This window comes from Pogoniulus pusillus, unplaced genomic scaffold (assembly GCF_015220805.1).
Source record: "Pogoniulus pusillus isolate bPogPus1 unplaced genomic scaffold, bPogPus1.pri scaffold_95_arrow_ctg1, whole genome shotgun sequence".
In the NCBI taxonomy this organism is placed as follows: Eukaryota; Metazoa; Chordata; class Aves; order Piciformes; family Lybiidae; genus Pogoniulus; species Pogoniulus pusillus.
The window spans coordinates 2,662-71,658 of NW_026974736.1; the positions used below are offsets into that span (position 1 = coordinate 2,662).

At 56.2% G+C, this 68,997-nt stretch overlaps 1 protein-coding gene and 1 long non-coding RNA gene across 2 annotated transcripts; both read left to right on the top strand.

Annotated features, from left to right (window-relative positions):
• The first annotated feature begins 8,519 nt into the window (after positions 1-8,519).
• On the top strand, positions 8,520-31,488 carry LOC135174622 (putative beta-lactamase-like 1). Its single transcript, XM_064141957.1, has 5 exons — positions 8,520-8,600; positions 13,190-13,347; positions 17,232-17,479; positions 25,228-25,333; positions 30,427-31,488. Exons 1-5 carry the CDS (start codon positions 8,529-8,531, stop codon positions 31,403-31,405), a joined length of 1,563 nt encoding a protein of 520 aa, XP_063998027.1. The 5' UTR covers positions 8,520-8,528; the 3' UTR covers positions 31,406-31,488.
• Positions 31,489-36,328: 4,840 nt separating this feature from the next.
• LOC135174627 (uncharacterized) lies at positions 36,329-38,041 on the top strand. The gene is made up of 3 exons (XR_010302035.1): positions 36,329-36,381; positions 37,486-37,654; positions 37,765-38,041. It is a non-coding gene; the product is annotated as an uncharacterized LOC135174627 (long non-coding RNA).
• Positions 38,042-68,997: the final 30,956 nt, after the last annotated feature.

The window sequence follows — 68,997 nt, forward strand, 5'->3', positions numbered from 1 at the left end:
CACAGTCCCCCCAGATGTGGTGCCTGACTGGGCTATGACCATGGCCTCCTCTTCACGGAGCATCTACCATGTGCTCCACAGCAGGACAGCAAGACAGCAGCTGGCTACTGACACCTCAGCTCCCAGGCTGCTAAGGACACCCCCCTGGGCTCCACTCTGCTGCTCTGTTTGAGCCCTGAAGTCAGCAGCAACACCCCCTTGGGGCTGGGTCCCTGGCAGCTGCTGCAGCGCTGGAGGAGGGGGGAGGCATGGCTGATTAATCTGTGCTCAGAGAGCTGCCTGCTGGGATTAGTGCTGCGAGGCTCTGAACATCTGCAGCACCACAGCAGCCCAAATTCAGCAGCACTGGAAGCCAGAGAGTTGCAGCAAGGCTGGTAAGAGCTTCATGGGAGGGTGAGGGTGTGTTGGGGTGGGAGACCCACTGAATTGCCACTGTCAGGGAGCAGGACAGGAAGGAGTTGTTATGGGAAAGGTGGCAGTGGTGCCATTATCTTGGCTTTGAGCAGGAAGAGGGAGGCTGAGAATGGAGATGAGGATGGAATTCTTGAGCGTGAAGGGTGAGGAGGCACTGGCACAGGTTGCCCAGGGAGGTTGTGGAGCACAGAAGCACCCAAGGTGATCAAAGACACAACCCTGTGCTGGGCTGCAGCCAGAGCAGTGTGGGCACAGGGCAAGGGAGGGGATTCTGTCTCTTGGCTCTGCTCTCCTCAGACCCCACCTGCAGTCCTGGGGGCAGTTCTGCAGCCCCCAGCACAAGCAGCACATGGAAGTGTTGGAGCCAGCCCAGAGGAGCCACCAAGATGCTGAGAGGGCTGCAGCAGCTCTGCTCTGAGCACAGGCTGAGAGAGTTGGGGCTGTGCAGGCTGGAGAGGAGAAGGCTTGGAGGAGAGCTTGGAGTGGCCTTGCAGGATCTGCAGGGGGCTGCAGGAGGGCTGGGGAGGGATTATTGAGAAGGTCTGGGAATGGCAGAATGAGGAGGAGGAGGAATGGGTTGGAAGTGGCAGAGGGGAAACTGGAACTGGATGTGAGGTAGAAATTGTTTGCAGTGAGGGTGGTGAGAGACTGGCACAGGTTTCCCAGGGAGGTTGTGGAGCACAGAAGCACCCAATGTGATCTTTGATCACCTTGAGTGCTTCTGTGCTCCACAACCTCTCTGGAGGTGTTCAAGGCCAGGCCTTGAGCAAGCTGGGCTGGTGAGAGGTGTCCCTGCCTATGGCAGGGGGGTGCCACTGGATGATCTTTAGGGTCCCTTCCAACCCAACCCATTCAATCAATCTGTGACTCCAAACCTATCCTAGGTCTTGTTGGCTGTGCCTGTGGCTCCTGAGCCTGAGGAGGATGTTGATGGCTGTGTAGAGGCAGCAAGGCTGAGAAGCCAGGAGGAGGGCTGGAAGGACCTCGCACACCAGGTACAAGGGATTTGTGTCAGCCCTGAAGGTCTCTAAGTTCCAGTTCCCTGTGTCTGGGAGGTGGTGTGAGGGTGGCTGTGGTCCCTGGCAAGTCCCAGCTCTTGCAGCAAACACAAGCAGCTGCCAAAGCAGAGGCAGAGAGTGGGAAGGTGCTCCTGAGGACTCACCCCACCTGGTTGCTGCAGTTCATCCCCCTGTCCAAAGCCAGTCCCTCCCTGCTGGTCTCCTCTGAGCTGAGCTTTGGTGCTCTGAGCTTTGGTGCTCTGGCCTTTGCTGTCTCCTTGCTCTAACTCGGTTTTCCTGCTCTGACTCTTTGTTTCCTTGCATCACAGCCTTTTGTCCGTGGGGACAAGCAGCACAGGGGATGAGTGGAGACTTCTGAGCAGCCATGGAGGGGTTACAGCTGCGGGTAAGGCTCAGCTCCTGCAGGTCACCACTTCTCCCCATCCCTCAGGCTCCCCAGCAGCTGGGCACAAAGAAAACACCAGCTCCAGCTCCTACTGGCACTGAACGACTCCCTTGTCTATCATTGTGGGACAACTCCAGCAGGCAGCTCAGGATTAAGCCCAGAGAGTGCCTGAGCTCCCAGTTTAAGCTGCTCCAGCTCCCCTTGCCGTGAGCAGCCCAGCCGGCCCCCTCCCCAGCCCGCCCAGGGCTGCCTGGAGGCACAAGGGGACTGCCCATCTCAGAGTTAATCTCCTCCTGCTCCATGCTAGGAGGAGATGAAGCTGCTATAAATAGCTGGTGAAGCCCTCCTGCTCTCAGCTGTGCTTCACACACATGGCAGAGAGGCATTAGGGAGAATTAACTCCAATCCCTCAGGCACTTTCCTGGGCACAAAAGCTGTTCCAGCCCTGCTGCTTAATCTCCTCAGCCAGGGGAGGTCAGCAGCGTGTTCTGGAGGGGCTGAACCAGCCCAGTGGACGAGGAAACCCGGAGCAGGACCTCCAGTGAGCTAAGGCTGGCCACTTCAACCTGAGTGACAGAGCAGCAGCTGCCCGTGGCACCCAGCTGCATTCAGGAGCATGGCAAGGTGCTCTGTGCCCCCCTTGCTGGGGCTGGGCTCAGTTGGTGTAGTTTGGTTACCTTGCACACGTGCTGGGATGCCTGACAGCAGCCTCTGGGACCAAGACAGCTCCTGGTGATGGTATGTGTGGGGCCCTGGGGCTCTTTCTAGCTCTCCCTACATGGTGCTGAGATGTGTTTTTGCCTGGTCACTGGCAGGGTGTGTGATGATTAGCCTGGGTGAGCAGGGTAGGGCAGAGAGCTCTGTGTGAAGTCTCCGTTTCCTCTTCCTCCTAATTGCTCAAAGGTTGAAGGAAAAGAAGCCACAGCAGAGAGCTAAGCTGCCCCCAGGGTGGGTGCACTTCACCTGCAACCTGTGTGCCTGTGTCTGAGTGGTGGCCTCCATCCCCCTGCCTTGCTGAGCTCATGGGCTCAGAATGAAGGATTGTGGAGCCACGCATGGGAGATGGAGAAAGCAGCTGGAAGGGAGGTGAGAGCAGACAGGTTCTGGAGTGGGAAGTCAGTGGAGCCTCCTCTGTAGATACCTACCCTTCTGCTCTTCCCAGCCTCTCACAGGCAGAGTACAGGAGGTATTTTCCTGCAAGGTAGAGCATCTCCTTAGGGTCATGAACAGTCCTCAGACTCCTGCACTTTGGTGCCCTGGCAAGAGAACAGATCCATGCCTCTGGTTCCATCGCTGTGCAGTGCCACTAGAGGAGGGGTCAGAGAATGGAAGAGACCTTCAGGGCGACTGCTGCCCACAGAAGACAAAGAGGAGTTTGGGCTAAGGCTGAGGGTGCAGTGTTGGTGTCTTTGGCTCCTCAGCTGGCTGTGCAGAGCATCTGGAGCTCAGCAGATGAAGCATCTACCAGAAACGTTTTCCTATCAGCCACATCCCAGCAAGGCAGAAGTGAGGGTTTCAGAGTGAAGCAAGGATGCAGGCAGAAAGACAATCAGGGGAGCTGCAGGTTGGTGAGAGTCAGCTGGGTGAAACCAAACTCAAGAAAGTCATCCCATGCCCACTCCAGGGCAAGGAGGGCCCTGTCCCACTCCTTGCTGCAGGAAGTCAGCACCAGCAGCTCACTGCAGCTGGAGGCAGCACCCCTCATGAACTGAATCCTGACAGCATGAGGCTGATTAAAGATCTCAGAGCAGAGGCTTCTCCTCGTGTGGATTCCACCTCCTGCCCTCTAAGGCACTGTATGAGATGGGGACCTCTAAACCAAGCTATGCTGGTGTCCAGATGATATTCCCCTCTTTACAGACACACATCACTGAGGCTGGAGCACAGACTCTGTGTGTGCTCTGGCAGCTGCAGGGCTGAGAGGCTCTGCAGGTGCCTGCATGGTCTTAATTCAGCTTTGAGGCTTTGGTCATCTGAAGAAAGCTGCCTTCAGATATCTAGGGGGAGGGTCCCAAACAGGCAGAAAGGGCTTCAGAAAGAATTCTGATGTGTTTATGTTATTGTGCAGCAAGTGGAGCTGCAGCCTGAGCTGCTGGATTTGCAGAGCCCTGTGTAAGTCTGGAAGTGGGGTCCTGGGAGGCATTCAGGAGAGTGTGGGCAGCAGACCCAGGGAGTTCTCCTCCTGCTTTACTCTGCCCTAGTGAGACCTCACCTGGAATATTGCATCCAGCTCCAGAGGGACAGGGATCTGCTGGACAGAGTCCAGGGGAGGGTACAAGGATGCTGCAGGGACTGGAGCACTGCTGATGAGCAGAGGCTGAGAGCCCTGGGGCTGCTTAGTCTGGAGAGGAGAAGGCTGAGAGGGGATCTGAGCAATGTCTATCAACAGCTGAGGGCTGGGGGTCAGGAAGGGACAGGGACAGGGACAGCCTCTGCCCACTTGTGCCCTGGCACAGGACAAGAGGCAATGGATGGAAGCTGCAGCACAGGAGCTTCCACCTCAACTGTGCTCTGGAAGGGTCCCAGAGCCCTGGCACAGGCTGCCCAGAGAGGCTGTGGAGTCTCCTTCTCTGGAGCCTTTCCAGCCCTGCCTGGATGTGTTCCTGTGCCACCTGCACTAGGTTATGGTCCTGCTCTCAGGGGGTTGGACTGGGAGACCTCCAGAGGCCCCTTCTGACCCCTAGCATCTGTGACCTGTGCTCCTGTGGTCTTGTGGCTCTGTGGCTTCCTCAGCTGGCAGGGTCAAGGCTCAGCTGCCTTGCAGAAGGTTTTGCATCGACTGTCCCATGTCTCAAAAAAGGGGAAGGGGGCCCTGTGGAAATCTGAGGGGAGGGTTTCAGTCTGCCTGCCCCACGAGTGACTGCAGGCAAGCTGAAACAGCTCTGGCCCACGGAGCACTCGGGATGCGAGTGGCAGACCCTGTGCGTGCACCACTGCTGGTTACACCTCCCAGGCAGGGGGAGCACAGCTCTTGCTCAGGCACCTCAGCCTCTGTCACCTGCTCCTTGTTTTCCTGCAACAGCCATGGGGTAGTATCCCCAACCTGGGTGTTCTCCAGTGTTGTGAGAGCTGCACAGCCCCAAAATCTTAGCCAGTTCCCAACACATGGCTTCTGGAAATGCCAGGCTTGCAGATGGGAGGCGATGGAGGGGGAATTACAGGCACAAACCAGCAGGGTAAGAGCAGTACACAGGGAAAACTTCCATCTGTGAGGGCTGGAGCTGCTCAGATGGCCTGGCTGGTGGCAGCCATGAGCAGATGCTGGACTCTGGAGAAAGGACATGGAAAGATAATGTACAGGGTTAACACTCCAGGGGAGTAACCCTGAACCTGACCCTGGGGGTCTGACCCCTCCCCAGGGGTGGGTGTGAGCACCACCAGGTGGTGGTTAGCTCACTGCCCCTCCCTGTCCCATGAAAGCAGGGGGGCTTCCTCTTCTCTCTCTCTCTGCATCACTCTGCTCCCTGCATGCCATCTGTTCCTGGTTCCTCTACCATGTGCCCATCACCCAAGAGGGGGACAAAGCCACCACCACAGACTCTGGCTGTATTTACACTGCTTGTATCTTGCTGTGCTTCCTTCCCTGTCCTTTGTAAACTTCCCTCCCTCAGATACCTCTGCTAAGCTATTGTTAAACTGTTCTCTTTTCTAACTTCCCAGTCGAGTGAGATTGATTTCTTTGGGTGTGCTTAACCTCTCCTCTCTGCTTCTGACTCCTTTCTGTTGGCAAGGGAGGCAGGAGAGGGAAGGGCACTCTACAAATTGTTCTTGGTTCTATCAACTTTGTTAGAGTCTCTGGGAATTTACATCAGAACCGAGCCAGAGAGCCAGGGCTAAGTCCTAGTGGTTGAGAAGGGAGGAAACGAGGGCTGGAAGAGAGAGTCCTGCCTGGGCTGGGCAACAGGAGAAAGGAGTGCAGGCTGCTCTTGTGCCCCAGGGCCAGCAAGGGGATGAGCCAGTGTCCTGCAACCCTCACTGCAAGTCGGGAAGTCACCTCTGGTTCCAGCTCTTTCAGGGGGTTCCTGCTCTGCCAGCTCTGGTGCTGCAGCAGTCCCCTTCTCTGGGAACCTTCAAAGCCAACCTGGACATCTTCCTGGGCCACCCTGCTCTGGCAGGGGGGGTTGGACCCAGTGATCTCTGGAGGTCCCTTCCAACCCCTCCCAGTCTGTGGACCTGTGGCATTAGTCCATGTCCCTGCAGAAGCTTTAGTGTCTGCTGTAGTGTGCCTCTGTCCCCCTGACCTCCTGTCTGTCCTTCCTGCCCACAGCAAGCGCCCAGCAGCCGCAACCTGCTCAAGCTCGCTGCTATGGAGGTGAAGTGGATCCATGTGTTGGTCACCTTCCTCTTCCTGCTGTCTGTGGCAATGACAGGCTGCTTCCTGTGGCAGTACAGCCTGCCCAAGCTGAAGCCCTGTGAGTAGCCAGCGCGAAGCTTGGTCACGGTTTGGCACAGAACCTCTGGCAGCAGCAGCTGCCCTGCTCCCAGGGTGGGCATTTCCCCCTCCCAGAGCTCACACAATTGCCTCCTTGTTGCTGCAAGGATACAGAGCAGATGAACACTGGGTGGAGGGAGGACCCTGCAACTCGGCTGCTGTCTAGACAAGCTCCATTGCTCCTGGCCCTGACCTGGGTCACTTGGCATGCCGAGGAGATATTTCCTGCCACAGTCCCTCCAGCTTCAAATGGGATTTGTTTCACACCTCACTGTGCTTCTTGGCATGGAATGAGAGACTGGCCTGGGTTGGAAGGGACTTCAAAGCTCATCCAGTTCCAACCCCCTGCCATGGGCAGGGCACCTCCTGCCAGCCCAAGTTGCTCAAGGCCTCATCCAGCTTGGCTTGAACACCTCCATGCAGGGAGCATCCACAGCCTCCCTGGGCAGCCTGTGCCAATGTCTCCCCACTCTCACTGGAAATAACTTCTCACTCTCCCCTCTTCCAGCCCAAAGCTATTGGCTCTCATCCTGGCACTCCCAGCCCTTGTCAAAGGTCCCTCCCTGTGACCCTGTGAAGTGGCACTGTGAAAACCTTGAGAGGAATGGGGTTGGATACACAAAAGCCTGCAGGCAGCCTCTGATTCTCTGTGATAAAGGATCTGAAATCTTTCCAAATGCTGGTCTGTGACCTTCACTGGCCACAAAGGTGCTCAGAGGGCTGGAGAACCTCCCCTGTGGCTCAAAGAGTTGAGGCTGTTCAGCCTGGGGAAGAGGAGGCTGCAGGGAGACCTCAGAGCAGCTTTCCAGTACCTGAAGGGGCTCCAGGAGAGCTGGGGAGGGACTTCTGACGAGGGCTGGGAGTGCCAGGGGGAGGGACAATGACTTCTCTCATCTCTGCTTCCAGTGCTGTGTGCTCAGCTGGTGAGTGAGAAGGTAGAGCAGAGTTTTGCTCACAGCTCACCAGCTGTGCTTACAAACATCTTGGCAGCAGCTGGGCAGGCAGTTCCCCCAGACAAGAGAGCTCCCAGGCCTCACTGAGTTCAGACATCTTTGCTTGCCACAGAAATGTAGGATGCATCTCTGGCATATGCAGGGCAGAGCTGAGTCAGAAGGCAGCTGACATCCACTGCTGGCCCAGTGCCAGCTGCCAGGTGGCACTCACACCTCTACACCCATCTGCTGAGGTTGCAGCATGCATGGGACAGCTCTGTCCTCCTGAACTCAGAGTATCCCTTAGGCATGGGCAGGGCACATTCCTGAGGTCTAAACCCTACAGAGTCTTCTGCAGTCCCAGCTCCTTATTCCTCCAGACTGCAGTCACTTGAAGCCTTTGGCTGCTCCTGGCCATTCCTTGTCCATCTCAGGCTGAAACAAGCCATAGCAGCACAGCCTGTCCCCACAGCAGGGCTGCTCCAGGCTCCTGATCATCTTCATGGCCTCCTCTGGACCCTCTCCATCAGGTCCAGATCCTTCCTGTGTTGAGGTCTCCAGAGATGGCCCCAGCCCTGCAGGGGAGGTCTCCCAGAGCAGAGCAGAGCAGAGGGGCAGGATCCCCTCTCTCCATCTCTGGCCCAGGCTGCCCTTGGCCTTGTGTGCTGCAAGCTCACACTGCCTGCTCCTGTCCAGCTTCTCCCCCACCAGCACCCCCAAGTCCTCCTCCTCAGGGCTGCTCTCCATCCCCTCCTCCTCCAGCCTGGACTGGCAGTCAGGGCTGCTCCTGCCCAGCTGCAGGACCCTGCTCTTGCTCCTGTTGAACCTCGTGAGGTTCACCTGTGCCCAGCTCTGCAGCTTGCCCAGGTGCCTCTGGATGCCCTCCTGTCCCTCTGGCACCTCGACAGCACCACTCAGCTTGGTGCCATCTGCACACTGCTGATGGAGCCTTGATCCTGCTGCCTGTAGCACTGATTGAAGTATTGAACAGCTCAGGTCCCTGTATGGACCCCTGAAGGGTCCACCACTTGTCACCTCTCTCCACCTGGACTTCAGGCCATTGAGCACCACCCTCTGGATGGGCCCCTGCAGCCAATTCCTTATCCTCTGGACACCCACCAGGTGCACATCTCTGCGGCCAGGCCAGCAGGATGCCGTGGGGCACTGTGTCAAAGGCCTTGCAGAAGTCTGTGAGGCAGAAACAAATGGAGGCTGTGCCCTTGGACAGCAGGAGCCGGGTGCTGGGTGGGGCTGAAGCCTGCCAGTGTGCCTGCTGAGGTCATGCCTGCTCTCTGCAACCCTTTCCAGCCCCATCCGTGTCGGAAGCGCGCTCCGAGGCCGTGCAGATGTGTCCTCGCTACCCAGAGCCGGTGCCGCTGGACCACCCCATCCCCATCCTGAAGGATGCCTTGGAGAAGGTCTGTGAGGGGAAGCAAACAAGGGGAAGCAGAGCTCCTGACTGCTTTCCTCAAAGGTAGAGGGCAGAACATTCATTTTACCTCTGAAGACCTCTGAGTACGCAGGTAGGGAAGGAGGAGGTGGAGGATGCCAACTCCCTCTCTGACCATGCAGCACAGGTCAGGCAGCAATCAGCCCCCCCAAAGGGTGAGCTGTGGTGCAGACACTGGCAGTGGTCCTCTGCAAGCTGTGCTGAGCATGCTTCAGCAGAAAGTGCTGCCTTGTGGCATCTGCTCTTCTACATGGCAGCCCTCATGGCTTGGCAAGTAGGTGACTTGTGGCTGGTTCTTCAGTCACTGTGTTGCTGCCTTCCCCAGGCCACCATTTGAGAATGAAAATGCTACTTCAAGGAAGGAGGCAGAGGGGAAGGGAAAGGGGAAGGGGATCTGCATCTCGGGCTACAAGCAGGCTGCAGAGGGACTGTGTGCAAAGGGCTGCAGGGACAGCAGCAGGGACAATGGCTGCAGAGTGGAGCAGAGCAGACTGGGACTGGATGTGAGGAACAAGTTCTGCACCAGGAGGCTGCTGGAACACTGCAGCAGAGTGCCCAGAGAGGTGGTTGGGCCATTCCAGGAGATATTCAAGATGGGGCTGGACAGGACTGTGGGCAACCTGCTCTAGTGCAGGATGTGCCTGCTGAGTGCAGGGGTTGGAGTGGATGAGCTTTGGAGGTGCCTCCCAACCCAGAGCATTCTGTGATTCCATGATCTGGACGAGTGACACCAGCCTGTCCTCAGGGTGGTTTGCTGTCTCTGAAGTGTTAGCACTGTCTGGAGCTCTGGGAGGCTCTGCTTGCAGAGAGGAGGTACTGCAGCATGGCCTTGACTGTAGGAACCACATGGGTAGCCACATGTGACAGGGGTCTCCTAACGTGGGCTTCTATTCTCGTGAGTGGCTTACTTGGTCACACCAGAGGCTGCCCCACAGCTCTGAGCATTCCTTTTGCCCTCTGCATCTTTCCCAGCTCAAGCATGGTCCATGGCCCTGTGGAGATGTTGGGATCACTACTTGTGTGCAGCATTTAAAGTGCAAGCAGATCAGAGGTTTATCACAGCAAGCCAGAACACTGGAAGGGACCTCCAGAGCTCATCCAGTCCAAGCCCTGCCAGAGCAGGGGCACCCAGGGCAGGGCACCCAGGAACACAGCCAGGAGGGTTTGAAAGTCTCCAGAGCAGGAGACTTCACAGCCTCTCTGGGCAGCCTGCTCCAGGCTCCAGCACCCTCACAAAATTTCCCCTCCTGCTCCTATAGCACCTCCTCTGCCCCAGCTGGCACCCAGTGCCCCTTCTGCTGCCCTTGGCCACCCCTGAGCAGATCCTGGCTGCATCCTCCTGACACTGCCCTGCACACCTTTAGCACAGCACTGAGGGCAGCCCTCAGGCTGCTCTGCTGCCAGCTCCCAGCCCCAGCTCCCTCAGCCTGGCCTCACAGGAGCTGTTCACTGCCTGCAGCAGCCTGGGGGCTCTGGGCTGGGCTCTCTCAAGCCATTCCCTGAGGTCCTTCTTGACCTAAGGAGCCCAGAACTGGACACAATATCCCAGCAGGCCTCAGCAGGGCAGAGTAGAGAGGCAGGAGAACCTCTCTTAACCAACTCACTACTTCCCTTCAGATCCAGCCCAGGATGATTTCTTGCCAGCAGGACACACTGCTGGCTCATGGGCATCCTTCTGTCCACCAGGAGCCCCAGGCCCTCTCCCCTGCACTGCTCTCCAGTGACCAAGTGGATGATTTGCTCTTAGTTCTCTAAGAATCTTTCCCCTGTGGTTCACTTTTTTTCCTGTCATGGGGCACTGAGCAGAGGTTTGTGTTGTTCCTGAGTGCTGACTTCCATCCCCCTGCCCACCTGTGTGCACGTGAGGTGAGGGCTCTGTTCCTGCATGCACAGGGCTTGGTCCACAGGAATTTGAATTCCTCTCACCTCATACTCACTGCTGTGAAGTCCCTGCTGCTGCCTCAGGGCTCCTGCAGAGAGCTGTGGTGTGACTCAGTCAGGATTAGGTGGGGGAAGGTGCAGAACATCAGGGACATCTCCCCTCTTTGTGCTCCTCAGAAATGAGCACTTCTGTGGAGTGTGCTGGTGAAACTCTCCCTGTGTGGCAGAGGGAACAGCACACAGGGACAGGGTTAGAAGTGACCTCTGAAGATCATCCAGTCCAACCCCTTGCCAGAGCAGGACCACACAATCCAGCTCAGGGCACACAGGAACACATCCAGACAGGCCTGGAAAGGCTCCAGAGAGAGACTGCACAACCTCTCTGGGCAGCCTGTGCCAGGGCTCTGGGACCCTTCCAGCCAAGAAGTTCCCCCTTGTGTTGAGCTGCAACCTCCTGTGCTGCAGCTTCCATCCATTGCTGCTTGTCCTGTGCCAGGGAGCAGTGAGCAGAGCCTGTCCCCCCCTCCTGACCCCCAGCCCTCAGAGAGTTACAGACATTGATTCAATCCTCTCTCAGTCTTCTCTTCTCCAGACTAAGCAGCCCCAGGGCCCTCAGCAGGGCAGAGCAGAGGGGGAGGAGAACCTCCCTGCATCTGCTGGACACCCTCTGCTTAATGGCCCCCAGGATCCCATTGGCTCTCTTGGCCCCCAGGGCACATTGCTGTGCCAGGGATGCTCTCCACCAGCACTGCCAGGTCCCTCTCCACAGGGCTGCTCTCCAGCAGGCACCTCCAGCCTGTGCTGCTGCAGTACTAGAGATGAGGTCTCACCACGGCAGAGTAGGGGGGAGGAGAACCTCCCTTGATCTGCTGGACACCCTCTGCTGAATGACCCCCAGGTGGGTTTTGAATGCCTCCAGAGATGGAGACTCCACCTGAAGCTGAACATCAGATGCATAGGAAGACAGAGGTGTTTGAAGAGGGTTGAGGCAACAGCACCTCAGAAGTCTGCCCTTGGGTTCTGCCTTTCTGTGAAGACTGAAACCCACAGCAAGGATCCTGAACTACCTGAGACAAACTTTTCCTTTCCACAGCCTCAGCTTGTGCCAGGGCAGGTTCAGGTTGGATTTCAGGAACAGTTTCTTCCCAGCAAGGGTTCCCAGGCACTGGCCCAGGCTGCCCAGGCTGGAGGTGGAGTCCCCATCCCTGGAGGTGTCTCAGAGCCTCCTGCCTGTGGTGCTGAGGGAGGTGGTGCAGTGGCAGTGGCTCAGCAGCAGTGGGGTTGTGAGCCCTGGGTGAGCTCCAAGGTCTCTGCCAGCCTCAGCAGCTCCAGGCTGTGGCAGCTTGAAACATTTTGTGATTCTCTCTCTGAGAAAACTTCAGGAGGCTCCTGCTTGCTGCCATGAGCTCAGGCTGTGCTCTGAAGTGCTGATGAACCTGGCCACACCAGCTGGGCCACTGGCACCCAGGGAGGGGAAGACAACAAGCACAAGTGAAGTGTTTGCACTGCTGGCTGTCAGCTCCCCTCGCCAGCCATGAGGACGTGACTCAGCTTGGTCTCAGATGCTGGGCTTGGAAGGTCTCTTCTTCTGCCTCCATCTTCCTGTGCAAGTGAGAGGGCTGCTGTGGGAGCATGGCCTGGCATTGGCAGAGTCAGACAAAGCAAGAGCAAAGCAGCCTGCTGGCAGGGCTGTGTGGAGCACAGCTGCCTGGTTGGGTCTGCACAGCCCTGGCACTGCAGGGAGAAAAGAGCAAGCACAGCTCTCTGGTGGCTCAGGGCTGCCTCTCAGAGTGCAGCTGCAACAGGAGCAAAGGCTCCAGCAGGCTCCATGGCATGGACAGTGCCATGTGTTAGCTGAGGTGGCTGCAGCTTCTGCTAGAGCTCAGAGCCTCAGCTAGTGGAGCAAAGAGCAGGTACACACAGCAGCACTCCACAGGAGGAGATGACAGAGGTGTTATGTGTGACAATGTCCAAAGCCTTGCTAAGGTCTAGGCAGACTACAGCCACTGCTCTGCCTGCAGCTACCCACTCAGGACATCGTGGAATGCTATCAGGTTAGTCAAGCCTGATCTCCCCTTGGGAAATGCAGCCTGACTGCTCCTGATAACCTTCTTCTCTCCCATGCACCTAGAGATGACCTCCAGAACAAGCTGCTCCATCGTTTTTCCAGGGATGGAGGCGAGGCTGGCTGGTCTAAATTGGTTCCAGGGAACAGGAGGAAGAACTTCTTGGCTGGAAGGGTCCCAGAGCCCTGGCACAGGCTGCCCAGAGAGGCTGTGGAGTCTCCTTCTCTGGAGCCTTTCCAGCCCTGTCTGGATGTGTTCCTGTGCCACCTGCACTAGGTTATGGTCCTGCTCTGGCAGGGAGTTGGGCTGGGACATCTCCAGAGGTGCCTGCCAACCCGTGGCATCCTTTGAGCTTGTGATCTGTGATCCTGTAAGGTTTAAGCTTTGGGCTTTAACCATGTAAGCATCATGGAGGATGAGCATCACATTCTCCTGCAGAGTGGACATGCAGGCAGGCAGAAAGATGCAGTGTGAGGAGTTCAAAGCAACAGAGCAGCTAAAACAGCTCCTTCTGCCAAAACCCATTGGGAGAACAGCACTCTCGAGGCCTGGGGCTCCTTCTGCCTGGCACAGCCCAGAGGCAAACTGATCCTCTGCCGTGGCTCTGCAGGTAGATCTGATGCTGCGGCAGCAGCTGCACAGCTCCGCCCTGCCTGCCCTGTCTGCCATCGCCATCTACAACGACACCGTGCTCTGGACCGGCAACTTCGGGAGGAGGAATGCCTCAGACCCTGCCTCGGTGGCACCCAACGAGTACACAGTCTACAGGTGAGGCAGAGCTGTGGGGGGCTGGGTGCTAGCAAAGGAGCAGGGGGGGGCCCAGACACGGGGAGCCTGTGTGCAGGAGAGCCACTGGCACATGACCCTTCTGCTGCCCCAGCTCTGGTGCAGAAGCTTCCTCTGGGTTACACTGAGCCTCTGCCAGACAGCTCCTCAGCTGCTCCTGCTGCACCAGCAGGGGCACAAGTGTGGGCTCACAGGGCAGTGGTCCCTCACGGCGCAGGCTGCCCACGCTGGGCAGGGGGAAGAAGCTCTTCACAGTGGGGGCAGTGAAACACTGGAACAGGTTGCCCAGGTTGCTGCTGGAGGCCCCTCCCTGGAGACACTCTTGGTCTGGTTGCCTGGATAGGGCTGGGGGATAGGTTGGACTGGATGATCCTCGAGGTCTCTTCCAACCTGGTGGATTCTATGATTCTATGAAACTTGATGGGGCCCTGAGCAACCCAATCAAGCTGAAGATGTCCCTCTCGTCCCCAGCAAGAGGGCTGGGCAAGATGGCCTTTGAGGGACTGTATTGGTCTGATTTAAGCTTTCCAGAGACTCAAAATAGCTAACAGAAGAGCACAGTAACAGGATGCCTTCCCCTCTCCCCCTTTTGGAAAGAAAGGAATTGGATTTAGAAAGCAAAAAGGGCAAAACACCCAGAGAAGAGTCTGGCTCCATGGGGAACTTCAACAGTAAATAAAAGGTAATTAAGGTAGGGGAGTTACAGAAGGTATGGGGAAGGGGAAGAAGGTGCAAAATGTATCTACAACCAGATGGGTGGGCATGGGTGGAGGCAGGTTCAGGTGGGGGTTGCCCACCATGAAGTAGGGTGGCCACATGGCAAAAGAGGAGCAGCAGGAGCCAGGGTGGTGCTGGCAGGAAGGGGGGGCAAAGAGAGAGGGAAATAGGAAGCTCCTCTGGTTTTAGAGGGGCCCTAGCCAGGAGGTGGGAGTGAGCAAACCTCTGCACCTGGGGCCAGGTTCAGACCACCCCCAGGAGGGTTAACCACCTGCTGCACTCTGTGACTCTATGAGATGCTCTCCTGCTTGTGCCTTGCTGAGTCCTTTACTTTGGAGTATTTCATTTCTTTCTGCCAGCAGTTGAAATGGGACCAGCAGTGACCACCCTGGAGCACACTGTCCCTTGCACAGGGCTGTCTCCATGCTTTGAGGAGGACTAGGGCATAAAGCTGAGGATTGGAGGCTAGCACAGATCTTGTGAGCAGATGGAAGCAGTGGCATAGGATAAAGGGGGAAAAAAAAGTCTAGGGTGAAAAAGGAGGTTGGGAAGAATACCTGCTGCACACACAGCAGATCTGTGTATTTCTTCATCCCCCAGTGAAGGCAGAGCCATATTGGACAGATCCTCCTCGCTACAAGAAGGCCACTGAGGGGCTGGAGCATGTCCAAAAGAAGGTGAACCAAGCTGGGGAAAAGCTTTGAGCACAGCTGAGGGAACTGGGGGTGCTCAGTCTGGAGAAGAGGAGGCTGAGGGGAGACCTCATTGCTCTCAAAAGAGACTGGAGCTAAGTGGGGTTTGCTCTCCTCTCACATGCAACAGGTGACAGGACAAGAGGAAACAGCCTCAAGCTGTGCCAGGGCAGGTTCAGGTTGGACATGAGGAGCAATTTCTTCCCAGTAAGGGTTCCCAGGCCCAGGCTGCCCAGGCAGGAGGTGGAGTGCCCATCCCTGGAGGTGTCTCAGAGCCTCCTGGCTGTGGTGTGGGGGCCGTGGTGCAGTGGCAGTGGCTCAGCAGCAGTGAGGCTGTGAGCCCTGGGCGAGCAGCTGGGCTGGGTGAGCTCCAAGGTCTCTGCCAGCCTCAGCAGCTCTGGATCTGTGATGAGTTCTTTTCAGCTGAGGATAGAATCAAGCTCTCAGTGTGTGCAAAAAACCCAAGCCCAAACCAACCCCAGGGTGTTTGCTTCCTTCAAAGGTCTATCTGCAGTGGTTGGTAAGTTTGCCACATGTGGAACATTTGGGCTGCACTCTGCCTCCCAAAGGTTGTCCTCAGAATGAACAATTCTGGGACGTTTCAGCATCTGTGCCTGGCTGATTTCTCCCCCCTCCCCCACCACTATCATGGTAAAATCCCTGCAGGGAAGACCTCGTGCTGGTTCTTCCAGAAAAATCGACAGATTTGGGTTGTAAGGGACCTGGAAGGTCATCTGGGTCCACCCCCTGCCTTGGCACGCAGGTAAGCAGCACAACAGAGCTGCAGTCCTCACACAGGAGACCTCTGTAAATGCCACTCTGCTCAAGTCACACAAAATCAGAGAGCACAGAATGGGTTGGAAGGAACATCAAAGGCCACCCAGTCCTGACCCCTGCCATCAACAGGGACACCTCCATGCATCACAGGTTGCTCAAGGCCTCATCCAGCCTGGCCTTGAACACCTCCAGGCAGGCAGCATCCACAGCCTCCCTGGGCAAGCTGTGCCAGTCTCTCCCCGCCCTCACTCTTAACAGTTTCTCCCTCATCTCCACTCTCACTCTCCCCTCTTCAAGCACTAAGCTGTTGCTCCTCATCCTAACAAGCCCTAATCAAAAGTCCCTCCTTAGCAGCCCCTTCAGGTACTGGAAGGCCTCCCTGGAGCCTTCTCTTCTCCAGGCTGAGCAGCTCCAGCTCTCCCACCTGTCACATATCAACTCAGAACAAGAAATGCACAATTTGTAACTTGACACATTTTAAGCTTCAAATACCAGCAAATGACAGAAGTGGTTAGGACATTCCCTAAGCAGGCATTTACAGGGGAGTGGCATTTTATGAATGGGAACAGGAAAGTTTCTGTAGCCCACAGCAGCCTGGGGAACACAACTGAGGGTTGTGTGGCAGTCCTTGGAGGCCAGAATTGAGGACATTAATTCAAACTTTACTTCCATTTTAGCCATTCCCTTCTGAATCATAGAATAGAATCAGCCAGGTTAAAAGAGAGCTCCAAGCTCCTCCAGCCCAACCTAGCACCCAGCCCTGCCCAACCAACCAGATCATCACAGCATCACAGTATCACAGTATTATTGGGATTGGAAGAGATCTCACAGATCATCAAGTCCAACCCTTTACCACGGAGCTCAAGGCCAGACCATGGCACCAAGTGCCACGTCCAGTCCTGCCTTGAACAGCTCCAGGGACGGCGACTCCACCACCTCCTCGGGCAGCCCATTCCAGTGTCCAATGACTCTCTCAGGGAAGAACTTTCTCCTCACCTCCAGCCTAAATCTCCCCTGGCGCAGCCTGAGGCTGTGTCCTCTTGTTCTGGTGCTGGCCACCTGAGAGAAGAGAGCAACTTCCTCCTGGCCACCAGGCACACAACGCCCCAGCCAGGCTTGGCTTCAACACCTCCAGCCATGGCCACTCCACCACCTCCCTGGGCAGCCCATTCCAGTGCCAATCACTCTCTCTGACAACAACTTCCTAACAACATCCAGCCTAGACCTGCCCTGCCACAGCTTCAGGCTGTGTCCCCTTGTTCTATCCCTGGCTGCCTGGCAGCAGAGCCCAACCCCACCTGGCTACAGCCTCCCTGCAGGCAGCTGCAGGCAGCAATGAGCTCTGCCCTGAGCCTCCTCTGCTGCAGGCTGCACCCCCCCCAGCTCCCTCAGCCTCTCCTCACAGGGCTGTGCTCCAGGCCCCTCCCCAGCCTTGCTGCCCTTCTCTCAACACCTTCCAGCACCTCAACATCTCTCTGCAATGGAGGAGCCCAGAACTGGACACAGCACTGCAGGGGTGTCCTGAGCAGTGCTGAGCACAGGGGCAGAAGAACCTCCCTTGTCCTGCTGCCCACACTGCTCCTGAGCCAGCCCAGGATGCCACTGGCTCTTGCATTCCCCCACCCTACAGCTGCTTCTCACTGCTTCGTTTCTCTCCCTGTGGCGTTGGCTGCCCGCTAGGATCGCCAGCGTCTCCAAGATCTTCCCCACCATCATGCTGTACAAGCTCTGGGAGGAAGGGAAGGTCACCTCTCTCGACGACCCCTTGGAGCGTTACGCCCAGAGCTTCGCCATCAAGAACCCTCTGGGGAGGCTGAAGGAGCCAGAGCAGAGGTACTCAGCAGAGGGTTCGGTGTTCCTGGAGAAGGGCTCGCAGCCGCCCAAGCCGTCGCCCGTCACGCTGCGCAGGATGGCCAGCCAGCTCTCGGGTGAGACTGCTCTGCCCTCGGCCCTGCCACTGCATGGACTCACAGAAGGGATGGGGTTGGAAGGGACCTCAAAGCTCAGCCAGCTCCAACCCCCAGCCATAGGCAGGGACACCTCCCACTAGAGCAGATCGCTCAAAGCCTCATCCGAGCTGGTCCTGAACACCTCCAGGGAGGTTGTGGAGCACAGAAGCACCCAACGTGATCTTTGATCACGTTGGGTGCTTCTGTGCTCCACAACCTCCCTGGGAAACCTGTGCCAGTGTCTCACCACCTTCAACCTGTGTCAGTGTCTCACCACCTTCAGCCTGTGCCAGTGTCTCACCACCTTCAGCCTGTGCCAGTCTCTCACCACCCTCTCTGGGAAAAAACCTTCTGTAACATCCAGCTTCAGTCTCACCGCTGCCACTTCAAACCCATTCCTACTCCTCCTCCTCCTCCTCCTCCTGCCATTCCCAGACCTTCTCAATAGTCCCTCCCCAGCCCTCCTGCAGCCCCCTGCAGATCCTGCAAGGCCACTCCAAGCTCTCCTCCAAGCCTTCTCTTCTCCAGCCTGCACAGCCCCAACTCTCTCAGCCTGTGCTCAGAGCAGAGCTGCTGCAGCCCTCTCAGCATCTTGGTGGCCTCCTCTGGCCTGGCTCCAACATTTCCATGTCCTGCTTGTGCTGAGGGCTGCAGAGCTGCCCCCAGGACTGCAGGTGGGGGCTGAGGAGAGCAAAGTGGGAGAATCCTCTTCCTTGCCCTGCTGCCCACACTGCTCTGGCTGCAGCCCAGCACACAGTTGGCTGTCAGGCTTGCCAGGAATAAAAGTCATGCTGTTCAGGCTCTTTCCTAGGATGGACTCTTAAGCTTCACAGAGGGCAGTCAGGATCCTTGGAAGCAAACTGTCAGCAGCTTGATGGAGTGCTAGTGAAGAGAGAGCCAATGGCATCCTGGGCTGGCTCAGGAGCAGTGTGGGCAGCAGGACAAGGGAGGTTCTTCTGCCCCTGTGCTCAGCACTGCTCAGGACACCCCTGCAGTGCTGTGTCCAGTTCTGGGCTCCTCCATTGCAGAGAGATGTTGAGGTGCTAGAAGGTGTTTGGAGAAGGGCAGCAAGGCTGGGGAGGGGCCTGGAGCACAGCCCTGTGAGGAGAGGCTGAGGGAGCTGGGGGGATGCAGCCTGCAGCAGAGGAGGCTCAGGGCAGAGCTCATTGCTGCCTGCAGCTGCCTGCAGGGAGGCTGTAGCCAGGTGGGGTTGGGCTCTGCTGCCAGGCAGCCAACAACAGAACAAGGGGACCCAGTCTGAAGCTGTGGCAGGGCAGGTTCAGGCTGGATGTTGTTAGGAAGTTGTTGGCAGAGAGAGTGATTGGCATTGGAATGGGCTGCCCAGGGAGGTGGTGGAGTCTGTGTGGCTGGAGGTGTTGCAGCCAAGCCTGGCTGGGGCACTGAGTGCCATGGTCTGGTTGATTGGGCAGGGCTGGGTGCTAGGCTGGGCTGGAGAAACTTGAAGCTCTCTTCCAACCTGCTTGATTCTATGAGTCTATGATTCTAAAAGGAAGCTCTTGTCCAGGCCAGCTGCTAGGGAAGGCCCCAGGCTGCACTGGGGCATCATTATCACTGACTCACAGAATGCCAGGGGCTGGAAGGGACCTCCAAAGCTCATCCATTCCAACCCCTGCCAGAGCAGGATCTCCTATACCAGATCACAGAGGAATGCATCCAGGCAGGTTGTGACTATCTGCAGAGAGGGAGATTCCACAGCCCCCCTGGGCAGCCTGTGCCAGGCTCTGTCACCCTCACAGGGCAAAACTTCCTCCTCCTGTTATTCCCAGTAGGGAAATGTCCATTTCTCTGAACACAGCAGCATGGCCCCAAGGGCACAAGAGGCTTTTGTCCTCCAGCCCTAAACACTCCAGTTTTTCCAGGATGCAGCTCTGAGGGTCAGAGTGGCACCAAACTGCTTTGAACAGATAGACCTTGGTCACTGAGCTAAAGTTAGCTGCCAGTGCAGCTCCTGATCTGGGATTCCTGAGCTATGAATAGCTTTGGACTTGCTGGCAGAGGACTACTAATCTGCTGCTACCTTCCTCATTGAGTAACTCTGTCACTAAGCCCCTAGGTGCTCCCAGGACTCAGGAGAACTTGAACCTTTCTCAGAAACAAAGCTCCTAATGCTTGACTCTGGGATTCCAGCAGAACTTCATGGCCAGGGAAACTGCTGAGGCATTTGATCAAACTCTGCATCACCTGCATTGCTCCAGGCTGGAATAGATGCCCTAAAACTAGGACCTGAGGTCAGAGCAGCACCTAGGCAGGCTGCAGCAGCTCAGCAGAGAGTGCAGCATCTCCCCAGGCAAGCCAAAATCAGACAAAGGGATCCCCACAAGATGATGTGGCTGAAATCTGGAAGCAAACAGCCAACCAGAAAAGGCCAGAGGCAGCAGGAGGCAGAGACAAAGCTGTGTGTGCACAACTCTGCCCAGCCTCTCTCCCTGCAGGCAAGGTCTTGTTTCAGCCAACTTGATGATGTCCCCAGAGGCACTGGAGTGGTCCCCTCTGCCTCTCAGGAGCAGATGAAGCTGCCCTGTTAGTTCCTTGCAGGAGCAGTGTGTGCTGGAGCTGCAGCTCCCAGCCCTGCTGCAGTTCCCTGCAGCCCTGTGAGGTGTGCCCTTAGAAATACCTGGAGGAAGCACTCCTCAAGAGGGTGCCAGGTCATAGAGCAAGTGGAATAGGTTGCCCATACAGTTGGTTGAGGCCCCATCCCTGGAGATATTCTAGGTGAGGCTGGACAGGGCTCTGGGCAAACTGATCTAGTGGAGAATGTCCCTGCTGAGTGCAGGGGAGTTAGACCTCTGGAGGTCATGGAATCATAGAATGTCAGGGGCTGGAAGGGACCTTGAAAGCTCATCTGGTCCAACCCCTGCCAGAGCAGGATCACCCAGAGCAGAGCACACAGGAACAGATCCAGGCAGGCCTGCAATATGTCCAGAGAGGGAGACTCCACAACCCCTCTGGGCAGCCTGTGCCAGGGCTCTGTCACCCTCACAGGGAAAGAATTCTTCCTCAGGTTCACATGGAACCTCCTGTGCCTCAGCTTCCACCCCTGCCCCTTGTGCTGGTGCTGGGCACCACCCAGCAGAGCCTGGCCCCAGCCTCCTGGCACTCAGCTGCACATATTGATAACCATTGCTGAGGTCACCTCTCAGTCTCCTCTCCAAGCTCCCAGCCCTGGCTCCCTCAGGCTGTCCTCACAGGGAAGATGTTCAACTTCCCTCATCATCTTTGTGGCTCTGTGCTGGACTCTCTCAAGCAGCTCCCTGTGCTTCTTGAGCTGGGGGCCCAGAACTGGACACAGTACTCCAGATGTGGCCTCACCAGGGCAGAGTAGAGGGGCAGGAGAACCTCTCTCGACCTACTCACCACAGCCCTTCCAATCCACCCCAGGATGGCATTGGCCCTCCTGGCCACCAGAGCACACTGCTGGCTCCTGGCCATCCTGCCAGCCACCAGCACTCCCAAGTCCTTCTCCCCTTCACTGCTCTCCAGCAGCTCAGTCCCCAGCCTGTCCTGATGCCTGGGGCTGTTCTTTCCCAGGTGCCAGACTCTACCCTCACCCCTGCTGAACTCCATTTCTCCCTGCCCAGCTCTGCCTGCCCAAGTCTCTCTGGAGAGCAGCACAGGCTCCTGCTGTGGCAGCCACTGCAGCCAGCTGTGGTCAGCAAACTTGCTGACAGTGCTCTCTGTGCCCCCCTCCAGGTCATTAATGATTACACTGAATAATACTGGGCCCAGTACCGACCCCTGAGGGCCTGTGGTAGTTACAGGCCCCCAGCTGGACTGTGCCAGTGACCAGCACAGGTTCCCTTCCAGCCCAGCCAGTTCTGTGTGCAGCCATCTGCTGCTGCTGCTGTGGGGGTTGCACCTTTCACACTCCTGTGTCTTTACTGCTCTAGGAGGGGGCCCAGAACCCCACACTGCCAGGGCACACCAACAGACCTGCCCCCGGACAGTCTAGCAGCAGGACAAGCACAGTTTCAAGCCCTGCTGGAGATGAAATGCCTGCTGAGGTGGCCTTACCTTCCCTGGCTGCCAAAGGGGAAGAGGCTCTGCTTTAGCGCCAGGACCAAAGCCACTGCCTGACGTTCTGTAGAGAGGGTTTTCAGCTCAGTGCCCCCAGGGGAAGCTGCTCTCTGAGCTCCTCTCATTAGCTGTGCTCTTCCTCGCTGTTACAAAAGGGGCTCCAAAGATTTTCCTCCTCAGCACTCGATGGGGACATTGCTGGAGGGAAGCTCCAGTTTGTTAAGGCTCTGATTTCCAAATCCCTGTGACTGGCAGCATGAGAGGCTCCTGTAAATTATTAACAGCATGCTTGTCACATCAATTAGCAGCCCACGAGGTAGGAATCGATGGCTGTGGAGCTTCTGCTGTGCTCACACAGCCTCGGGGCTCTCATTTCTAATGACCCTCAGGAGGCTGCACAGCTGCTGTGGTGCTGCTGGGAGGCTCCCAGCAGCGCAGTGCTTCCTCTGGTGTGATGAAGGAGCCTTTTGTCTGCTCAAGGCGCTCAGGGCTCCTCTTACCTGGTCACTCAGCTGCACAGATCACCACGGACTGGCAGCAGGGAAAGGGCTCCTGTTCAGGTCCAAGCCCCCAGGTCAGGCCAGCTGAGCCAAGCAGGTGCTGCTGCCCCAGCAGAGCCTGCCGTGGTGAGGCACAGGCTCACCAAGCAGATGGTTGGAGAACATTTCCTGGCATGGCCTCTCCCTTATTTCCTTCCAGCCTCTAAATCAAGGCCAGCTGTAGACAGCAATGAGGTTTTCATTCCAGATGTAGTCCAGGTTCTGGCCTTGGCAAGCCACAGATCTGTGCAAAGGAGCTCCTGGCCGAAAGCCACGGGGATGTGGTGTGAGGGACACAGGCAGTGGTGAGCTAAGAGCTGGACTCAGTCAGCCTAAAGGTCTCTTCCAACTAAACAACTCTGTGGTCCTGTGAGGAGATTTTAGGGAATGCATATTCTGAGGTGTGGGATTAGAAATGCAATGGAAGTCAACCTCCCTAGGGTCCCAGAACTAACTTCCATCTTCCTACACTCGTGTGAAGGTTTGGGAGTTCCCCAGCCCCTGCTCTTGTGAACTCACCCAGACTAGACTCAGCTGGCTGGGAGTTAGGGCATGAAGCTTTGCAGCCACAGCTCAGCACAAGCAGATAGCTACAACATTGACAGCTTCACACAGGCAGACACAGGCTAAAGGCAGTACAGAAACACAACTCCCCTCCCAGAAACCAGCATCCCCAGGATGGGGTCCCAAACACTCTGCCACCTCCTTTCCACCCCTCTACCTTATCCCAGGGTTTGTCTTGTGTGCCAGGTGAGTTTGCAGGATCAGCAAGGGGGGTTAGAAAGAGAATTAGTTGGGTTACACAGGGGCAAAAGCACAGACACTGACAGACAGAGGCTCACAGTGGCTTAAATGTTTGTGTTCTTGGTTTGGTACTTCTCAGCGAGCCTATGAGTGAAGCAGACAGCAGCACTGCTTTCTTTTCACAGCCTATAATCTAAGTTTTCTCATTAAAATATTCCAATTAGCCTCAAACCAGCACAGAAAGCCTGAATCAGTGCTGCTGAAGTGGAAAGGAAAGGAAAGGAGAGGAAAGGAAAGGAAAGGAAAGGAAAGGAAAGGAAAGGAAAGGAAAGGAAAGGAAAGGAAAGGAAAGGAAAGGAAAGGAAAGGAAAGGAAAGGAAAGGAAAGGAAAGGAAAGGAAAGGAAAGGAAAGGAAAGGAAAGGAAAGGAAAGGAAAGGAAAGGAAAGGAAAGGAAAGGAAAGGAAAGGAAAGGAAAGGAAAGGAAAGGAAAGGAAAGGAAAGGAAAGGAAAGGAAAGGAAAGGAAAGGAAAGGAAAGGAAAGGAAAGGAAAGGAAAGGAAAGGAAAGGAAAGGAAAGGAAAGGAAAGGAAAGGAAAGGGAGAGAGGGGAGAGGGGCTGGGGAGGTAGATACGCTTTAGGCCAAGCCTGGAATGGTTCAGGGAAGTTGAAGCCCTCTGCAGGGAGGAGTGGAGAACAAAATGCTGCTCAAAGAGGCTGATGCACCCATTTGTGGCCAAGGGCACACAGTGACATGGAAACACAGATCCTCTGTGTCCTTCTCTTCCAAAAGGCACCTGAGGAGGTGAGGTATTTTTAATCATTAATTAAGGTATTTCTACTGCAATGTGGAACTGGTCCCAGAGCAGGGCTTACATTGCCTCGATTCAGGAGTCCATGAAGCACTACAGGCTGGGGACAGAGAGGCTGAGAGGGAGCTGGGGGTGCTGGGAGAGAGGAGCTTCAGAGGAGGCAGCAGTGCCCAGGTGGGCAGCAGAGCCAATGGCATCCTGGGCTGGCTCAGGAGCAGTGTGGGCAGCAGGACAAGGGAGGTTCTTCTGCCCCTGTGCTCAGCACTGCTCAGGACACCCCTGCAGTGCTGTGTCCAGTTCTGGGCTCCTGAATTGCAGAGAGAGGCTGAGGTGCTGGAAGGTGCCCAGAGAAGGGCAGCAAGGCTGGGGAGGGGCCTGGAGCACAGCCCTGTGAGGAGAGGCTGAGGGAGCTGGGGGGGTGCAGCCTGCAGCAGAGGAGGCTCAGGGCAGAGCTGATTGCTGCCTGCAGCTGCCTGCAGGGAGGCTGTAGCCAGGTGGGGTTGGGCTCTGCTGCCAGGCAGCCAGGGATAGAACAAGGGGCCCCAGGCTGAAGCTGTGGCAGGGCAGGTCTAGGCTGGATGTTGTTAGGAAGTTGTTGTCAGAGAGAGTGATTGGCATTGGAATGGGCTGCCCAGGGAGGTGGTGGAGTGGCCATGGCTGGAGGTGTTGCAGCCAAGCCTGGCTGGGGCACTTAGTGCCATGGTCTGGTTGGTTGGGCAGGGCTGGGTGCTAGGTTGGGCTGGCTGAGCTTGGAGCTCTCTTCCAACCTGGTTTAGTCTATGAGTTTGTGATTCTATGATACTGAGTCCTGCAGCACAGAATGAAGAGGTCACAGAATCAGAGGATGGCAAAATGATAGAGGTTAGAAGGGACCTGTAAGGATCATGAAAGATCTGTTGGAGAGGGTCCTGAGGAGACCACAACAATGATCAGGGGTTGGAGCAGCTCTGCTACCAGGACTGGCTGAGGGAGCTGAGGGTGTTCAGGCTGGAGAAGAGAAGGCTCCAGGGAGACCTAACAGCAGCCTGCCAGTGCCTGAAGGGTGCTGCAGGAGAGCTGGGGAGGGACTTCTGACACGGGCTGGGAGTGACAGGATGAGGGACAAAGGCTATGGGCTGGGAGAGGGGAGAGTGAGAGTGAAGATGAGGAAGAAATCCTTGCGAGTGAGGGTGGGGAGAGACTGGCACAGGCTGCCCAGGGAGGCTGTGGAGCACAGAAGCACAGGATGGGATCTTTGATCTTCAATCACATTTGGTGATTCTGTCATCCACAGCCTCCCTGGAGGTGTTCAAGGCCAGGTTGGATAAGGCCCTGAGCAACCTGTTCTCGTGGGAGGTGTCCCTGCCTATGGCTGGGGGTTGGAGCTGGCTGAGCTTTGAGCTCCCTTCCAACCCAACCCATTCTATGGTTCTGTGATCTGCTCCAACCCCCCCCTAGAGCAGCATCACCTGGAGCAGATCAGCCTTGCAGCACATCTGCTGCGTGTCTACAGCACGTGGCTGAATCTTCCCCTCCCCCCCCCATTTTGGCACTGGCTCTGGCCTCTTGCTCAGGACCATGACCTGTCTCAGGTGGTTAACTTCTCTTCTCTCTGGCGCAGGTCTGCCCAGGAGGCTGCGATCTACAACCTTGCTGTGGAAGGGCAGCACACAGGATGCTTTGGCTCTCCTGAAAGATGATGTCTTGGTTGCTGACCCAGGAACCAGGTCAGCTGTGATATGTTTCCATGAGTGACCAGGGCAGATATGGTACACTCTGCTATCCCTGTGATGCACACAGCTCTAGGCACTGGGCTTGTGTCCTGCAGTCACACCAGCTCCAGCTCCATGGCCAATGGAAAGAAGAGAGCCTTTCCTGAAGGGAGCTTCGTGCCTCTGTCTGTGCACTTGTCCCATGCTGGAAAGACTGACTGCTAGAGCTGTGAGAAGGTTCTCGTGTCTGGAGCCTGAATGAGAGGCACAGATGAGGCAAATTCCTCTGCTGTAGCTTGGTCCAGTGAGCCCTAAACTGTGAGAGACTTTCAGAAGTGAAAAGAATCACAGAGTGCATCAGGTTGGAAGGGTCCCTCAAAGGTCATCTTGTCCAACCCTCCTGCAGTAAGCAGGGACATCCTCGACTAGATCAGGTTGCTCAGGGCCACATCAAGTTTGATCATGAATGTCTGCAGGGATGGGGCCTCAGCCACACCTCTGCATAACCTGTTCCAACACTTCACACAGGACCACAGAGTGCCAGGGGCTGGAAGGGACCTCCAAAGCTCGCCCAGTCCAACCCCTGCCAGAGCAGGATCACCCAGAGCAGAGCACACAGGAACACATCCAGATGGCTGTTTAACATCTCCAGAGAGGGAGGCTCCACAGCCCCCCTGGGCAGCCTGTGCCAGGCTCTGGCACCCTCACAGGGCAAAAATTCCTCCTCATGTTTCAATGAAACTTCCTCTGCCTCAGCTTCCACCACTGCCTCTCTTCACAACCCTCACTGTGCAGAGCCTCCTCCTGATGTACAACTTAAATCTGTCCTGCTTGAGTTTCAAACCATCACCCCTTGCCCTGTCACCACAGGCCCTTGCAAGAAGTCCCTCCCCAACTCCCTTCAGGCACAGGAGACTGCTCTAAGGCCTCCCTGCAGCCTTCCCTTCTGCAGGCTGAACAGCCCCAACTCTCCCAGCCTGTCCCCACAGAGGAGGCTCTCCAGCCCCCAGACCACCCTTGTGGCCCTGTTGGTTTAAGGTGGTTTAAGTCCCTCAGGCTGATGGTGCTCTGTCTGTTGTGATTGCCACAGCTCCAAGCCAACCTCCAGAGCCTGCTAAAAACTCCCTTGGCTGAGCTGCAAATGCTCAGCAGCAGGCAGCAGGGGAGGGGAAGCACTCAGGCAGACCTCAGTCTGTAAAGGTTTTAAAGAACAAAATTGCCTTTAAAATTAGTTTGCCCTTGAGTGCTGATGGTTCCCCATGGCTTAAACTCTGCTCAGTGCTCTGCTCATGGCAGCCTTGCTTTGGCCTTGTCCCACGTCCTGCAAGAGTTTCAAGTAGATCTTCCCTAGAGGATCTTCAGAATTTAATGCATCCACCCTCACTGGTGTTTGTATTATGCTTACCACTGAGAGCCTGGGGTGGTTCTGGTTGGAAAAGCACTCTAAGACCATCACATCCAGCTGCCAAACTGAGCCCACCATGGCTGTGAAACCATGTCCCAAAGTGCCATGGCCTTCCAGGGATGGAGACTCCATCAGACATCCACCCAGAGTGCATCAGCTCCTTACACTTGAGTTTAAATCTGTCTCCAGACTGCCCTGCTGAGGCCATGCCTGGAATGCTGTGGCCAGTTTTGGGCTCTCAGAGTTCAAGAGACAGAGACCTGATAGAGAGAGTCCAGCAGAGAGCTATGAGGATGAACATCTCTGCTGTGAAGAAAGGCTGAGAGGTCTGGGACTGGTTAGTCTGGAGAGGAGAAGGCTGAGGGGGATCTGAGCAATGCCTACCAACAGCTGAGGGCTGAGGGGCAGAGGCAGGGGCCAGGCTCTGTTCAGTGGCACTGGTGACAGGACAAGGAGCAGGTTCTGCCTCAACATGAGGAGAAACTTCTGTGCTGTGAGGGTGGCAGAGCCCTGGAGCAGGGCCCAGAGAGGCTGTGGAGCTTCCTGCTCTGGAGACTTTGAAAGCCAACCAGGCTGTGTCCCTGTGTGCCCTGCCCTGGGTGCCCCTGCTCTGGCAGCAAGGGGGGACTGGGTGATCTCTGGAGGACACTTCCCACTGTTAACCTTCTGTGGTCCTGTGGTCCTTGGCTACACTTCACAGCTAACAGATGTTTCTGCCTAAAGGAAATTCCTCTTCACTGATACATCATTATTCATTTCTAACTCATTGCTCTGGGTATGTTGAAATTCAGCTCCCTTGCAGGCTAAAAAAATAGATGCAGAATATATTCTTGGGAGAGAAATATATATGGAAACCACATCTGGAGAAGAGAAGGCTCTGGGGAGACCTTCCAATGCCTGTAATGGGCTGCAAGAAAGCTGGGAAGAGACTTTTGATTAGGGCTGGTAGTGATAGGATGAGGAATAATGGCTTAGAGCTGGGAGAGGGGAGACTGAGGGTGGAGATGAGGAAGAAACTGTTGAGAGTGAGGGTGGGGAGAGACTGGCACAGGCTGCCCAGGGAGGCTGGGGATGTGCCCAACCTGGAGGTGTTCAAGGCCAGGCTGGGTAGGCCTTGAGCAAGCTGCACTGGTGGGAGGTGTCCATGCCCATGGCAGGGAGGTGGAACTGGAGGAGCTTTGAGGTCCCTTCCAACCCAACCCAGTCTATGGATGGATGAAGTTGAGAGAAAATGAGTGGCTAATGTGAGCTTTGGAGACAGGCTCCAGTGCAGGCTCTGGGAGCACAGAAGGGCAGGGGAGTGCTGTGTGTGCAGCAGCAGCAGACAGCCCAGCCTGAGAAGTGAGTGCTGGGCATGGATGGGACAGGAGCTGCCCGAGAGCAGCGGTGGCAGCTGTGCAGAGGAGCTGAAGAACTGCACTGAACCTGGGAAGGACTGAGAAATGTGAGAGGAAATGCAGGGCAGGGAGCAGGCAAACAGCTGGGGAGGTGAGCAAGCTGCTTGCTCCCAGCTGGGCCACGTTAGATGGGCACTGGATGAAAGACTAAGCACCTGAGCTTGCCTTGTTCTGCTCTCTGGGTGTGCTGCTGCTTGCTCAGCCAGCACGAGCCAGCTGCTCAGCTCTGCTGCTCTGCACATCCCAGCACCTCCAGCCCTTCTGGATCATCTTTAAGCCCCTTTCCAAGCCAACCCATTCCATGACTCTCTGACCATGATCTCATTCAGCTGAATGTGCTGGAAAGGGTTGAAGTGACGCCAAACTGGTGTCAACAGGCCCTAGAGAATTGAGTGTCTGCACACAAGCACCAAACACCCAGAGCAGGCAGGCTGGAAATGCCTTTGAGAAGCACTTCCCCATTCATGGCTTTGAACTTCCTTCAAGCAGAGAGACTTGAAAACCACCTGATGGATATGCAGGACTGAAGCACTCAGGGACCTTTGCTGGTTGAAGGTTGCTGGGTGCTGCTCTGTAGCCCTCTCAGTGCTGTTTAAGAGCTTTTAGTGCCCTAAGGTAGCTTAAGTGTTGAAGTGATTATCCCACATTAGATCTCCAAAGCAGCTTACCTGGGATTTGGAGACCTTTGAGGTAAGCACCTGTGACTCAGCTCCTGAAAGGAGTGGATCTGTTCTCTGGTGAACCATAACAATCAGTCAGGAGATGCAGGCATTGCATGGCTTTGGCAGCTCAGTTTTCCATCTCCATATCTCGTGCCCTACCTGGAGTTCAACAGCTCTACTAATGCTGCTGTAAGAAGAAACTTTAGCAGAGGGCTTGGGGTGCTGGTGGGGGAGAAGCTGGACAGGAGCAGGCAGTGTGAGCTTGCAGCACACAAGGCCAAGGGCAGCCTGGGCCAGAGATGGAGAGAGGGGATCCTGCCCCTCTGCTCTGCTCTGCTCTGCTCTGGGAGACCTCCCCTGCAGGGCTGGGGCAGCTCTGGAGCCCTCAACACAGGAAGGATCTGGACCTGATGGAGAGGGCCCAGAGGAGGCCATGACACAAATCAGGGGTTGGAGCAGCTCTGCTATGGGGACAGGCTGAGGGGGCTGGGGGCGTTCAGCCTGGAGAGGAGAAGGCTCCAGGGAGACCTAACAGCAGCCTGCCAGGACCTGGAGGGGCTACAAGCAGGCTGCAGAGGGACTGTGTGCAAAGGGCTGCAGGGACAGCAGCAGGGACAATGTCTGCAGAGTGGAGCAGTGCAGATTGAGACTGGATGTGAGGAACAAGTTCTGCACCAGGAGGCTGCTGGAACACTGCAGCAGAGTGCCCAGGGAGGTGGCTGGGGCCATCCCTGGAGACATTCAAGGTGAGGCTGGACAGGGCTGTGGGTGACCTGCTCTAGTGCAGGATGTGCCTGCTGAGTGCAGGGGTTGGAGTGGATGAGCTTTGGAGCTCCCTTCCAGCCCAGCCCATTCTTTAGAATCATAGAATCACAGAAGGGTTTAGGTTGGAAGTGAGCTCAAAGTTCAGCCAACTCCAACCCCTGCCATAGGCAGGGACACCTCCCTCTAGAGCAGGTCACTCAAGGCCTCACCCAGCCTGGTCCTGAACACCTCCAGGGAGGTTGTAGATGACAGAACTGAAGAATGTGATTGAAGATCTAAGATCCCATTTTGTGATTCTGTGCTCCACAACCTCCCTGGCAACCTGTGCCAGTCTCTCACCACCCTCCCTGCAAACAACTTCTTCCTCACATCCACTTTCCATCTCCCCTCTGCCACTTCCAACCCATTCCTCCTCCTCTTGCCATTCCCAGACCTTCTCAATAGTCCCTCCCCAGCCCTCCTGCAGCCCCCTGCAGATCCTGCAAGGCCACTCCAAGCTCTCCTCCAAGCCTTCTCCTCTCCAGCCTGCACAGCCCCAACTCTCTCAGCCTGTGCTCACAGCAGAGCTGCTGCAGCCCTCTCAGCATCTTGGTGCCTCCTCTGGACTGGCTCCAACACTTCCATGTCCTGCTTGTGCTGGGGGCTCCAGAGCTGCCCCCAGCAGTGCATGAATTCATGATTCTCTTTCTTGACCTAACAAACCCCAAGCAGCAATGCTTCTTTTTCTCCCTGTCCCTCCTCCCTCTCTCCTCTCTCTTTAGCCTCCTGACAGAGACTGCTAATTCCCCCTCCCCACAGCAGGGACCCCAGCCCCTGCTTTTGCACAGTCCTGCCCCCACTGAGTAAAGCTGACCCAGGTGTGCTCCTCCTCCTTTTCAGATGCCACTACAGCAACTTGGCCTTCTCCCTGCTGGCACACGTCCTAGCTGAGCACGCAGCCGAGGGGCAGTACCAGCGCTGGGTCTCAGAGAACATCCTGGACCGCCTGGGCATGGAGGACACAGGCTTTGACATCAGCCCCCCCATCCGCGCCCAGATGGCTGTGGGCTTCTACGGCAGCCAGCAGCCGGCGCCTCTCTATGACCTGGGCTGGTACAGGCCTTCTGGCCAGATGTACTCCACAGCTGCTGACCTCGCCAAGCTCGCCATGGTGCTCCTGGGCACCTACCACCGGCGCCTGCTGGAGCCCGACACGGTGAAGACGATGCTGACCCCACTGCTCAAGTGCTCCAGCGAGTACTTCGCCAACAAGACCGGCACGCCCTGGGAGGTCAACGAGCAGCGGGGCTATGACGTCATCAGGAAGGACGGGGACCTCGACGGCTACGCAGCTACCTTCTCTCTCATCCCCAAGCTCCGCCTCAGCTTCATCGTGCTGATGGCAGGGCCCAGGCCCCAGGGGGCAGATATTGTGGCTCAGACCTACGAGTATCTCATCCCTGCCATGGAGACGGCGTTCAGAGAGGCAGAGAAGAGCTTGCTTCCTCCCCCGAGCCCCAGCCCCTATGTTGGCTACTACACCTACTCCAACCTGACCTTCTACGAGATCAAGGTTGGCCCCGGGGGGGTGCTGATCATGCAGCAGTTTGGGCCTCACGTGGAGGAGCTGATCCCTGAGAAGTTCCGGACGATCAAGCTGCACCACCTGGAGGACCGTGTGTTCCAAGTGGTTTTCGACAAGGAGTTCCCCTGCGTCCTGCACCTGGGCTCTGCCTCCATCTCCCTGGAGACCCAGAACGGGCAACTCTTCAACTTCTACCCCTTCGACCGCAAGGGTTTGTCTCCCGGCTTCGACGCGCCAGGGCTGAACACCTACAGCGTGGTGCGGGTGCTCCGCAAGCCTGTCTTCTACACCTAGCTGTGCCCCCTGCTCCTGCCGCCCTGCTGGCTCCAGACCTCTGCCCTACCACACCCTCCTGTCTGCCTGGCTTTGTGAACACCGTCTGAGAGGGAAAGATGGTGGCAGATGACTCCTTTGCCCAATAACTCCACCACATCCCACTTCTTGTGGGTCAAGTTACTGTGTCCAGTTCTGGACCACTCAATTCAAGAGGGATGTTGAGGTGCTGGAAGGTGCCCAGAGAAGGGCAGCAAGGCTGAGGAGGGGCCTGGAGCACAGCCCTGTGAGGAGAGGCTGAGGGAGCTGGGGGGGTGCAGCCTGCAGCAGAGGAGGCTCAGGGCAGAGCTCATTGCTGCCTGCAGCTGCCTGCTGGGAGGCTGTAGCCAGGTGGGGTTGGGCTCTGCTGCCAGGCAGCCAGGGCCAGAAGAAGGGGACCCAGGCTGAAGCTGTGCCAGGGCAGGTTGAGACTGGATGTCAGGAGGAAGTTGTTGTCAGAGAGAGTGATTGGCACTGGAATGGGCTGCCCAGGGGGTGGTGGAGTGGCCATGGCTGGAGGTGTTGAAGCCAAGCCTGGCTGGGGCACTGAGTGCCATGGTCTGGTTGACTGGATAGGGCTGGGTGCTAGGTTGGGCTGGCTGAGCTTGGAGCTCTCTTCCAACCTGGTTGATTCTATGATTCTGCAATGAATTTTAGGGCTTGCAGTCCCTGGTGGTGCAGAACAGGCCAGCCAGGAACTGCAGGTGCCTGCAGAGGGAAGATGAAAGAGGTGGGAATGTGCTGGGGGAATGGTGTTTGGGTGCCACTGATTGAAGCCTTCACTCTGCATTGTCTGTCTGATGATCACCAAAGGACTGAGGATTCCCTGTGTCTCTCAGAAAATGTCTCTTCTTTAGTCCAGAGGTGTTTGCAAGGCTCTTAGGGAGCCCATCTGCCATGAAGAAGATTCTTCACCTAGGTCTGCCAAAAGCATTGTGTGCTAACACCAGCCTGGTACCAGGCCCTGCTGGGGCTGGTACCAGGGGCTGGGGACCCCTTCCCTTCCTGGGTCACAGCAAGGAAAGTGTGGGTGGAAAGGGTAGACAGAAATATGATTGTGTCTTGACCCCAGGGATTTCTCTGCCAGCAGTGGTCACACAAAGGGGAGTGAGGGACAGGCTGAGGGTGCCATCTGGACTTCAGTACATCATTTGACACTGTCCCCCCTGTGATGCTTTGGGAGTTACCCATTCTATGGAAACACCCAGCCTAGGCTCAGCTGGCTGGAGGTGCAGAATGAAGCTACATTTACAGCCTAGAACAACTTACAAGCAGATGTACACACAACAGACACAAACATTTACAGCTGCAGGCAGAAATGGACAGGTTAAAGGTAACACAGAAACACAGCTCCCCTCCCAGAAACCAGAGCCCTCAGGAGGGGCTCCCAACAGCCCTTCAACCTTCTTTCCACCCCCCACCCTTATCCCAGAGTCTGCCTTAAGTGCAAGGTGAGCTGGAAGGATGGGCAAGTGGGGCTAGAAGCAGAAGGATTGGTTGGGATAGACAGATCCAAGCAGAGCAGCAGAAGCCCAGGGAGAAACCACAGACACCAACTCCTACAGCCAGAACTGTCTTATCTGTGTCTGTGTCCTTGCTCTTGTACATCTCAGCAAGCCTGTGAGTGAAGCAGACATCAGCTTTGTTTCCTTCTCACAGCCTGTCATCTAATTGCTCTCATTAAAATAGTCCAATTGGCCTCAAACCAGCACACCCCCACAGCACCCTGCTGAGGAACTGGCTGCTCATGGCTTGGGTGGGTGCTCCACTGGGTGAAACACTGCCTGATGGCTGGGCCCAGAGAGGTGGGGAATGGAGATAGCTCCAGCTGGCAGCTGCTCACCAGTGGTGTGCCCCAGGGCTCAGTGCTGGGGCCAGTTCTCTTCAACACCTTCATCAGTGGTTGGTTGTGGATGTGGGGGTTGAGCACCCTCAGTAAGTTTGCAGGTGACACCAAAGTGTTGAAGGTAGAAGGGCTCTGCACCTGGCCAGGCTGGAGCAATGTGCCAAGGTCAGTTCTGTGAGGTTTAGCTACCCTGACTGCTGGGTGCTGCACTTGGGCCACAATGGCCCAAAGCAAACCCCAGGCTGGGGGCAGAGAGGCTGGAAAGTTGCTCGGCAAAAAGGACCTGGGGGTGTTGACTGACAGGCAGCTGAAGGGGAGCCAGTGTGTGCCCAGCTGGCCAAGAAGGGCACCAACATCCTTGCTTGGAGCAGGAATAGTGTGACCAGCAGGACCAGGGTACTGATCATGCCCTGGTACTGGGCACTGGTGAGGACACATCTCAGATACTGGGTTCAGTTTTGGGGCCCTCACTCCAGGAAGGACATTGAGGAGCTGGAGCAGGTCCAGAGAAGGGCAAGGAAGCTGGGGAAGGGTCTGGAGAACAGGGCTGGGGAGGGGCAGCTGAGGGAGCTGGGGGTGTTTGGTCTGGAGAAGAGGAGGCTGAGGGCAGAGTTCATTGCTCTCTAGAGCTCCCTGCCAGGAGGCTGGAGCCAGATGGGGGTTGGGCTCTGCTGTCTAGTCTCAGGTGGTAGAAGGAGAGGAAATGACCTGAAACTGTGCCAGGGGAGGCCTAGGTTGGAGATTAGGAAAAAATTCTCTGCTGCCAGAGTGGTCAAGGACTGGTACAGGCTGCCCAGGGAGGTGGTGGAGAGCCCATCCCTGGAGGTGTTTCAGGAGACAGGTGGCCATGGTACTCTGGGACATGCTTTAGTGGCCATGGTGGTCTCAGGTCAACAGCTGAACTTGAGGATGCTTTCCAACTGAAATGGTTCTGTGATTCCCCTCTCATCTGCTGGCTGCACTCCTCCTGATGCACCCCAGGATATGGTGTCCCTGGAAGCTGGATTTTGTCTGCAAGTCCAGGGGCTCTGGGCTGCTGAGAATGGCATCAGCCTGGCAAACACAGCCAGCCAGGTCTGAGCCAGCCCCTTGCAGCTCCTTTCTGCTCTGAGAGGTTCCACACTCCACCATTGCAGGGCATTCACCTCAGCTGTAAAGCAGATAGCTAGAACAGGTTGATGACTCTGCAGGGGTGCCAAGAGGAAGGTGCCAGGCCCTTTGGTGGTGCCCAGAGATAGGACAGGGAGCAGTGGGGAAGAGCTAGAACACAAGAGGTTCTGCCTCAACATGAGGAGACACTTCTGCCAGAGTGGAGGTTTCAAGACTCATCTGGATGTGTTCCTGTGTGACCTGCCCTGGGTGGTCCTGCTTTGGCAGGGAGCTTGGGCTCTGTGACCCCTGGAGGTGCCCTCCAGCCCCTAATCACATTCGATGAATCCCCATCCTCTGCCTGGCTGAGGCAGACCCAATCCATCCTATCCCAGCAGCTCTCCAGGCACAAGAGAAATCTCTTCTCAGTCTGCCTGCCAGGTGAGGATACAATCCCTGCTTGTTGCATCCACACCCCCTGCAGACCTGCAGCTCCCTGCTTAGCAGGCCCACAGCCCAACACGGTGATGTTTGTCCTGGTCCCATGGGAAGAGAACATTGGTTAAGACTCCTTCCCTTTTAGAACTCCACCTTCTGGAATGGGAGCTCCAGAGAGGAGGACATCCAGTTTCAACCTTCAGCCTATGTTTTGACAACAGCACTGACCCCAGGGAACAGCACTAACCCCAGGGAACAGCTCTGACCCCAGAGAGCAGCACTGACCCCAGGGAGCAGCACTGACCCCAGGGAACAGCACTGACCCCAGGGAGCAGCACTGACCCCAGGGAGCAGCACTGACCCCAGGGAGCAGCACTGACCCCAGGGAGCAGCACTGACCCCAGGGAACAGGTCTGACCCCAGAGAGCAGCACTGACCCCAGGGAGCAGCACTGACCCCAGGGAGCAGCACTGACCCCAGGGAGCAGCACTGACCCCAGAGAGCAGCACTGACCCCAGGGAACAGCACTGACCCCAGGGAACAGCACTGACCCCAGAGAACAGTACTGACCCCAGGCAGCAGCACTGACCCCAGGGAACAGCACTGACCCCAGAGAACAGTACTGACCCCAGGGAGCAGCACTGACCCCAGGGAACATTTCTAACCCCAGGGAACAGCACTGACCCCAAAGAACAGCACTGACCTCAGGGAGCAGCACTGACCCCAGGGAGCAGCACTGACCCCAGGGAACATTTCTGACCCCAGGGAGCAGCACTGACCCCCGATTACAGCAGCTAACCCTAACCCCAACGTGCTTCATTTCTTCCTCCCCTCCTCGCCCCGGGCCGTGTGGCTCTGCTCTCTGCTGGGTGCCTCTGTTGCAGAGCCTCCTCCTGGGCGCTGCTGTGCCTGGCTGCTGCAGCCACCCCTGGAGGAGGACTCAGAGAGCAGGGCTGAAGCCAGGCTGGCAAGGGCTGGGTCTTGGGGTCAGAATCTGGAAGGTCACTAAGCACTGGCTCCAGGCTCTCTGTTTTTCTCCTCAGACAGGCACTGAGGTCCTTGTCACACAGCCTGTGCTTTGGCCTTTGCAGTTCTGCAGGGGCTCCTAAGAGCTGTTCCAGTATGTGTCCCTTTAAGAGAGGGAAGACAAAGTCAATCTCTGTCTCCTTTTCACCCATGAATCGAACACCAACACATGCTTAAGTCCTTCACAGTTAGCAGAGAAGCTTCAACACATCTCTGGGCAAGACTCTCACTCTGGATAGGTTCTGTGTGGTTCCAAATGCAGAGGCCAGGAGTTTGCAAGCAGAATCCTTTCTTCTCCCTTCACTTCTGCCTTAAAAGCACCTGAGGCCTCTTGACTTGGCTTTGAGCTGCAGATCAGCAGTCACAAGGGAAACAGATGCCAGAAACTCTTTGCCACTGTGCCCAGATGAGAAGATCTCCATCAGGCACCTGTGCAGCCCAGCTGAGCACAGCTGACAGAGCTATGGGGCTGACCTGGGAGGGGCCCTGCAGGGTTCACCCTTGCAGACATCACAGCAGAAGAGCACCAGCAAGGACAGCTCCTGCCTTAGCTCACCAGGTAGGTCACACAGTGAGTCTGCAGGTGGCACCGAGCTGGGTGGCTGTGCCCATCTGCTAGGGGCTAGGGAAGCTGTGCAGTGGAGTCTGGACAGGGCAGAGCCAGGGGCCAAGGCTCACTGGGTGAGGCTCAGCAAGGCCAAGGGCCAGGTCCTGCCCCTGGGTGACAGCAACCCCATGGGGAGCTCCAGACCTGGGCATGTGTGCTTGGGAAGCTGCAGCTTGGAGAGGGACCTGTCACCTGCACAGTGCTGAGAGCCAGGGCTTTAGAGCAGCCCAGCACAGAGCTGGCTGGCAGAGAGCCCCAAGCTCTCCCAGTCCCACCCAGCACTGCAGGGTCACCACTAAACCATGGCCCTAAGCCCCAGGCCCACACAGTGCTCAACACCCCCAGGGGTGGGGACTGCAGCACTGCCCTGGGCAGCCCATTCCAGTGTCTGAGAACCCTCCCAGGGCAGAAACATTTCCTGGCATCCAGCCTGAGCCTCCCCTGGGGCAGCCTGGAACCATTCCCTCTGCTCCTGTCCCTTGGCACCAAGCAGCAGAGGCTGCCCCCTCCTCGCCCCAACCTCCCTGCAGGCAGCTGCAGAGAGCAAGGAGGTCTCCCTCAGCCTCCTCTGCTCCACCTGCACTCCCCCAGCCCCCTCAGCCCCTCCTCAGCCCCAGCTGCCCCAGGCCCTGCTCCAGCCTCGCTGCCCTGCTCTGCACAGGCTGCAGCCCCTCAGTGTCCTTCCTGCAGTGAGGGCCAGAGCTGAGCACAGCACTCGAGCTGTGGCCTGCCCAGTGCTGAGCACAGGGGATGGGCACCTCCTGGCCCTGCTGCCCACCCTCCTTCTGGCCCAAGCCACCATGCCAGGGGCCTGCTTGGCCAGCTGGGCACTGCTGCCTCATGTGCAGTGAGTGCCAAGCAGCAGCCCCAGGTCCCTCTCCCTCAGCCTGCTGTCACTGCCATGCAGGATCTCCCCATCCCCAAGAGCCACTGCAGATTCCTCTCTCCTCTCTTGCTTCCTTACACATTTTGTGTATCACTTTTACCTTCCACTGTTCCTGTGGTGTCTGCACTGAGCTGGGTATCTTCATACCCTCCTCTGTTTGGCTTCTTCAGAGGCAGGTGCCCCTGAGGGAGAGAGGAGGCAGCTGTCAGAGCACTGTGATAACCGTGGGGAGGACAAAGCAGTCGGTGGCATGGCTGTGAGTGAGCAGCCTGGGATCAATGCAGCTCTCAGCACCGTGCTGGGGACAGGTTCCTCTCTCTTCCCCAGAGGCAGGCAGAGGTAAGGAACGCCCTGGAGAGAAGTGCTGGGGGTGGCAGCACTCCATGTGGCCACCAAAGAGCAGGAATGGACCAGCTGCTGTTGGCACTGATCCGTTGCTCTGTCCCCAGCACTGAACCAGGCTGGCAGTGGCTTCGTCCTGGGAAGGACTCAGTGCAGCTGCAGTAGAAGAGCCAGGATTAGCCTCGGGGAGGAGGAGCTGCTCAGGCTGACAGCGAGTGGAAGATGCCTCCAGCTTCAGACCCTGTCACTAGCTCCAGCTGGCAAAACTGCATTCATGGAGGAGAGGAGGGAAGCACTTCTCAGCGAGCTTCACCACCTGACACTTCTGAGCAGGAAGGGATTCCCCCTAAGCAGAGACAAATAAACCAATCCTGTTCTGTTTGAGGGTCGTGACCAAGAAGAAGCAAAGAAGGCTCTGATCCAGAAGGGCTGGAGGTGCTGGGATGTGCAGAGCAGCAGAGCTGAGCAGCTGGCTCCTGCTGGCTGAGCAAGCAGCAGCACACCCAGAGAGCAGAACAAGGCAAGCTCAGGTGCTTAGTCTTTCATCCAGTGCCCATCTAACGTGGCCCAGCTGGGAGCAAGCAGCTTGCTCACCTCCCCAGCTGTTTGCCTGCTCCCTGCCCTGCATTTCCTCTCACATTTCCCAGTCCTTCCCAGGTTCAGTGCAGTTCTTCAGCTCCTCTGCACAGCTGCCACCGCTGCTCTCGGGCAGCTCCTGTCCCATCCATGCCCAGCACTCACTTCTCAGGCTGGGCTGTCTGCTGCTGCTGCTGCACACACAGCACTCCCCTGCCCTTCTGTGCTCCCAGAGCCTGCACTGGAGCCTGTCTCCAAAGCTCACATTAGCCACTCATTTTCTCTCAACTTCATCCATCCATAGACTGGGTTGGGTTGGAAGGGACCTCAAAGCTCCTCCAGTTCCACCTCCCTGCCATGGGCATGGACACCTCCCACCAGTGCAGCTTGCTCAAGGCCTCACCCAGCCTGGCCTTGAACACCTCCAGGTTGGGCACATCCCCAGCCTCCCTGGCAGCCTGTGCCAGTCTCTCCCCACCCTCACTCTCAACAGTTTCTTCCTCATCTCCACCCTCAGTCTCCCTTCTCTCAGCTCTAAGCCATTGTTCCTCTTCCTGGCACTCCCAGCCCTTGTCACAAGTCCCTCCCCAGCTCTCCTGGAGCTGCCTCCAGGTGCTCTAAGGCTGCTCTAAGGAGAAGCCTACCACAAACACAAAGTCACAGACTCACAGGGTGTCAGGGGTTGGCAGGCACCTCCAGAGCTCATCCAGTCCAACCCCCAGCCAGAGCAGGGGCACCCAGGGCAGGCCACACAGGAACACATCCAGGTGGGGATTGAAAGTCTCCAGAGCAGGAGACTCCACAGCCTCTCTGGGCAGCCTGCTCCAGGGCTCTGTAGCACTTACACCAAAGAAGTTTCTCCTCATATTGGGGTGGAACCTCCTGGGTTGCAGCCTGTACCCATTGTTCCTTGTCCTGGCACAGGGCACCACCATAAAGAGGGCACCTTCCTTTGCCCCCCACCCCTCAGATATTTACAGACATAGACCAGGTCCCTGCTCAGCCTTCTCCTCTCCAGACAAAGCAGCCGCAGGGCTCTCAGCCTCTCCTCACAGCAGAGATGCCCAAGTCACTGTCATCCCCTTTAGACTCTCCAGTAGATCCCTGTCCCACTTGAACAGAGGGGTACAAAACTGGACACCTGCCAGCTGTCTTCAGAGTGTTTGGCCACTGATTGCTCTGGGCATGCATCCCACAGCCAGCCAGAGAGAGACAGATTTGCACAGCACAGTTCTGCTGCCTGCTGCTGCGATGGAAGGAACCCAGGAAGGAATTCCTAGAGTCACAGAAGGGTTTGGGTTGGAAGGGAGCTCACAGCTCAGCCAGCTCCAACCCCTGCCATAGGCAGGGACACCTCCCACTAGAACAGGTCGCTCAAGGCCTCATCCAGACTGGATCTGAACACCTCCAGGGAGGTTCTTTTGATCCAATGTGATCAAAGATCTAAGACCCCATCCTGTGCTTCTGAGCTCCACAACCTCCCTGGGAAACCTGTGCCAGTCTCTCACCACCCTCCCTGCAAACAATTTCTACCTAACATCCAGTTCCAGTTTCCCCTCTGCCACTTCAAACCCATTCCTCCTCCTCCTCCTGCCATTCCCAGACCTTCTCAATAGTCCCTCCCCAGCCCTCCTGCAGCCCCCTGCACATCCTGCAAGGCCACTCCAAGCTCTCCTCCAAGCCTTCTCCTCTCCAGCCTGCACAGCCCCAACTCTCTCAGCCTGTGCTCAGAGCAGAGCTGCTGCAGCCCTCTCAGCATCTTGGTGGCCTCCTCTGCACTGGCTCCAACACTTCCATGTCCTGCTTGTGCTGGGGGCTCCAGACCTGCCCCCAGGACTGTAGGTGGGGTCTGAGGAAAGCAGAGCCAAGGGGCAGAATCCCCTCCCTTGCCCTGTGCCCACACTGCTCTGGCTGCAGCCCAGCACAGGCTTGTGTCTGGGCTGCACTCACACTGCAGGCTCAGGTTGAGGTTTTCCTCACCCCAGACCCCCAGGGCCTGTTCCTCAGGGCTGCTCTCAGCCATTCCCCACCCAGTCTGGAGCTGTGCTTGGGACTGCTGTGACCCAGGTGCAGGACCTTACCCTTGGCCTTGTTGAATGCCATGAGGTTGGCCTGGGCACAGCTCTGCAGCCTGTGCAGGTTGCTCTGGATGGATCCCTGCCCTCTAGCAAGTCACCTGTGCCACACAGCTTGGTGCCACCTGCAGACTTGCTGAGGCTGCAGGCGATTCCTCTGCCCATGGCACTGACAAAGATGTCCAACAGCACTGGTGCCAGCACTGACCCCTGAGGGAGCTACTGTCCACCTCAGAAGGGAAGCTGTGCATCTCCAGGGTTCTCACACAGCCTCCCTTTGCCCTCAGCCTCACAGTCCTCCTCAGAGGGTCCACCCCTCCCAGCTTCTGCACTGCTCTCTCTTCCCCTTGCTGTTCTCTGTGTCACAGCTTCTGCATTGCAGAGTGCCACAGAAGCATGAGGGAGGCAGGGAGGGGACTGTCCCCATCCTGCTCACTCCTGGTCTGGCAGTAATTGCTCTCAGGCAGATGCCAGACCTCCCTGGCAGCCCTTCCCTTCCAGAGCCCAATTATCAGTTTGCTGCCAGCTCTTCCCGGGAGCTGCTCTGTCTGCTTCCATTTAGCTGACAGTTTCTCCTCCAAGGAGGGGACCTCCTGCTGGAGATGGGCAGGCACATTCCATTCCCTGCCAGCTCCACCTCAGCTCCTGGATCTGAAGGCCTGCTGCGGCAGCACCCTGCGAGCAAAGGCTAATGGCAAAGAAGAGGGGAGAGAGAAGGCAGCAGGAGGCCGAAATGAGCACAAGAGGGAGCCGGATGGAAGGACTCCGAGATGCTCCTGGCTGTCCAGCTGCGGCTAACACTCCCCTTGGCTACCTGCCCGATTGGGCAATTGCTGCCAGCAACTCTACTTCAGTCTGGGAAACTTAAATTAGAACCAAGACAACTGTGCCCAGCACTGCTCCCTGGGGCACACCACTGGTGCCAGCTGCCAGCTGGATGTGGCACCGTTCACCACCACTCTCTGGGCCCTGCCCTCCAGCCAGTTCTTAACCCAGCACAGAGTGCCCCTGTCCCAGCCATAGGATACCAAATCAGGTGAGGATAGAGCAGAAGGACTGATTTACTGGCATCTGAGGCTGCTTGGTGGACAGCTGTGAAGAGGAGAGAGGAAAATTAAGTGTCAGGAGTAGGAGAAAGGACAACAGCTGCAGACTGCACCACGGGAGGCTCAGGGTGGCTTTTAGGAGCAGACCTCTGCAGCCCTGGGCCAGCTCACCAAGGAGGTGAGGCACTGCTGCCCTTCGAGGGCTCCTCCCCAAGATCTGGATTTACAAAGCATCAACCACCCTGCCCTAGTGCAGGGAAGGCTGCAGTGCACGGGTGGGAGGTTGCCGGCCGCAGGTGCCGGCGCTGCGCCCGCGGTGAGCGGCTCCTGGGTCAGCAGTGCGGTCAGAGGGATGCTCTGCCCCTCAGCCCCTGCTGCAGCCACGCCCTCGGAAGAGGCACCACAGCTAGCCCAGGGCAGGGTCGGTACACGTGGGAAGTGCAGCTGGGCCCAGGGTATTGCATGTGGTACAGATGGGTTACAGTCCTGCAGCATCAGCTGCCTGTGGCTGGCTGACCCTGCCCCCTTGCAGCTGGCACTCCACCCCCTGCAGCTGCATGTGGGGGGTGCCACCCACTGCGGGGTGTCTTAAGTCCAAGAGGGACTCAAGGACACCTCCCAGCACGGGTGCTCATGTTTATCAGTCCATGTCCTGCTAGCAGGGATCTCTCCACACTCAGGGGTTTCTGTCACTCCAGGGGGCAGGTAGGATCAGCCCAGCCTAGAACCAGTAGGAGGGTTCCTGAAACACTGGGGCTTGAACGTGCATGACAGGTACAGGAGCTACAGGTAGGTGAGGACTCTTCCACTAACCTGGGGCTTGTCTTTCATGCTACACAAGGACTTGTTTGTGTGGAAGGGAGAGCCCTGCAGTAGATGCTCCTCATCTCACAGCATGGCAAAGAGTTCCTGACTGGTCCCCACTTCAGTACCCAGCATCTTGGTAGTGATCTCACAAACCTCCCTGGAGTCAGACCCAACTCTGCCAATGTGCCTTCCCTTCTGCAAGTGAGGTTCAGCCTCTTTGCTTGAAAAGCAAGCCAGAGACATGTGGTGTGAGTGGTTGGAGACCTTGCAGCTGCTTTTGGCTGGAGACCTCCCTCTGGCCTTCAGGCAGCGCTGGCAGAGACCTCACCATGCTCACGTCTGGGCCCAAGGTTGCAGCACAGAGCTGCAGCAGGAGGAAGAGCTTTCTCCTGACAGTGCCACAGGAGAGCTCCTTCCCTAACAGCTGGGTTGGGGCTTTGTCAGGTGCCTGCTTCCCCACCCTTTCCTCCTCACTATCCCTGTGCTGCTGTACAGTGTCAGCCAGGCAGCAGCTGGGATGGGAGCGCAGCAGGCGAGTGGCAGAGCTGCCAGTGTCACTGTCACAATGCTCAGCACTCCACACAAAGGAGCTGAACAACAAACTGTTGGGGTTGATGGCACCTCAGGAGCTTCACTGCATTTAAACTTCTTGGTTTATTTGTTGTTCTGTTGTTTGGGGGGTTGGGGTTTTGTTCTTTGATGCATTATGGCGCGAAGGTTAATGCTGACACTGATGCAGAGAGGTCCTCCCTCTCTGCTCTGCCCTGCTGAGGCCCCACCTGGAATACTGCACCCAGTTCTGGGCTCCCCAGTTCAAGTGGGACAGGGATCTACTGGGTGATCTAAACAGCTGAGGGCTGGGAGTCAGGAAGGGACAGGGGCAGCCTCTGCTCACTTGTGCCCTGCCACAGGACAAGCAGCAATGGATGGAAGCTGCAGCACAGGAGGTGGCAGCTCAGCACAAGGGCAACTTCTTTCCTGTAAGGGTCCCAGAGCCCTGGCACAGGCTGCCCAGAGAGGTTGTGGAGTCTCCTTCTGTGGAGCCTTTCCAGGCCTGTCTGGATGTGTTCGTGTGACCTGCACTAGGTTATGGTCCTGTTCTGGCAGGGGTTGGACTGGGATATCTCCAGAGGTGCCTTCCGACCTGTGATCTGTGATCTGTGATCCTGTGATCTGTGATCTGTGATCTGTGATCCTGTGATCTGTGATCTGTGATCCTGTGATCTGTGATCTGTGATCTGTGATCTGTGATCTGTGATCTGTGATCTGTGATCCTGTGATCTGTGATCTGTGATCCTGTGATCCTGTGATCTGTGATCTGTGATCTGTGATCCGTGATCTGTGATCTGTGATCTGTGATCTGTGATTTCTGCCAAAGTCATTGTTTCCCTACAATTTCTTCACTGAAAAACGAGCAGGTTTGCAGTTCAGTTCACAAAGTTCTTGATCAACAGAAGGGATTTGTGACCTCTCCCTGTGCCAGCAATATTGGCAAAGCCATTTCTGTCCTTTGCATTGCTGCCAGTGTGGCTGTGCTGTCACCAGGAACACTGCAGTGCTGTGGGTGAAGCCTCCCCCTGTAGGACATCCTGGTTTTGGAACTGCAGCCACGACTGGAGCAGGGAGAATCACAGAATCACAGAGTTGTCAGGGCTGGAAGGGACCTCAAGGATCCTCCAGCTCCAACCCCCCTGCCATGGGCAGGGACACCTCACACCACTTCAGCTTGCCCAGAGCCACATCCAGCCTGGCCTTAAAAACTTCCAGGGATGAGGCTTCCACCACCTCCATGGGCAACCTGTGCCAGGCTCTCACCACCCTCATGGGGAAGAACTTCTTCCTAATGTCCAGTCTGAATCTCTCCTCCTCTAGTTTGGATCCATTCCCCCCAGTCCTATCAACTACCTGATACCCCGAAAAGTCCCTCCCCAGCTATCCTGTAGCCCACTTCAGACATTGCAATGCCACAGAAAGGTCTCCTTGGAGCCTTCTCCTTTCCAGACTGAGCAGCCCCAACTCTCTCAGCCTGTGCCCACAGCAGAGCAGCTCCAGCCTCCTGCTCATCCTCCTGGCCCTTCTCTGGCCACCTTCCAGCACCTCCAGACCTTCCCTGCAGCAGGCTCCAGAGCTGGGCACAGAGCTCCAGCTGGGCTCTCACCGGGGGGGCAGAGGGGCAGAATCCCCTCCCTGGCCCTGCTGCCTACTCTGCTCTTGTTGCAGCCCAGGCTTAGGTTGGCTCTCTGGGCTGGCAGTGCCCACTGCTGGCTCCTGTTGGGTAGATGCACCTTGTAGTAACTACAACATCTTGTCACAGGTGCAGCATCCTGCAGTAGTTGAAACATCTTGAGTAGCTGCAGCATAGAAACACAGAATCATAGACTCATAGAATCAGGCAGGTTGGAAGAGAGCTCCAAGCTCCTCCAGCCCAACCTAGCACCCAGCCCTGCCCAACCAACCAGACCATGGCACTCAGTGCCCCAGCCAGCCTTGGCTGCAACACCTCCAGCCACACAGACTCCACCACCTCCCTGGGCAGCCCATTCCAATGCCAATCACTCTCTCTGACAACAACTTCCTAACAACATCCAGCCTCAACCTGCCCTGCCACAGCTTCAGCCTGGGGCCCCTTCTTCTGTCCCTGGCTGCCTGGCAGCAGAGCCCAACCCCACCTGGCTACAGCCTCCCTGCAGGCAGCTGCAGGCAGCAATCAGCTCTGCCCTGAGCCTCCTCTGCTGCAGGCTGCACCCCCCCAGCTCCCTCAGCCTCTCCTCACAGGGCTGTGCTCCAGGACCCTCCCCAGCCTTGCTGCCCTTCTCTGGGCACCTTCAGCACCTCAACATCTCTCTGCAATTCAGGAGCCCAGAGCTGTGGCCTGAGCAGTGCTGAGCACAGGGGCAGAAGAACCTCCCTGGTGCTGCTGCCCACACTGCTCCTGAGCCAGCCCAGGATGCCATTGGCTCTGCTGCCCACATGGGCACTGCTGCCTCCTCTGCAGCTTCTCTCTGCCAGCACCTCCAGCTCCCCCTCTGCCTGGCTGCTCTCAGCCACTCTGGCCCCAGCCTGTAGTGCTGCTTGGGGTTGTTGTGGCCAAAGTGCAGAACCCTGCACTTGGCCTTGTTCAGTCTCATCCCCTTGGCCTCTGCCCACCCATGCAGCCTGGCCAGGTCCCTCTGCAGGGCTCTGCTACCCTCCAACAGCTCCACAGCTGCTCCTAGCTTGGTGTCATCTGCAAACTCACTGCTGCTGGACTCAATCCCCTGGTCTAGATCATCAGTGAAGATACTGAATAGGATTGTGCCCAGCACTGCTCCCTGGGGCACACCACTGGTGCCAGCTGCCAGCTGGGTGTGGCACCATTCACCACCACTCTCTGGGCCCTGCTCTCCAGCCAGTTCTTGACCCAGCACAGAGTGAATTTGTCCAAGTCAGGAGCTGCCAGCTGTGCCAGGAGCTGCCTGTGGCAGACTGTGCCAAAGGCTTTGCTGCAGTCCAGGCAGCCTCCATCCATAGCCTGCCCCACTCTCACCAGGCAGGAACCTAATCATAAAAGGAGAGCAGGGTGGTGAGACAGGACCTGCCCTTCCTAAATCCATGGTGGCTGGGCCTGATCCCTTGGCCATGCTGTAGGTGCTGTGTGATGGCACTCAGGATGCCCTGTTCCATGCCTTTGCCTGGCACTGAGGTCAGGCTGACAGGGCTGTAGTTTTCTGGCTCCTTCTTTCGACCCTGCTTGTGGATGAGCACCACACTGGCAGCTTCCAGTCTCTGGGGACCTCTGCAGTGAGCCAGCACTGTTGGTAAATGATGGAGAGAGGCTTGGCCAGCTCAGCTGCCAGCTCTCTCAGCACCTTAGGATAGATCCCATCCAGTCCCACGGACTTGTGAGGGTCCAAGTGGCTCAGCAGGTCCCTAACTGCTTCCTCCTGGATTACAGAGGGATTATTCTGGTCCCAGGCTCCTTCTGCCAGCTCAGGAGTCCAGCTGTGCTGGAGACAACCTGTCCCACTAGTGAAGATTGAGGCAAAGAAGGTGTTCAGCACCTCTGCCTTTTCTTCCTCCTTTGTCACTATATTCCCTTCTCCATCTGGTAAGGACTGGAGCTTGTCCTTGCCTCTTCTCTTGCCATTCATGCATTTATAGAAGCTTTTTTTGTTCTCCTTACCAGCAGAGGCAGCCTAAGCTCTAAATGGGCTTTTGCCTCTCTCATTTTCTTCCTACAGCATCTAGCAAGTTCCTTGAACTTTTCCTGGGAGACCTCCCCTTTCCCAAAGCTGATATATTCTTTCCTTTCTTCAATGCCTTCAGCAGCTCCCTGCCCATCCAGCCAGGCTGCCCCCCTCCTCGGCTCATCTTCCAGTACAACGGCTGTACAGGGTTAACCCTCCGGGGGGAGTGACCCTGAACCTGACCCTAGGTGGTCTTGACTCCTCCCCAGGGGTTGGTCTGATCACTAACAGCCTCTCCTCACAGGGCTGTGCTCCAGGCCCCTCCCCAGCCTTGCTGCCCTTCTCTCAACACCTTCCAGCACCTCAACATCTGTCACAGCAGCACAATGTACAAGCAGAGAGTTACAGTGTATGAATTGATAGACAGAAATGTACAAGGTAAAAGGCAATACAGAAACACAGCAGCACTGCCAGAAACCTGAGTGCCCAGGAGGGGCTCCCAACCACCCCTGCACCTTCCCCCTGCCCCTCTCAACCTTACCCCAGTCCCAAGGAAGAATTGAGGTTCAGCCAGAGGGTTAGGAAACAAAGTGGGTTAGTCCAGACTGGAGGGTGAGGTTAGAGAGTAAGATGCAGCCCAGCCAGCAGCCCCAGTGAGAGTGATGCTGAGTGAGAGTGGTTATCTAATGGTTTTGTTCCTGTACATCTCAGCAAGCCTGTGAGTGAAGCAGACATCAGCACTGTTTTCCTTCCACAGCCTGTGAGCTGGTTCTTCTCACCAAAACATTCTAGCCTGCTCCAAACTAGCACACAGAGCATCCCTAACATACAGAGCCACTCCTCCACCCCTTCTCCCTTGCCTGCCTCTCCTGGAGAGTCTGTAGCCATTGACTGCAGCACTCCAGCTGTGGGAGTCACCCACCACGTTTCTGTGGTGGCCACAACATCGTCGTTAGCCTCTTGTAGCAAGGCCTGCAGCTGCCCTTGCTCGTTCCCCATGCTGTGTGCATTGCTGTGCAGGCACTTCAGCTGGGCTGCTGCTTTCGCCCCTGCCTCTGGCCTGCCACCCTCAGCATCTCTCTGCAATGGAGGAGCCCAGAATTGGACACAGCACTGCAGGGGTGTCCTGAGCAGTGCTGAGCACAGGGGCAGAAGAACCTCCCTTGTCCTGCTGCCCACACTGCTCCTGAGCCAGCCCAGGATGCCATTGGCTCTGCTGCCCACCTGGGCACTGCTGCCTCCTCTGCAGCTCCTCTCTCCCAGCACCCCCAGGGCCCTCTCTGCCTGGCTGCTCTCAGCCACTCTGGCCCCAGCCTGCAGTGCTGCTTGGAGTTGTTGTGGCCAAAGTGCAGAACCTGCCCTTGGCCTTGTTCAGTCTCATCCCCTTGGCCTCTGCCCACCCATGCAGCCTGGCCAGGTCCCTCTGCAGGGCTCTGCTACCCTCCAACAGCTCCACAGCTGCTCCTAGCTTGGTGTCATCTGCAAACTCACTGCTGCTGGACTCAATCTCCTGCTCCAGATCATCAATGAAGATATTGAACAGGACAGGTTTTGCTTCCCTGCATCCTGTGGCAGTTCTCAGAGGGCATTTGAAGGGATTTCTGAGGCCGTGCTCAGGGGACCAGAAGGGAAATCACAAGTGGAAAAGGTCAAGAGAATGGCATCCAAGCTGGGGAAGGGTCTGGAGAACAGGGCCTGTGAGGAGCAGCTGAGAGACCTGGGTTTATTCAGCCTGCAGAACAGGAGGCTGAGAGGAGGCCTCATTGCTCTCTGCAGCCCCTGAACAGGATTGAAGCCACATGGGGTTGGTCTCTTCTCCCTAGGGACAAGAGAAAATGGCCTCCATTTGCCCCAGGGGAGGCTTAGGCTGGACCTTGGAAGAAACTTCTTCACTGGAGGGGTTCTTGCACACTGGCCCAGGCTGCCCAGGCTTGAATTCTCATCTCTGGAGGTCTTTCAAAGAGGCAGAAATGTGGTGCTGAGGGCCATGGGTCTGAGGCCATGGGCACCAGCCTGGGTAGAGTTAGAGCATGGTTGGACTCAATGCTCTTAAAGGTCTTTTCCTCCCCAAATGACTCTGTAATTCTAGTCAGGAACCCTCACAATAACCTGGAACTTGCCTAAGTTCCACAGGAACTTAATTGTTCTTCTTCTCCCCTCCTCGTCCTCACATCTCTATTACAGCACTTCCAACCCTACCATGAAATGCTGTGGGCAGCAATCTGCCTGGGCTGGGGACCTCAGGAGATGTTCTGTGGAGAGCTCCCTGTTGGCAGCCTCCCTGGCTCACTGTGAAGCAGAGACCTTCCTCCAGCTTCGTGGTGTCCCTGAGGTTATCTGAGCCTGCTGCAAAGCCACCTCTGCCTCCTGCCATTGTCTTGAGTCTTTTCTGCCAGGCACAGCACCAGAAGAAGGGGACACAGCCTCAAGCTGTGGCAGGGCAGGTCTAGGCTGGATGTTGTTAGGAAGTTGTTGGCAGAGAGAGTGATTTGCATTGGAATGGGCTGCCCAGGGAGGTGGTGGAGTTACCATCCCTGGAGGTGCTGCAGCCAAGGCTGGCTGGGGCACTGAGTGCCATGGTCTGGTTGGTTGGGCAGGGCTGGGTGCTAGGTTGGGCTGGATGAGCCTGGAGCTCTCTTCCCACCTGGTTGAGTCTATAAGTCTGTGATGAAAACCAAGCAGCCTCATCCCCAGGCTCATGGAGCTGTGAGGACATTGCCCCTTGCACTCAACACTGCTGGGGCCACATCTTGAGTACTTCAAGTACTATATTGAGAGCAAGTCCAGAGAAGGGTAATGAGGCTGCTGAGGGATCCTGAACAGAGGTCCCATGAGGAATGGCTGACAGAGCTGGGGTTGTTCAGCCTGGACCCGAGGAAGCTGAAGTGAGACCTCATTAATCTCTACCTGAAAGGAGGTTGGAGTGAGGTGGGCACCAGGCTGAAGTGAGAAGATGAGAGGAAATGGCCTCAGGTTGTGCCAGGGAAGGTTGAAGTTGGACATTAGGGGAAAAATGTCTTCACCCAATGGGTCATGGGGCAGTGGCAGTGCAGTCCCCATCCCTGGAGGTGTTTGGAAGACACCTGGGTGAGCAGCTGAGGGCCATGGCCTGACAGCTGTGTGCAGGGAGGAGCTGCCTTGTGGCTGGGCTCAGTCACCTTGAGGTTTTCTCCAGCCAGGGGCTTCTGTGACTCTGGCATTATCTTCTCCTCTGTGCACAACCTGGCAAGCAAGGGGAGCACAGCCCTGGCCATGGCAGCCTGCACATGCTGTGGGTCCTCTGTGCTGCCCCACACTCTGATATCCTTCCTCATCATGCATATGGGACAAGCAGGGAGTGATTCTGCTCTGCCCTCCTGCCCGGGGAGCCAGCAGGACGTGGTGCTTCTCCCTGTGCTAGAAACCAAAGCGACACAGAAGGCTCTGAGCAGAGCATTTCAGAGCTCCTCGCCCCAAGGGAACAGCGGCAAGTGGCCGGCAGGAGGAGCCGCCAGAAGGCAGAGCGCTTGGGCTGCCCTGCAGGCTCAGCTCTTGCTTCAGGGCACAGCTGAAGAAGGAGGGAGAAACCTCAGGGTGGGTACCAGGAATAATTTCTTCCCAGCAGGGGTTCTCAGGCACTGGTCCAGGATGTCCAGGTTGGTGGTGGAGTCCCTGGACATCGCTGGAGGTGTTTCAGAGTCTCCTGCCCGTGGTGCTGAGGGAGGTGGTGCAGCACAGTGGTGCAGCACAGTGGTGGGGTTGTGAGCTCTGCCAGAGCAGCTGGGCTGGGTGAGCTCAAAGGTCTCTCCCAGCCTCACCAGCTCCATGATCCTATCAAATGCCTTCACAATCAACATCCCCAGAGGTCCCCAGGTCAGCAGCACCTTATCCCTGTCAAGGAGAGTCAACTGGAGTGTGAAATGGGAGGGGAAAGTTAAGGTCTGGAGCTGTTTGCCTGCGTCAAAGAACCTCCCAAAGCCATAAACTGCAGCCATAAACCTCAAGGTCAGAGGAGGGGCAAAGGCTGCAAACCACACACTGCTGCCTGTTCAGCTGGCTGGGAACCACACAGAAAAGGCTCCTCTGGGAGGAGTGTTGGTGTCAGGCACCAGAAGGGTGGGGGGTTGCAGAAGGATCTCACTTTTCCCAGCTCCAGTGGGCAGCAAACCTTTGTGTCCAGTTCTGGGCCCCTCCATTCAAGAGAGATGTTGAGGTGCTGGAAGGTGTTGAGAGAAGGGCAGCAAGGCTGGGGAGGGGCCTGGAGCACAGCCCTGTGAGGAGAGGCTGAGGGAGCTGGGGGGGTGCAGCCTGCAGCAGAGGAGGCTCAGGGCAGAGCTCATTGCTGCCTGCAGCTGCCTGCAGGGAGGCTGTAGCCAGGTGGGGTTGGGCTCTGCTGCCAGGCAGCCAGGGCCAGAACAAGGGGACACAGCCTGAAGCTGTGCTGGGGCAGGTTGGGGCTGGCTGTTAGGAGGAAGTTGTTGGCAGAGAGAGTGATTGGCATTGGAATGGGCTGCCCAGGGAGGTGGTGGAGTGGCCGTGCCTGGAGGTGTTGAAGAGGAGGCTGCAGGAGGCATTTGGTGCCCTGGGTTTGTTCATTAGAAGGGTTAGGGGATAGGTTGGACTGAATGGTCCTGGAGGTCTCTTCTGACCTGCTTAATTCTGTGCTTCTAACCTCAGCCAATCAGCCTGGGGAGGCTGCTGGGCTTTAGAGGAGGCCTGGGCTTGGATGCTTTGCTAACTGGTGGCTAAGACACACACGTGGGCCTGGATGTATCTCCCCCTGCCCACTGTAACTTGGCTCTGTAGCAGTGCTGCACATCACCTGGCATCACCCACCAGCATTTCCCATCGGGGTTAGCCCTGGCTCTCTTCTGCCTGGCACAGGGCAGGGAGGTTTTATTCATTGAAGTCTTTAGCATCCTGGAATGTGTCAGGTTGGAAGGGTTCCCCAGAGGCCATCTTGTCCAATCCCCCTGCACTCAGCAGGGATATCTCCAACTTGGTGAAGTTCTCAGGGCCACATGAGGTCTGACCTTGAATCTCTCTGTAGATGGGGCCTGACCCACATCCCTGGGCAGCCTGTGTCTCACCACTCTCATGGTGCAGACTTCCTCCTGACATCCAACTCAAATACGCCCTGCTCTGCTTTCAAACCATTGCCCCTTGTCCTATCCCCACAGGCCCTCTTGAACAGTCTCTCCCCAGCTCTCTTACATCCCCTTTGGATACTCTAAGGTCTCTCTGGAGCCTTCTCTGATCATCCTTGTGGCCTCCTCTGGACCACATCTCTCCATCAGGTCTACATCTCTCTTGTGTTGGGGCCCTGTAGCTGGACACAGCAGTGCAGGTGAGGTCTCACAGAGCAGAGCAGAGCAGAGGAGCAGGATCCACTCTCTCCATCTCTGGCCATGCTGCTTTGAATGCAGCCCAGGCTGCCCTTGACCTTCTGTGCTGCCAGTGCCCATTGCTGGCTCCTGACCAGCTTCAACTGGCAGAGAAGGAGGAGAACAATTGGCAGAGAAGGTCTGGAGATATGAGAGATGCTCAGATTCAGCTGGTGAGGGTGCCTCAGGGTGGGCAGTGACCCACTCCAGCCCAGCTCAGCTCTGAACTGATGCTTCTCAGGCTATGAGATCTCCAATGATCTACAAGTGACCTTCATTCTTCCAGTGATCACTTTTCTGATCTTCTGTGGCATGTCACAGTCCATAGTGAAGAACCTACAAGCTCCCTACCCTCCATGTTGGTTCTCAACTCAACAGTAGGGTTATGCACAGCTCTTGTTGGTGATCTGCTCAGCTCTGGTTGCTGATCTGCACAGCTCTGGTTGCTGCTCTGCTCAGCTATCAGTGGTGCTCTGCTCAGCTATGGTTGCTGATCTGCTCAGCTCTGGTTGCTGATCTGCACAGCTCTGGTTGCTGATCTGCTCAGCCATCAGTGGTACTCTGCACAGCCAGGACTGTTCTGCACAGCTCTCGTTGGCAAGATGAGCCTTGTATAACCCCACAAAGGATTCCCTTACAACTGCAGCCCTGCTTTCCTTAGGCAAGATCTCCTTGAACCTGCACTGCAGAGCAGATCCTGGTGACTGTCTCACAGCTGCAGCTTTTGCAGAACAAAACAATTAAGAACTGTTCAAGGCCCAAAGCCCTGAGAGTGCAATTCCATTTCTGAGAGCCAGGCAGCCTGGGAGCTCTGGGGAGGATTCCCTACAAGGTCCAGGAATCTCATGAGGACTGGGAGGTGTGGAGAGGGGTGAGCTGATGGGCCTTTCTCTAGGAGGATTATATTTACAACAGACTCTTTGTGGGCCCAGATTTCTCTGGGAATTACTGGAGCAGCTTCCAGCAGGGTTAGAGAAGGTGACAGAAATCACTGCACACAGCCACGGATTAGTGATGCTGCCCTCATTAATCCCCCAGGGCTGCAGGGCTGGGGTTTGGCACTGACCTCCCCAGGAAAAGATACAGACCTGTAAGCTCTGTGTTACTCCTGTGGGCAGTGCTGTGAGCTAAAGGTGGCTACATGTGGCACAGCAAAGCTCCCAGAGATGGAAACCCAAAGGGCAGGTTTGTGGGAAATCCAAATCGTTGAATCACCAAGGCTGGAAGGGAGCTCCAAAGCTCATCCACTCCAACCCCTGCACTCAGCAGGCACATCCTGCACTAGAGCAGGTTGCCCACAGCCCTGTCCAGCCTCACCTTGAACATCTCCAGGGATGGGCCCAACCAGCTCCCTGGGCAACCTGCTGCAGTGTTCCAGCAGCCTCCTGGTGCAGAACTTGTTCCTCACATCCAATCTCAATCTGCTCTGCTCCACTCTGCAGCCATTGTCCCTGCTGCTGTCCCTGCAGCCCTTTGCACACAGTCCCTCTGCAGCCTGCTTGTAGTCCCTCCAGGTCCTGGCAGGCTGCTGTTAGGTCTCCCCTGGAGCCTTCTCTGCTCCAGGCTGAACAGCCCCAGCCCCCTCAGCCTGTCCTCATAGTAGAGCTGCTGCAGCCTCCTGACATCTTCGTGGCCTCCTTTGGACCCTCTCCATCAGGGGAGGGGAGACCTCCTTCCTCTCTGCAGCTGCCTGCAGGGAGGTTGGGCAGAGGAGGGGGCAGCCTCTGCTGCTTGGTGCCAAGGGACAGGAGCAGAGGGAATGGTTCCAGGCTGCCCCAGGGGAGGCTCAGGCTGGATGCCAGGAAATATTTCTGCCCTGGGAGGGTTCTCAGACATTGGAATGGGCTGCCCAGGGCAGTGCTGCAGTCCCCACCCCTGGGGGTGTTCGAGCACTGTGTGGGGCTGGGGCTTAGGGCCATGGTTTAGTGGTGACCCTGCAGTGCTGGGTGGGCCTGGGGAGCTTGGATCTATTCTGTGAGTCTGTGCTCCACAGCACTGCCTGGTAAGTAAAGATTGCACCTCCAGGCTGCCAGGGGAGCCTGCGCCTACTCTGAAGCATCTCCCTCTAGAAAGCTTCCTCCACAGCCTGCTTTCACCTGCACATGCAACCAGAATCTGTGCAGTAGCAGCGTGAGATGGAAACATGGAGCAGTGCTGGCTCACAGACCCCTGCAGCGCCATGCTGGAGACACCCCTAGGTGCACAGTCAGAGACACCCCTAGGTGCACAGTCAGAGACCCCCCTAGGTGCACAGAGACCCCCCTAGGTGCACAGTCAGAGACACCCCTAGGTGCACAGAGACACCCCTAGGTGCACAGTCAGAGACCCCCCTAGCTGCACAGAGACACCCCTAGGTGCACAGTCAGAGACCCCCCTAGGTGCACAGTCAGCCCTCCCTAACCCTCCTCCAGGTGTTCCTTTCTGCAGTCACTCTTCCCAGGGTGCTGTAACCACGGTGAGGTCATTGCTCAAATCACAGCCAATAACTCACCTCTTGGGCTAAGGTTACAGCTGAAAGCCACTGCAGTGTGGCTGCTTGGGGAGCAGGCAATCTCCACAGCCAGATAAGGCTCTGTTCTCACAGCTCAGCAACTTCCCCAGGCACAGAACATTGCAGCACACGTGGGTTTGTTTGCAAAGGCAGCAGAAGCTGGCAGCAAAGCCAGGGCAATACTGCCCCTGCTCCTCACTGCTGGCCACACCGAGAGCGAGCTGAAGTGCTTCAGCACCTTCACTGCCCTGGCTGTGAGTTGATTGCTTTGAAATGGAGTGTTCATAGAATCATGGAACCACAGAACAGCCTCAGATGAAAGAGGCCTTAGAGATCATCTCATCCAATCTCCTTGCCATGGGCAGGGACCCCTCCCACCAGCCCAGGTGGTGGCCTCATCCAACCTGGCCACGAACACCTCCAGGGAGGAGGCATCCACAGCCTCTCTGCACAATCCACTCCAGGCTCCTGCCACCCTCGCAGTGAGGAATCCAATCTAAACCTGTTCTCTTTTAATTTTAATCTCTCCCCCCCTGCCCTATCAGTGGGCACTTGTCAGAAGTCCCTCTGCAGCCTTCCTGTAGGATCCTTCAGGTCCTGGCAGGCAGCTTTAAGGTCTCCCTGGAGCCTTCTCTTCTCCAGGCTGAACACCCTCAGCCCCTCAGCCTGTCCTCAAAGCAGAGCTGCTCCAACCCCTGATCATTTTCATGGCCTCCTCTGAACCTGCTCCATCAGGTCCAGATCCTTCCTGTGTTGAGGGCTCCAGAGCTGGCCCCAGCCCTGTCAGGGAGGTCGAGCAGAGCAGAGCAGAGGGGCAGGATCCCCTCTCTTCATCTCTGGCCATGCTGCTTTGGATGCAGCCCAGGCTGCCCTTGGCCTTCTGGGCTGCCAGTGCCCACTGCCTGCTCATGTCCAGCTTCTCCCCCAAGTTCTTCTCTGGGATGCCTGTGTTTTATCACAGGTGAAGCAAGCACATCCTGTGGTGCCTTTTAGCCCTCCCCAACTGATCTGCCCTTTCAGTCTGAACTCTGCTTTAAGACAGCTTCAACACAAGCTTTTGTTGGAACATTCCATCCCTACCCAGGGTACCAAGCACCAGGCACTTTGGTCTGCTACACAAATAAAATGCCCTCCCCAAGGCAGATTGCCTGAGAGCCTCCTCATTGTTTGCCAGTTTCACAGTGAGCAGATTTCACACTTCAATTATTGAAGGGTCCCCTTGCAGAGGGGCTCAGGGCTCTGGCAGAAGCACAGAATTAAGCAGGTTGGAAAAGACCTCTAGGATCCAGTCCAACCAGGCACCTAACACCTTCTAATGAACTAATCCCTGGCACTCAGTGCCTCCTGCAGCCTCTCCTTAGACACCTCCAGGGATGGGCACTGCACCACCTCTCTGGGCAGCCCATTCCAGTGCCAATCACTCTCTCTGACAACAACTTCCTAACAACATCCAGCCTCAACCTGCCCTGGCACAGCTTCAGGCTGTGTCCCCTTCTTCTGTCCCTGGCTGCCTGGCAGCAGAGCCCAACCCCACCTGGCTACAGCCTCCCTGCAGGCAGCTGCAGACAGCAATGAGCTCTGCCCTGAGCCTCCTCTGCTGCAGGCTGCACCCCCCCAGCTCCCTCAGCCTCTCCTCACAGGGCTGTGCTCCAGGACCTTCCCCAGCCTTGCTGCCCTTCTCTGGGCACCTTCCAGCACCTCAACATCTCTCTTGAATGGAGGGGCCCAGAACTGGACACAGAAGCAGAGTGGAGACAGGTGCTGGAAGCATGAAGCCTGTGCTGGTTGCTTTCCCTTTCTCCTCTCCATCTCACGTCACCCTTCACCAAAAAATGCACCTTCCCCTGCCTCCTTCTCCACTGGTGTCTGCTCTGATAGCTGCCCTGTGCTGGCATTGTCAGCAGAGGGACTCAAGCATTAATCCTGTCATTTACTGTCATTTGCTGCAAGCCTCACTGCAGGTCTGAGCATTTCTCTTTGATTTCCTATCTTGACTGCAATAAGAATGCTGAGAGCAGCTACATTTCCAGGATCTCTTGGCTTTGGGGGGTTTTAATGGTACTTCACAAGCTCTTCATCTTTCAGGAGGTCATCTCAGGGACCTGTTGAGCCAAGGAAATGATGCTCATTATCTCAGTGGATAGGAGCAGACAGGAATTTTGAGCCTGTGGATTCAGTACAAAAGCAAACCCCAAGCCCTTGCAGCTGTGCAGCAGTTGGCACTCTGTGTGTCACAGAATGGCAGTGTACATTGGGTTGGAAGGGACCCTGTGGTGGAGGGGCAGCAGCCCCAAACTGAGGCTTACCTATGCCTCTGCATGCCCAGACATGCTCTTCTGCCAGGACCCAGGAGGCAGCAAACAAGTTGCATAACACACACACCCAGCCCGTGTGCCGCTGGGGTCCGGGCAGGTAATCCCCTATTGGGAGGGTCCAGGCATGTCTCCTCTGCCTATTGGGGCAAGGTTTGGCTTATGGCCAACCTGATTGGTCATGTTAGATGTCCAACGAGCCACGAATCTCGGCCCAGAGCCTTTAAAGAGGGGTGCACAGCAGCACCACGTGGTCAGACATTCAGTCCTGTTCAGTCTGTTCAGACAATCCAGACTGTTTACCAGTTCAGAGCTTAGAGCATTTTAGACTCAGCTCTGATCCACAGCAGCATCCTGCTGCCCTGGCCTGCTTGCATTGGCCTAGACACAGGATCAGGCCTTGCTCACTCACAAGCATTACAGAGGCTCAGACCTCATGCATTGATCTCAAGGCACAGCCAAGCTATCTGCAAGCCCTCTGAGAAGCAGAGCACATTCATGCCTGCACCATACATGTATGGGGAGCTGAGACCCCTGCCTAGCCTAGAGCTATCTTGATTCATACGGAGTTAAACCTCCATGCAGCACAACATAGATATTGCTTGCCTGGCATAGATATTGCCTGCCAGCTATCCTGTAACTCTGGTAAGACCCAGAGCCAGCAGACCCCTCTCCAGATGGTCTGCAAACCTGCAAAGGCAGCCTGCTAGCTGCCCGACCGTGTCAGAGGCCACACGGACAAATCCTTCTCCTGCACCTGGAATCCTGCCAGCTGATCATCCCTGGACACACAGCATCCAGAAGCAGCAACAGCTCCGAGGCAGAGATCAGCCCAGGAGAAAAGGTTAGAGAAACTCTATTTACCCCAGAGACTGGGAAGACCTTTATCATCCCTGCAAGCTGGGACAGACTCCAGCTTCAAGACCCCAGTACTGGGCACATGCTGAGATAGATGATTCCCGGGAGGTTGATTAATGATTAATACTTAAGAGCAACACACCTAAGTAAGCTTTAATTCTCTTGTAATATAAGTTACCTCTATCTGAAGAGCAGACACAGTTTCAGCCTTTGCTGGGCAGACACTAGAGCTGTTAAGAGGCATTAAGCCTAAGAAATCTTTCTCTCTGTCAATAATTGTTAATAATTTGATATTTTCATTTAATAATCAATCCCTGTAAATATATCCCAAAGCTATTTTCATAAACTTGCAAATGAACTTGGATTTCATAGTGGTTGGGGGTGGTGTAAATTTGTAAATATTAATTTTAATAAATCATTTTATAAAAATCAAAACTGCCTCAAATTAATCTCTCACCTCCCCCTAACAGGGGAGGAACAGAGAAATCCCCTCCACGACAGACCCTGAAAGGGCTTCTTGTCCAATCCCACTGCAGGCAACAGGGACACCTCCAACTAGAGGAGGCTGCCAAGGGACACATCCACTTTGACCTTGGATGCCTCCAGGATTGGGTTCTTCACCCAGTGCAGGAGCTGGGTCTGGCAGCTCTCAGCCTGCTTCATCTCTGGCACGCTGGAAGATGTGAAAGGTCCTCAAGTGACTGCAGTCAGCACTGAGCCTGGCCTGTTCCAGAGTAAACATCCACCAAGAGTAACAGAGTTGATAATGTCCAGCACCTAGTCAGGAGGGGGAAAAACCCAAAAGCCAACAAAAGACCAACCAAAACTGGACAGAACTGAGAAAGAGATCATCTCCACTCTGGCAGTGAGGAGTGCACCTGGGCAAGAAGAGCCTGAAGTGCTGTTAGCTGCTCTGTGTAGTGCAGCTGCAGACTCACTGCTGCCATCACAGAAAGTAACCCACAGGTGTCTGTACATGGGGTGAAGGCTGAAGTACCAGAGGCTGCCCTCTGGGAGGCCATCAGCCAGCTGAACAAGCTTCACTGCCCACCACCACCAGCAGAAGCCAGGTGGGTCTGCTGCATGCCACAGGCTGCACCAGAGGTCAGAGCTGCTAATGACAGACTGCTCAGAGGGAGCTCTTCTGAGCCTGAGATGGAGGAGATCTGCTGCAGCTCCGGGGAGCAGAATGCTTTGCAAGCTCTGCTACCAGGTTCCCTCAGTCAGTGCTCCCTGCTAAGGAGTGAAGCAGTGCCTCAGCTCCATGCCCAGTGCCCCAGCTCCATGCCCAAGCAGTGTCTCAGCTCCATGCCCAGTGCCCCAGCTCCATGCCAAAGCACTGCCTCAGCTCCATGCCCAGGCAGTGCCTCAGCTCCATGCCCAAGCAGCGCCTCAGCTCCATGCCCAAGCACTGCCTCAGCTCCATGCCCAAGCAGCACCTCAGCTCCATGCCCAAGCAGCGCCTCAGCTCCATGCCCAGTGCCTCAGCTCCATGCCAAAGCACTGCCTCAGCTCCATGCCCAAGCAGTGCCTCAGCTCCATGCCCAAGCAGCGCCTCAGCTCCATGCCCAAGCAGTGCCTCAGTTCCATGCCCAAGCAGTGCCCCAGCTCCATGCCCAAGCAGTGCCTCAGCTCCATGCCCAAGCAGCGCCTCAGCTCCATGCCCAAGCACTGCCTCAGCTCCATGCCCAAGCACTGCCTCAGTTCCATGCCCAAGCAGCGCCTCAGCTCCATGCCCAAGCAGTGCCTCAGCTCCATTCCCAGTGCCTCAGCTCCATGCCCAAGCAGTGCCTCAGCTCCATGCCCAAGCAGTGCCTCAGCTCCATGCCCAAGCAGTGTCTCAGTTCCATGCCCAAGCAGTGCTTCAGTTCCATGCCCAAGCAGTGTCTCAGCTCCATGCCCAAGCAGCGCCTCAGCTCCATGCCCAAGCAGCGCCTCAGCTCCATGCCCAAGCAGTGCCTCAGCTCCATGCCCAAGCACTGCCTCAGCTCCATGCCCAAGCACTGCCTCAGCTCCATGCCCATGTTGTGATCCAAGTGCAGGACCCAGCCCTTGGCCTCGATGAAGCTCGAGGCCCTTCAGCCCAGCCTGCCTGGGTCCCTCTGCAGAGCCTTCCTACCCTCAAGCAGATCAATGCTCCCTGGCAGCTGAGTTTTCATCTGAGAACTGACTGAGGGCCAATACTGAGATGCAGATGAAATAGAAGATGAAACAGGCAGGCCCCAGCTCAAATTCATTTCACTGATGATGACAATTTTATTTCCATGTTAAATTCATATCTCAAAAATACTAAAAATATCCTTTTCTTCTCCCTGCAGGTCTTTGGTGTTGGTTTGCTACAGGAGAGGCCAATGGAAGTGACTTTGTGGCTGTGCCCCCTGCTAGAAGCAAGGAAGATGCAATTCCCAACTGCTTCAAAAATTCCTGTCTAACAACCAGAATCTTCCACCACAGCCTTTAGGATCCTGGGCACATTAATGTCCTCCCGAGGTGCTAATCCATTTTCAGAAGAACCTTGGAACAGTTAAATACTTTAGACTCTTGAGCCAGCAGCTGCAACAGTTTTGTGCTTCCCTGTGGAAACCGAGCAGAAGGAGGGCAGGAAACTGAGCCATAGGAGGAGGGCAGGAACCTGAGCTATAGGAGGAGGGCAGGAAACTGAGCTATAGGAGGAGGGCAGGAACCTGAGCCATAGGAGGAGGGCAGGAACCTGAGCTATAGAAGGAGGGCAGGAAACTGAGCTATAGGAGGAGGGCAGGAAACTGAGCTATAGGAGGAGGGCAGGAAACTGAGCTATAGGAGGAGGGCAGGAACCTGAGCCATAGGAGGAGGGCAGGAACCTGAGCTATAGAAGGAGGGCAGGAAACTGAGCTATAGAAGGAAGGCAGGAAACTGAGCTAGAAGGAGGGCATTAAAAGCTCAGCTTGAAAGGAAAGAGGATTTTTGTCTCATTCCTGATGTGGTTTCTCCCTCTGGCACCCTGGAAGACTCTTTAATGAATCAAATGGAGGCTGCAAGCTGAGAGAGGTCTGCAGTGCTAAAAACAGAGACAAAACTGAAGAGAAAGAAGCAGAGGTGCCACAGAACCACAGTGTGGAAGGGGCTGGAAGGGACCTGCAGAGATCACACAGTCCTAACTCCTTGGAACAAGTTTTGAAACTGACAGGCTGGAGGGAAGGATCCATCCAGAGAGACCCTGACAGGCTGCAGAGCTGGGCCCAGGCCAACCTCATGAACTTCAACAAGACCAAGTGCAGGGTCCTGTACCTGGATCAGGGCAACCCCAAGCACTGATTTGGCTAGGCAGAATCTGGCTTGAGAGCAGCCCTGAAGAAAAGGACTTGGTGGTGCTGGTGGATGAGAAGCTCAACGGGAGCCACCAGTGTATACCTGCAGCCCAGAGAGCAACCTGAGCCTGGGCTGCAGCAGCAGCAGTGTGGGCAGCAGGGCCAGGGAGGGGATTCTGCCCCTCTGCTCCCCCAGGTGAGAGCCCAGCTGGAGCTCTGTGCCCAGCTCTGGAACCTGCTGCAGGGAAGGTCTGGAGATGCTGGAAGGTGCCCAGAGAAGGGCCAGGAGGCTGAGCAGGAGGCTGGAGCTGCTCTGCTGTGGGCACAGGCTGAGAGAGTTCAGTGTGGAGAGAAAAAGGCTCCAAGAGGAGACCTTATTGTAGCATTGCAATGTCTGAAGTGGGCTACAGGAAAGCTGGGGAGGGACTTTTTAGGGTGTCAGGTAGTGATAGGACTGGGGGGGATGGATCCAAACTAGAGGAGGGCAGATTCAGACTGGACATTAGGAAGAAGTTCTTCCCCATGAGGGTGGTGAGAGCCTGGCACAGGTTGCCCATGGAGGTGGTGGAAGCCTCATCCCTGGAAGTTTTTAAGGCCAGGCTGGATGTGGCTCTGGGCAAGCTGAAGTAGTGTGAGGTGTCCCTGCCCATGGCAGGGGGGTTGGAGCTGGAGGATCCTTGAGGTCCCTTCCAGCCCTGACAGCTCTGTGATTCTCAGCTAGAAAGTGGTCAGTAAAACAAGAAGTCAGCTTTTTAATATGCCTTGAAAGGAAAGATGTTTACAGCATTCACTGAGTGCATTTTGCCTCTGGCATTGTGGAAAACTCTTTCATTACCCAGCTGGAGAGTGCAAGCTGAGGAAGGTGTGCAGCAGTGAACAGAGAGACAACATCAACAGAAGCAACACCTTAAACCCAAGCTATGACTATGGAACTTGGTTAAAATTCAACCCTTTGGTACATAGAAATCACAGAGCAGCTCTGGCTGCAGGTTTTATTGTCTCAGATAAGTTGGTTGGCAAAGCACAGGAGATTGCTTTCACTCTTCCTCCACCATCATCAAAGGGCAGAGCTAAGGCAGTTGTTGTTTTATGAGGTCTGCAGCTGTCTGAAGCAAGCCTTTACTGTTCAGCTGCCTTCTCTTTGTTTGCTGGCTCTGGAATTGCTCTGAGCTCTGCAGTGTGAGTCTCAGCTTACTTCTGAAGCTGTAGGTTCCACAAGCTGGTTGCTATCCAGGCGTTCAGGGGGAGCAAGGCTTGGTTGCCTTCCATGAGAAGCCTTGAAGAGCAGATCTAAGATAGCTCATGAGGAGGCTTCTCTTCTCCTGGCTGTGCCACAGACTCACCTGCCTGCAAATCACAGAGTCACAGCACCACAGAACAGCAGAGGCTGGGAGGGACCTCCAGAGATCATCCAGTGCAACCCCCGTGCCAGAGCAGGGGCACCCAGGGCAGTCTGCACAGGAATGCCTCCAGGTGGGCTCTGAAAGGCTCCAGAGCAGGAGACTCCACAGCCTCTCTGGGCAGCCTGCCCCAGGGCTCCAGAACCTTACTCATGCTGAGGTGAAACCTGCTCTGTTCCAGTTTGTGTCCATTGATCCTTGTCTTTTGCTGTGCAACACCCAAAAGATATTGGCCCATTCCTCTTGCCCCCCACCCCTCACCTACTGATAGACATTGATCAGGTCCCCTCTCAGCCTTCTCCTCTCCAGACTAACCAGCCTCAGGGCTCTCAGTCTCTCTCCACTGGGGAGATGCTCAAGTCCCTGAGGCGTCCTCATATCTCTCCATTGGATTCTCTCCAGCAGGTTCCTGTCCCTCTTGAAATGAGGAACCCAAAATCAGACACAATATTCCAGGTGTGGTCTCCACAGGGCAGAGTAGAGGGAGAGGAGAACCTTCTGGACACTTTGTCTTGATGCAGCCCAGGATGCTGTTTGCCCTCTTGGCCCCAGGGCACACTGCTGGCCCATGCAGAACTTCCTGCCCACCAGCACTGCCAGGTGATTCTCTGTGGAGCTGCTTTCCAGCAAGGCAACCTCTAACCTGTGCTGTTGCTTGTTGTTATTCCTTCCCAGGTGCAGGACCCTGAACTTGTCCTTACTGAACTTCATGAGATAGAATCATAGACTCAGAGAATCAACCAGGTTGGAAGAGAGCTCCAAGCTCCTCCAGCCCAACCTAGCACTCAGCCCTGCCCAACCAACCAGACCATGGCACTAAGTGCCCCAGCCAGGCTTGGCTGCAACACCTCCAGGGACAGCAACTCCACCACCTCCCTGGGCAGCCCATTCCAATGCCAATCACTCTCTCTGCCAACAACTTCCTCCTAACATCCAGCCTGAGCCTGCCCTGGCACAACTTAAGGCTGTGTCCCCTTCTGTCCCTGGCTGCCTGGCACATGGGCGCAAGAACCTCCCTTGTCCTGCTGCCCACACTGCGCCTGAGCCAGCCCAGGATGCCATTGGCTCTGCTGCCACTGCTGCTTGCTGGGTGACCATGCAGCCTGACGCCTGCAGGGCACCTTAACATCACAGTGAGGCATCTTGGCAGGTGTCAGTCCTGAGCTGGAGCAGCTTGGACTTGCTGTCAGCCTGTCCAGCACACTCAGTGCCAGCCCTGCTCCTGAGGCACACAGTCACAGGCAGTTAGCTGCAGGAGCTTCATCTGAGCTGCAGCACTGTGGCTCCTCCAGCCCAGGGTTTCTGCCAGCTCCCACCCACAGGCTTCTAAAATGTGATTTTGGTGACCTCATCTTGAGCTGTTCAGTCTTGCAGTCTGAGCTCTAACCTAAAGCCTGACACTGTCAAACCATCACCCCTGACCCAAGATCTTCCTGACAGACAGCCCAGCCCCTTTCCAGCCTCCTTTGCTCCAGCTGATGCATTGTAGCTGACTTTTCCCTTTGCTTCAGCCAGAGGGACATGAGCTGGAAGCAAGCCAGCAGAAGCCGTGGATGCAGGGCAGGAGGGTGCAAACCCAGAGGCAGAGTAAAAAAAACCCAAACTCTTCGTTGCAAATGTGCAGGGTTTGGATAATTTGTGCCATGCCTCAGCAGCTCCTTGGTCTTTCTCAGGGCTTAAGCAACACAAAGCACTCAGCAAAGACATCTGAAATGTTCTCTTGGCATCGTCAGGACGCTTCTGCCACCTCCTGGAGGAGAGCTGAGAACACCTCCGAAGTGGCTTTGCACAGTTTGAATATTCATTCCTGCCCGGTTTGAATGCTCCTTTCTGCTCTTTTGCACAGGTCAGAGGACGTTAGGGGTCAGAAGGGACCTCTGGAGATGTCCCAGTCCAATCCTGCCAGAACAGGACCATAACCTAGTGCAGGTCACACAGGAACACATCCAGACAGGGCTGGAAAGGCTCCAGAGAAGGAGACTCCACAGCATCTCTGGGCAGCCTGTGCCAGGGCTCTGGGACCCTTCCAGTCAATGAGTTCTTGCTGGTGTTGAGGTGGAAGCTCCTGTGCTGCAGCTTCCATCCACTGCTGCTTGTCCTGTGGCAGGGCACAAGTGAGCAGAGGCTGCCCCTGTCCCTTCCTTCCTGACCCTCAGCTTCTCCCCCACCAGCACCCCCAAGTCCTCCTCCTCAGGGCTGCTCTCCATCTCCTCCTCCTCCAGCCTGGACTGACAGTCAGGGCTGCTCCTGCCCGGCTGCAGGACCCTGCTCTTGCTCCTGTTGAACCTCATGAGGTTCACCTGTGCCCAGCTCTGCAGCTTGTCCAGGTGCCTCTGGATGCCCTCCTGTCCCTCTGGCACCTCGACAGCACCACTCAGCTTGGTGCCATCTGCACACTGCTCATGGAGCCTTGATCCTGCTGCCTGCAACGTTGACAAAAACATCAACCAGTCCTAGAATGGAGCCCTGAGGGACATCATTTGTCACTGCACTGTTCAAAGGCATCCAGAGCCCAGTACAGGCCAGAGGTCTTTTCTGGGAGTGCTTCTAAAGTGCATATGAGAGAGAATGTGCTTGGGGAACAGAAAGGCTGAGACCTTGCTTAGGGTGAAGAACACAGAGGGCATCCCAACCTCAGGACATCTCCTTACTTTTTAACAGCTGTTAATTGTATTTACTTCATTAATGTGACTGTTTCAGCCAGCATCCATCTGCAGCTGCCCATCAGCCTGGAGCTGCCCTGTGTGTGCTCTCATCACAGATATCAGCATGCCCAGTCCTGTGACATCATTACCTAGAGGTGGTTTCAGTCCTCTGCAGGTCACCAGAGTGAGGTCATTGCCCTGAGATTCTACAGCCCTGGTAAATGCAGAACTCTGGAGCAGACACTGGACAGTTTCACAGTTACTGTGGTTCCCTATTAGGCATGGGAAGAGATCATTAAAATGCCTAAATATCCCAGATCCCAGCACAGATCTGGCTGGCAGAGAGCTCCAAGCTCCCCCAGGCCCACCCAGCACTGCAGGGTCACCACTAAACCATGGCCCTAAGCCCCAGCCACACACAGTGCTCAACACCCCCAGGGGTGGGGACTGCAGCACTGCCCTGGGCAGCCCATTCCAATGTCTGAGAACCCTCCCAGGGCAGAAACATTTCCTGGCATCCAGCCTGAGCCTCCCCTGGGGCAGCCTGGAACCATTCCCTCTGCTCCTGTCCCTTGGCACCAAGCAGCAGAGGCTGCCCCCTCCTCGCCCCAACCTCCCTGCAGGCAGCTGCAGAGAGCAAGGAGGTCTCCCTCAGCCTCCTCTGCTCCACCTGCACCCCCCCAGCTCCCTCAGCCCCTCCTCAGCCCCAGCTGCCCCAGGCCCTGCTCCAGCCTCGCTGCCCTGCTCTGCACAGGCTGCAGCCCCTCAGTGTCCTTCCTGCAGTGAGGGCCAGAGCTGAGCACAGCACTCGAGCTGTGGCCTGCCCAGTGCTGAGCACAGGGGATGGGCACCTCCTGGCCCTGCTGCCCACCCTGCTTCTGGCCCAAGCCACCATGCCAGGGGCCTGCTTGGCCAGCTGAGCACTGCTGCCTCTGTGCAGTGAGTGCCAAGCAGCAGCCCCAGGTCCCTCTCCAAGCTGCAGCTCTTTCCATCTTCAGACTTCCCTTAGACTTTGTACAAAGCATCTCATGTGTGGGAAGGAAGTTACCTCATTGATTCACAGGCAATAAAGCATCTCCCAGCAAGCCCAGAGCTGCTGTGACTTCCACAAAGCCCTCTGGAGCCCAGGATGAGTGCAGCAGCGCTGCCAGCAGCTCTGATGCCTTCCAGGTGTCACTCCTCTGTTCCTTGGCTCAGTGTGCATAACAACACTGATGATCCCAGGAGCCTCGGGAAGGGATTCTCCCTTTCCCGTTGGTCAGGGGCTGGCAGGGCTGCTCTGTCTGTGAGACACCCTTCAGTACCCGAAGCTGTTTGGGAGCTGTCCACACCTGCCTGTGGCATGTGGATGTGGCACTGAAGTACCACTGATCCTCTGCTCCTTGGCACCAGCTGGGTTAGGACTGGAAGGATCAGGGCTGGGATGCTGGTCAGTGTTTTGTGCCCTGCAGCCTCTGGTGCCTTCTGCCTGTGGTCATTGCTGGCTCTCATTTCCTTCCCAGTCTGACCTCCCTCCAGACACAGGCTCCACCTGATCACCTTCACCATCAACTTACATCCATTGCTACAACACAGCTCATAGTGATTGTGAAGCTTCCACAGCTTCACAACATTGCAGTTTGTTCTGCCTTTGTCTGCAGACATGATCACACCACCCCAGCAGAGGACACTTGGGCAAGGAGAGCCCTCCTGCCTCCAGAGACAAAGTAGAGCTGACCTGGGATCTCACCTTCCTTTTCCACAGCTGCATCCTCATCTCTGGAACGTAACCTGGGGACTCTGCACAGCCTTGCAGTGCGCTGAAACCTGCACAGTGCTTGGGGTACTGCATCAAGCTCTGGGGCCCCAGCACAAGGAGGACATGGACCTTCCTGTGCTGGACATGCTGCAGAGAGTCTGAAGGAGGCACAAGGATGATCAGAGGGCTGGAGCACCTCTGCTGTGAAGACAGGCTGGGAATTGGTGCTGTTAACTCTGGAGAGGAGAAGGCTCCAGGAAGACCTCACAGCTGCATTTCAGTATCTGAAAGGGACTCACAGGCAGGCTGGGGAGAGACTGCTCAGAAGGGGCTGTGGGGACAGGACAAGGAGCAGTGATTTGAAACTGGAGCAGGGCAGAGACAGGTCAGACATCAGGAGGAAGTTCTGCAGAGGATGGGGAGACACTGGAACAGGCTGCCCAGGGCTGTGCTTGAAGCCTGGAGACATTCAAGATCAGCCTTGAGGTAGCCCTAGGCAGCCTGATCTAGTTGGAGATGTCCCTGCTGAGATGACCTTTGAGGGTCCCTCCCAAGCTGGCTCTGTGACTGCTCAGTCCCTTTTAGCATGCAAGCTCTGATCTTGTCCTTAAGTGTTGCTTTTGCTGAGAGCAGAGGGTTTGCTGAGCTCCCACTCGCGAGGCTCTCCAGCTGCAGCCCCAGGGACACACAGAGGTAGGAGCCTGGATGTGCACTGAGGGAGGCATCAGGGAAGATTCTGTTCTCAGCATAGAAGCTCTGAAGCTTGGGCTCAGGTTTCTCCAGTTCTTTCCAAGGGACTGGAACGAAGGAGGCCAAGCCCCAGTACTCACTGACTGGGAGTGCTTTGGCTGCCCACTCTCACCTGCTGGGACCTCTGGCTCCCTCCGAGAGCAATCCTCTCGGAAAGACAGGGGCAGGTCACAGGCAGGGCTGTGCTGGCCAGCTCAGAAGTGGCACAGATTTACCAGGTAAAGAGGAGTCCCTTAGCTTGTCCTGTGGGATCCAATTCCTTTCATAGGCACAGGAGGTTCCATGGGAACCTGAGGAAGGGTTTTTTTTCCCTGTGAGGGTGCCAGAGCCCTGGCACAGGCTGCCCAGGGGGGTTGTGGAGTCTCCCTCTCTGGAGATACTCAACAACCATCTGGATGCATTCCTGTGTGATCTGCTCTGGGTGATCCTGCCCTGGCAGGGGGCTGGACCAGATGATGGCCCCTTCCAGCCCCTCACATTCTGTGATTCTATGATTTCTACAGGGAAATAGGAGCCAAAAGCTCTTCAGGTGGTGTCCAACTCAGTGTTATCTTCAGTTTCTGTCTGCCCCTAGAGCCAGCAACATGCACTAATGATGAGCTACTGGAGAATAAACCCACAACAGAGCTGCAGAGAGCAAGGAGGTCTCCCCTGAGCCCTTTTCCCAGACTAAACACCCCCAGCCCCCTCAGCTGCTCCTCCCCAGCCCTCTTCTCCAGACCCTTTATCAGCTTCGTTGTCCTTCTCTGGGCCTGCTCCTGCCTCTCAATGCCCTTCTTGGAGTAAAGGCCCAGAACTGAACCCAGTTACCAAGGCAAAGCCTCACACCTCACATAGGACTGGGGGACCTGGGGCTGGTTAGTCTGGAGAGGAGAAGGCTGAGAGGGGATCTGAGAAGTGCCTATAAATATCTCAGGGGTGGGGAGCAAAGGAACATGCCAGGCTCTGATAAGAGGACAAGGAACAATGGATATAAGCTGGAACCCAGGAAGCTCCATCTCATCATAAGGAGAAACTCCTTTGATGTGAGGCTGCTGGAGCCCTGGAGCAGGCTGCCCAGAGAGGCTGTGGAATCTCCTGCTCTGCAGGCTTTCAAAGCCAACCTGGATGTGTTTCTGTGCCACCTGTTCTGGGTGATCCTGCTCTGGCAGGGGATTGGTCCTGGTGGTGTTTGGAGGTCCCTTCCCACCCCTGCCACTCTGTGACTCTCCTTCACCAACCATCTGTTTGTTTCCAATGGGTTGGAATTCTGAAGTGCAGCTCAGCACAGCTATTCTCAGCCTGAACTTCACCTTCTGGTCAAGGCTTTCAGAAGATGTTGGATGCTCCAAAGCATTCCTCCTTTTTTCCCAGCTCTGTCAGTTGCTTTACTGAGAGACATTACCTCACCCTGCAAATCTTCCCTTGCTGGCAGGTGAAGAGTGAGGGTGTAGAGCTCCTGAGGGGTTAGGATATTTCTCCAAGAGTCATTAATCACAAAGCACACAATGTAGGGTCTGTTGCTGGATATTACAAGTGCCAGAGGCTCTCAGGATGACTTCTGGGCCAGCAGAAACAAGAAGGGAAGAACCTGAGCAGGCACTGGCTGGGTCAGGTGTGAGCAACCGTTTGTGACAAAGACACACTGAAGAGAACCACAACATCCACCCTGCCTAGGTGGAGAGAAGGAGATCACAGAACGGCTTGAGCTGGAAAGAACCTTAAAGCTCATCCAGTTCCTACCCCCTGCCATGGGCAGGGACACCTCCCACTAGCCCAGGCTGCTCAAAGCCTCATCCAACCTGGTCACAAACACTTCCAGTGATGAGGCCTCCACAGTTCCTCTG

What these genes read in the sequence shown, in the direction of transcription:
- LOC135174622 (XM_064141957.1), top strand. Translation starts at nt 8,529, where the DNA reads ATGTGTCCTCGCTACCCAGAGCCGGTGCCGCTGGACCACCCCATCCCC. An exon ending in GATGGCCAGCCAGCTCTCGG is followed by an intron (nt 17,480 to 25,227) that starts GTGAGACTGCTC and finishes TCTCTGGCGCAG; the next exon opens with GTCTGCCCAGGAGGCTGCGA. An exon ending in GTTGCTGACCCAGGAACCAG is followed by an intron (nt 25,334 to 30,426) that starts GTCAGCTGTGAT and finishes CCTCCTTTTCAG; the next exon opens with ATGCCACTACAGCAACTTGG.